The sequence below is a fragment of the Natator depressus genome, chromosome 1, assembly GCF_965152275.1.
Source record: "Natator depressus isolate rNatDep1 chromosome 1, rNatDep2.hap1, whole genome shotgun sequence".
Classification (NCBI taxonomy): domain Eukaryota; kingdom Metazoa; phylum Chordata; order Testudines; family Cheloniidae; genus Natator; species Natator depressus.
Genome location: NC_134234.1, coordinates 91,461,485 through 91,533,573, shown reverse-complemented (window position 1 = coordinate 91,533,573; position 72,089 = coordinate 91,461,485). Strand labels below are relative to the sequence as shown.

The following is a 72,089-nucleotide window of genomic DNA, read 5'->3' as shown; positions in this document are numbered from 1 at the left end:
GATTTACAAGCTTCAGCACTCAACACTGCAGGATTGAAAGAGAACAATTGGACTGGATTCTGCTTTCTGTTACATTGTACATCCCTATAAATTCCACTGAAATAAATTGAATTAGTCTAGATTTACACTGTTAAAACTGAGAGCAGAATCTAATATTTTGTTTTAGTCCAATATAATAGTTTGTTTTAGCCCGATATAATCATAAGGAACCAAACTGAAACCTGTGCATATGCGTGTCATTTCTATGGAGTATCAGGGACAAAGGACAGAGACCATTGTAAATGATGCAGTTGTGTAATTTGGAATTGTCTGGCATCACTTACGCAAAATAAATGTGAATTACAACAGAGAGCAGAAGGAGGTTGTACTAAGAAATACAACTAATATCAGGGTGTAATATACCAATGGAGGGCTGGAAGGGTCCTTGAGATCATCTAGTTCATCATCAAAAATTTCATCTAGAAGTTTCAAATCAACATTGGGCCCTCAATCTGGACACTAGGAAAGATATATGTTAGGATCCAGCAGGTCCAAGGGAATGGAGAGATTCACAAGATGTGTGGATGGAAACTCAGCCCAACCTATAAAAATGAAGCTTACCACCAAACAATTTCACAGCTGTCCAATGAATACAGATGATCTTTATTGGATATTCAATATTCAAAAGAATCAAAAGAACATTCTGCAAGGGACAAGTGGACAACAGCTCAGTGTGCTTCCTTCCCAAACCTAAGGCGCAAGATTTCACTCTAAGACTGGATAGGTTTCTGAAGTCTATGGGCCAAGATCCACTGGTGATTCTTCATATCAGCACTAATGACACTGCATCATGGGATATCTCATAGATAGTAGCGTGGCCAGTTCTGGTGCCCACAATTCAAGAAGGATGTTGATAAATAAGAAAGGGTCAGAAAAGAGCCATAAGAATGATTAAAGGGGATTAGAAAATTCATGCCTTATAATGATAGACTCAAGAAGCACAATCTATTTATCTTAACAAAGAGACGTGGTGACTTGATTAGTCTATAAGTATCCATATGAGGAACAAATATTAAGTAATGGTCTTTTCAGTCTAGCAGAGTACAGTATAGTAAGATCCAGTATAATACGATCATTCAAAATACCGCTGCAAGTATCATTTTCCTAGTTTGTCACTTTGACCATGTCACCCCTCTCTCTGCATCCCTTTACTAACTCCATTCTTGAACTGAAATGAACTACTTATCCTCATTTTCACAGCCTGTCTTCTGTCATGTGCTGTTGAGATGTTGACACTCACTTTTTTTGGTCCGTGATGATGGCCTTCATTGCCCACTTGTTACATTTTTGTTCAAACACGTTCATACTTTTCCTATGGTGTCTCTTACGTTTGGGAAGGGTTTCCTATAAAGATGTGTACAGCCACCTCATAATTCATCAGATCTCTTCTTAACACTCTCCTTTGTCATGATACCTACACAAATATTGATGGTGGTTAGGAACATAATTTGCTGAGACTACTGCCCAAAATGCCAACTGAGCAATGCTGTATGATTGTGATTGTTTCCTTATACTTCCCTGTCTATTTCCATCTGCTGTCTTTTGTCTTATACTTCAGTTGTAAGCTCTTTGGGTCAGGACATGACCTTTTTGGTTCTGTGTTTTCACAATGCCTAGTACAATGGCGCCCTGGCTCATGACTGGAGCTCCTAGGCATTATAGTAATACAAATAATTTAATAGTAATTGTTACAGCATTCCTGGAACTCTTTTGTGCCCTTTCATTGCAAGAATCTAATGAGTTAGGAACTTTAGGAAAAAAGGTAATCCATTATTATGTGATTGTTATTTCTCTGGAGACATGTCTTCCTTCCACCTCTTATCAGAACCAAGGACTCTACAGCATCATATTTTTGTGTCTGTTATTCCAGCTGGCTACTGTGACTGACGTGTCTTTTACAACTTGGTAAAAAGGGAATGGATCATTGAAACTCCAGGGACAGCCTTACCATCTCAGCATGGGAATGCCTCCTGCTGGGTCTCCTTGAAGAACTATAGAACAATAGACATTCCTGAGATGGCACAAAGGCCAAAGCATTGTAGTACACTGAGATATGTCTTCGGAGAACAATAATTATAGGTATCTCTTTTTCACTCCCGCTTCCCTCACTAAATAGATGATAGAATAATGTAAGCCTTTTGTAGCAGTAGACAATCAAATGGGTTAACTTCTTCTAGGACAGGAGTATTTTTCTTTTAAACTATAACTTTTACCTTTAATTGAATTAGATATAGCAATGTAATTACAATGTTTTGACATTTACACTACTTTGTCAATCTTCTTATATTAATACTTGTTGTTACTGCTACTAGTTGTTGGGTTTTTTTGGGGCGTGGGGGGAACTCCAATTAAATTAAACAAAGCCAAGCTATTGGGCCAGATCCTCAGTTGTTGTAATCAGTGTAGCTCCATTGAAGTCAACGGACCTCTAGCAATTTATACCATAGGAAGGCCTCACCTACCCTGCTTCGTTAGATATGATTAAATGACCAGAGTATGCCAAAAGCTAACCTGAATATTATGTATCTTTGTATGGCATGTTTGGAAAAGGGCTAGTCTAATTATAATGGACCAACTGTTTATGGAAACGTCACTATTAAGCAGCCAGTATAAGCAACTCCTCATCAGCATATTTCTCGCATCTAGGAATAAAGCATGATTTACAGGATATCTGGAACAAATAAAATGATAAATATCAAAAGTAGTTGTTTATGAAAAAATACAATTTATGCTTGAACATAGTCTTTATTCTTCAAGGAAAGATGTGGGTTTTTTTTTAATTTTACAGACAGGAAAGATTCATTCTGATTTCTTTTCAAGTTAATTAAAACACTAACCTGATCACTTTGCCTGAGCCATGGATGAATCTTTTATGCTGCTTTATAAGAACATGTTAAACTTAAACCACTGGCCTTTCTCTGTAAGACTTTTTTGAATTATGTACAGCTATGATTCTAAAATACTAATCTATCCCCTAAAGAAAAACGTGTTTCTCATTCATAATGATGCAAATTGTCTTACGTGTTCACATACTTATATCCTAGTGTAGACACCCTTTGTGGAAGTAACAATCCTGCAGACTTTCTATTATGCTTAATTATTCATGTTTAATGTTTTTTTTCCATATTGATTAAAAATTAATTCCCTTTTACAGACTGGTTCTTTCGAGAAACTTACATGGCATTGACTCAAGCCTCATCTATATAACAATGATTGAAAATTCATAGACTACTTTGATGCTCCTGAGGGTTACCCAGGCTTGTGAGGCAACTCACCATCCTTGGTGAAAGGCTGTCTTGTGTATGCCTGCTGTGGATCAGCTCACTGAATCTGCCAGCCTTTGGCGATACAAGTACTACTTTCCAGGCCCCTGCATGATTTGATTTCTCTGTTCAGGTAGTGAGAGATACATCACCCCCAAATACATGGAGCATTTCCTGCATTATCCAATCACTGAACACTCTCAAAATTACCAGCCCTCCTGTTTCCAAGAAACCGTACACACCAGTTTGTGGAATCCAACTTTGCACCCTCATTTTGCTGAATTCCACAGCACTGAGATATACTTACAATGAAAACAAACAAAAAAGGTTGATTTATCAAAAAAAGAGATTCAAGTAATACTAAGAAAGAATATTGGAAACAAGTGGTCACAAACAGTTATAACATACTTTCTTAAGACCAAACTTAACTAACAGGTTACCTCCTGTCTAAAGAAGTTTAGCTCAACCAGAATTTCCTGCAGAATTTTCAACCAAGCCTGATTGCTTCATGAAAAAAGGGGTCTTGGTGCTGCCCTCTTTATTATTATTTATTTATTTATTTATTATTATGTATTATTTATTTCTGCAGTGAATGGTACCCAGGTGTCTTCTCTGCGCCCCTCCCCCCCGTAGAGTCAGGTAAACCTTTTGAAGTGCACCTTTAGATAAAAATCTCTCCCCTGCTGTTTTGCTCTTCTTCTTTAAAGGATTGTTAGAACTTCAGAAAGATTCTATTTACATTCCGTTCAGACCAGTGCTAGGGAGCCCATTGTGAATGACACAATACTCAATTTACGTCCACCCCCATGGATCACCATCTTGATGTGGTAGAGCAGCTTGAGTGTTCCCATGATCCTCAGAGCAATGCTCTCGGGAGTCTCACACTCCTGGCAGAGTCACCCAAGGCAGCAAGGTTGAAGGTGAGGTTTCAGACTAACAGCAGTACAATCTCCCCTTCCAAGTCTTCAAAGCCAGAGCAGGCAGTTGAAGAGACAATTTATCTTAATGGCTATGAAGATGGATGAAGGCTTCAATGGGATGAAGGTCTCCAATTGGCTTGGTTTTCTTGCCATTGGATTTTGATCCTCATCTGGTCAAGCGTCATGTGGACACTGATGTTCAACTGTATCTCCACTTTAAAAAAAATCATGCAGAGGTATCTTTCATATTCATGTTCAAGTCCTGTAGTGATCAACAAGTGGTCACGGAAGCAGGACAAGGATGACTGGAAGCTCCTAGTCGTGGACTGGCACACAGGTGGCAGCTATCAGATGGTCATTTGGACAGAGGCAGGAGTGACACATGGCAGCTGCAACTCCAACTGCAACTAAGCAGCTCCTTTTAGGATGCACTCTACTCACCCCACATACGGAGGGGGCTCGAAAAGGTGCCCTAAAATAGTCTTCCTTGCCTTTCCCCAAATAGATAACTGTGTCACGAGGGATCACCTTACCATCGTCAAAACCAAATAATGAAATTTGGAACCTAGAAGGTTCACACCCTGATGGACAACTCAAAAAGTAACCAGTCAGAGTAAGGAACAGTGATCATGGCCAGAGAACTCAGGAGATATGACATTGATATTGCTGCACTGAATGAGACCCAATGTGCAGGAGGACAGTTCAAAGAACAAGGTGATGGTTACACTTTTTTTCTGGAAAGGAGCTGGTGATTATAAATGACAAATCTATGGCTTTGGTTCTGCTATCAAAAACAAAATTGTCAACTAACTCTTGGAATTACCAGTTAGCCTCAATTAATGACTCATCACCCTTCACCTTAAACTTGCCTAGAATCAGCATGCAACACTCATCAGTGCATATATGCCAACCCTTGATGCTGATGATGAAACCAAAGAAGAATTTTACTTCAACCTTGACTAAACTCTCTATGTCATCCCCAAAGAGGACAAGATCATACTCCTTGGTGATTTTAATGCAAGATTTGGATGTGAATCAGAGCTTTGGAATTGCACGATCAGAAAGGAAGGAGTAGGCAAGACCAATTCCAACAGAATTCTTCTCCTGACCAAATGCATAGAACATGACCTAATTATCATGAACACCATGTTCTGCCAAAAGAATAAGTAAAACACATTGTGGAAAGACCCACAATCTAAGCATTGGCATCTGATTGACTATGTCATTATCCATGAAGAAGTTTACATCACCAAAGTGATGACTGGTACTGACAATTATTGGACGGACCATCAGCTTATCTGCTGCCTCACTTCCATCAAACTCACACCAAAATGACAAATACAGAAGAAATCAGCCAGATGGAAGATTAACATTAAGAGTCTTAAGGACCCAACTAAACATGACCTTTTTCAGTAGTGCCTAAATGAGAAACTGAGGAGTAACAAAACTGAGATGGAGAGCTCTGAAGATCACTGGAAAGTGCTCAAATTGGCTGTCTATGCTTCATGAGAGGGAACACTGGGTTTCTTAACCAGGAAGCACCAAGACTAGTTTGCCAAGAACCAGGAAATCCAATACATGATTGACCTTAAGACCAAGGCCTTCTGTGTTGGCAGAATGACATCAACTTCAAACTGAAGCAATACATCCACCATCAACTCAAAGCTGAAGTTCAAAGGAAAATCTGTGAAATGAAAAACAAGTGGTGGGAGAACAAAGCGAAGGAGATCCAGCAACTTGCCAACACCCATGATGTGTGGATTCTTCAATGCCATCACAACCCTTTATGGTCCCAACACCCACGGGCTAGCTCTCCTCAGATCCAGGGATAGAGCCAACCTTCTCAGGAACAACAAATTGATCAGTGCATGATCGAAGTAATACTTTGAAGATTTCATGAATCATGATTCCAACACTGATGAAAGCATCTTTGACTTAATCCACAACATCCCATCAAGGATTACCTCAGAACCCCACCAACATTCATCCAGATAAAGAAAGCCACCAAACAGATGAAGAATAGGGCATCTGGACCTGACAGAATCCCAAAACCAAAATCGTCAAAGAAGGAAGAGAAGAATTGTCTCATCAGTTTCACATCTTAATCTTCGAGATTTGGAATTCAGAAGAAATCCAAGCTGATCTTAAGGATGCTATGATTGTCTCCTTTTTTGAAGATGGTTACAATCATATTGTGGAAACTATGGAGGAATCTCCCGATTGTCCACCTCCGGAAAGATTCTTGATAGAATTCTCCTCAACTGGCTGCTCTTCTTGACCAAGGAAATCCATCCAGAATTGCAATCCAGATTCAGACCACAAACTTCAGGAAAAATCCTATGAGCAACATCAACCTCACAAAAGCATTAAACTCCATCAATCGTGAGGCTCTGTGGAGAATTCTTCTTATATTTGCATGCCTGCCAAAATTTGATGCCGTCCTCTGACTCCTCCATGACAACATGCCTATGAGGGTCATCAGTAATGGCTTGAAAACAGACCCCTTCCTCCTTCTCATTGCTGACAAGCTCCTCTCCGGAGTTGACATCCAACACAGAATGGACAGCAAGATCTTCAACCTCACTTGCTTCCAATCCAAGACAAAGACTATCACTAAATCAGTCTTTGAACTCCAATATGCAGATGACTGTGCCTTGTGCACCCACTTTGAAGAATATCCTGAAAAAATAGTCCACACTTTCTCTGAGGCCTCACACTAAATACCAAGAAAACTAAAGTACTCCACCAGGCTCCAAATCACCAGGATCCTGCTCCCATAATTCAGATCAATAAAGAGACCCTCAAGAATGCCGAGCACTTCCTTTATCTTGGCAGCTGTCGCAGAAAGCTGATATTGGCAAGGAAATTCAACACCACCTTCAATGAGCCAGTGCTCTCTTGTATGGTGCCAAAACCTGGGTCATGTACCGTAGAACCCTCAATACCATCAATGGTGCCTCCACAAAATCTTCTGAAACAAGTGGAATGACCAATACACCAACAGCAGTGTTCTGTCCCAAGCCAGAACCTCCAACATTGAAGCTATGATCATACACCACCAACTCCATTGGACTGATCATGTTCTTTGATTGCCAGAAAATTGACTCCCGAAGCAGGTTATGTACTCACAACTAAGCAAGGGGTCAATGGATGAGGGGTGGGCAAAAAAGGTGTTTCAAATGCACCCTCAACGCCAACATGAAGAAGTGCAATATTGATATAAACTCATGGGAAACCCAAGCCCTTGGCCAACCAAAATGGAAAAGTACCTAGTGGAAAAGATTCCAGTATTTTGAGATCCAACAGAGACAACAGGAAATGGAGAAATGGGAAAGGAAGAAAGAATGTTTCGCAGCCCGACTCAGCAATCCAGATTCACCCCTTTCATTGGGAAATGTCTGCCCCAATGTGACAAGTTTTGAGGATCCTGGATTGGTCTCATTAGACACCTGCAGATCCACCAGTGATAACTGGATATAATTTCATGTAAAACAATCATCCTTAAAATTTGAGGGATCACCGATGACTCAATTTACATATAAACAGCACTTATCTGATCAGAATTTTTTTTCACCTCTGCTGGTGACCAGTCCTTATGGACTTTAAGAACATTATTTTCAGTGTGTGTGTATATATACATAGTATCCATAAACACATTTCAGTATGATATTGAAGATCAGTGTGACACCAGCTTTCATTTGACATCTCATATAACATTCTTCATACTAGAATGTACACAACAGACTCAGGATTTCTGTAAAGTCTCCATACCCCTTGCCAGTTGGTACTAAGTGGTTTTTGGGTCATAGATACCCAAAGGTTGATCCAATTTGATGTGGTGTATGAAAACAATTTTACTATGCTCTAAGGTATGTGGTTGAAATATTCTTTTCCCTGTCCAGTTAATGAAGCCAGAACAGCTTTATCTAAAACCAATTGGCTGTCTCTTCAGTAGCAAGAATATAATCAAATAAAATAGACCATTAGTAAAGAATAATATTACTTAAGCATGCATTTAACTTTATTTTAATGGAGTGTGTTTTATTTCCACATTTGAGCACCATCATCATGGTACAAGTAAAATTCTAAGAATAGTTTTTTTTAATCTTGTGGGGGTTTTGTTTTTTGTCATGAATCTTATCATGTACTGCTTGTAGTGTGCATGAATTGTTGTTGTTTTAAAGCCCTGGCTCCTGGACACCCTCAGCTTTCATATTTATAAAAAAAGGACATTTTTAATCCACATTTTTATGTGGAAAAGCTTGAAAATGTGATCCCTAAACATTTCAAAAACCCACAGGTACAAAAGAACCCATCCTACAAAAATGAAATATCACAAGTTTTATGCTAATCTCATGATTGTGGGGGGCTGATTCATGAATTTTGACTGCTTGTGGGAGGCAAGAGCCCATCTCTTCATTGCTTGCACGCACACATCTCCTAGTGAAATCAGTGGAAGTTTGGAGTGCACAAGGATCATATAAGCTTGTCCCAAGAATCATGCAGAATACATCATATTTTTGTGTAGGCCAGGTGCGGGTGCTGACTATTACTTGTTTGTTATTTCTCTGGGCTCAGCTTTGCCTTTTCAGCATCGTCCCATGTTAGCAGTCTTACAGAGCCACCACACCCCAGAGGGAGCAGCACTAGGCATTCTACCCCAGAATGCCTTCCCAATCTCCTGAGTATAACAGGGCTGCCCACTCTTTCACTCTGTGTCTGCCTCTTAAAGGGGATAATGAGACCCTATTGAAATAGGGGGAGAGCAGTTTATGAACAACCCTGGGCACAGGGATAGGTTTCTTTGTTATTCGGCAATTAGGTATTTTCCCCTTTTTCTTTTTTAAAATAAACTAAGAACAATATATTGGTATAAAAATCTTTCCACCAAGATTATAACAATTTTTAGGCCGATATAAAATGGGACCTAAACTGCTTGAGATTTATGTAGTTTGTTTAAAAAATAATCTTGCTTACTAAAGGGAAATATTTTTGTTTGGGTTTATATGCTGCTATTCTAGTTCCAGTTACGGCTACCAAACAGAAGTTTCATTTATAGGGTGCAGTGAGGGTCAAATAAAACAGCCTGAAGGATATAACCATTGTGCACTGAAATGTTTGCTTCATACAAAAATTGTCATGAAGCATACAAAAATAAACAATCTTTACAATGTATCAGCTCTATTATACCACATATAAATCCCTAGGGGAAGGTAAGGGAGAGGAAGGTAGTAATCAGGGGATTACCACTCTAGATTAACCCCTCTTCCTGGCCTCCCGTTCCTGGCTACTGTTTGCTAGCTGTGCCTGTCTAAAATGAATTTATAGCTGTGGACAGAATCTAAATAACCCACACATGAGAAAAATCTTACATTTCTCAACATCAGTTAGGTCCAGCAGGATTTGCTTTAAGGGTAGATCCAACTACTCTTAGGGTTTTTGTTGTTTTTGGCAAGTGGCTACTTTGCACATTTGTAAATAAAATTAAACCAAAACCAGCCTTAGTCATCTTCTAAACTGAACCTCTTTTTTGAGCATTAAAGAAGTTTTTGACAAATCTAAATCTTGTCAAAGTAATCTATATTGTTGGAATCTCTAGATGGGACTGGTACAATTTATTCTACATGTGGCTAGTTTTGTAGACCACTCAGAAACTATATCTGGTGGTGAAAGTGGTTATTTGTCTTATTTAGTGGTATTAGCCAAAGGAAACCTATTATACTAAGTCTCAAACTGTATTGTCTTCCTGTTTACTTCAAGTTATACTCTGATAACACCCTCAGGTTATGTGGGAGATGGCTTTCTGAGAGATCGCCTCTATCTGCATGTGTCACTGTGGAAGTTAAAATCAGACTGGTCTGATTCTGACAGACCAGGTACCAGTTCTTGCCTAGGCCTCACCCAACACTGACAAATGCATAGCTGAAAAACAATCTGTCTTACCTCTGTGTTAGTACTGTTAACATATATATTAGTTATAAGAATGTGTTTAGACTTTATGGAACACTTGTAGGATGTTGCATGTATTAATCCTACTTATAATATCTGTTTCCCATATTATAAGGTGGGAGATCCCAAACTTGGTTCGCAGCTTGTTCAGGGTAAGCCTCTGGTGGGCCGCGAGACGCTTTGTTTACCTGAGCATCTGCAGGTACGGCTGCTCTCAGCTCCCAGTGGCCAAGGTTCATCATTCCCACCGCTTACCGCAGCTCACATTGGCCAGAAAGCTGCCATCTTTCAGTTATCGGGAATATCAACTGCGTTCCAAGAGTTTTCAAAGATAGTCGCTCATAGCTCATGCATCTCCTCAGTCAGCTGCTAGAGTATTCTAGGATGTATTTCCCTCAGGCCCTGCCAACTTGAAGACATCTAACTTGTCTAAGTAATTTTTAACTTGTTCTTTCCGTAATTTTAGGCTCAGGTCCTACCTCATTTTCATTGGTGTTCACTATGTTAGATGTCATGTTGCTGCTATCCTTTCAGTGAAAACTGAAACAAAAAATTCATTTAGCACTACTCCTCCCATTTCCACATTTTCTGTTATCTTCCCCCCAACCCCACCATTGAGTAATGGGCCTATTCTATCTTGGTCTTCCTCTTGCTCTTAATGTATTTGTGTAATATTTCCTTTTTACCCTTTATGTCTCTAGCTAGTTTAATCTAATTTTGTGCCTTGGCCTTTCTAATTTGGGAAAGACCTGAAGAAGAACTTTGTGTGTCTCTAAACCTTGTCTCTCTCATCAGTTGGAGTTGGTCCAATAAAAGATTGTACCTTCCTCACCTTGTCCCTCTACAGTTTGTAAGATAGTTTCAGTTTTTTCAAGTTTCTCTAGGTTTTTCTGTTTCACGTGTTCAGACTGTTTTTCTATTTGAATAGCTGTGGATAGGGTTAAATCTCTTTATAAATTGTAGCTGCTGTGAAAAAGTTTTTCATCAGATAACTCAATAACCAGCCTGTCTCTGATATTTTCATGTGTTGTATTCCACAAATCACCATTTTCAACCCAAGTATGCAGAACTCTTATAAAACATTCAATATTTTGCCGGGTTCTTGAGTTCTCTGGTGAAAACATGTTCTTTCATAAATCACATTTCTCTGAGTTATAAAGTACACATCAAAGAAAAGCAGAACCTTTGCATAGTAATCTTTGTGACAATCCTCAGTAAAATCAAAGGATTTAAAGATGTACTCTTCCTGCTTCTCCAAAGCATAAATTAAAGAAGATACCCATGTATCTCCAGTTTCCTTGTGGAGTTTGTTTGCAATTTGAAGTTTTGAAAAATACTGCTTCCAGTCTGTCCATTGTGAAGGTTTATCAAAGCTTAAGTTCTCTGGGTCATTGAAGAGAAGCACATTGATGAGATCCTGCAGCCTTTGTTGTTGCTTTGTTCCTTCGGTCTGCAACATTTGTTGCTGTTTTCCTCCTGTTTCAGTTCTTAGTTTACTCCTGGCATCTTATCATGTTCTTCTGTACCAGATATGGACTGGCTACAGAGCTTGGTTATACACACCAGATGCGTTCATCATAAGATCCTTTAATGCGCTGCCAGGTAGGGATCAGGTTCATTTAAATAAGGCATTTTATACACACCATCTAAAGGCTATAGAGAGTATAGCTTAGCATTCCATTACACCACTGACACTCACTGAAGCAGGATTGAGGGCAAGGGTTGCCTTGTAAGCTATGACACTCCAAATGTTGATGATTGTCCCAGCAGTTCATTTTGAGTCTTCTCATGCTTTAGTACACTGTCTTTGGCTATTGGCCACTGCAGCTTTTTAGGATTCTCAATATGTCCTGAGGCTTTTGGCTGGCTGCCAGGTGGGATATGGGTGGACTATAATGTTGCTCTCATGCTTTTGGTAGTTCCTCACTGGACAAAGTTTCTTGCATCCTAACATAAACTGATACTTGATGATTTAGCCCATGAGTTTTAAAGCAAGAAAGTGTACTTTTATCCTTTGTAAATTGAGCCTTCACAAATGTTTCCAAAAAGTTATTTTGTGAACAAACAGAGAAGTTTTATTAGTGTATTTTAAGGTTATAGAACCATTATTGTGTTAGGATTTCTCAAGCTGAGGCTTAAAGAAAAATCAGAAAAACTATTAACAAATGTGGGCAACAGTCACTCAACTTTTCCACAAAATAGCAGACAGAAAGGTAAAATATTGAATTGTTTTATATTGCTATAGCAATATAATTTTTTTTCAAAAATGAATGTTGTACTTAAGATAACTATTTTCATATCTGCAAACAAAAGTTTAAACAAAATTTTCTGTTCTCTTTTAATGAGGTTTTTACATTTATGGCTTTCGATGTATGAATAAAATATATTTCCCCTTTAACACAATTAAGCCCCAGTCTTGAAAACATTTGCATATGTACTTAATTTTAAGCATGTGAGTAACCCCATCAACTTCAGTAGGACTACAGAAGTACTTCAAGTTAAGCATGAAGTGTTTGAAAAAGTGAAACCCCGGTTTGCTACAGTTTATAGAGCTGAGTCCATACCAATATCTCTGATCTGAACACCAAAAATGTGTGTGTGTGTGGGGGGGGGGGGGGAGTGGAGATTGTTTAACATCTGAACTCTGATTTAGGGGCAATTTGTGAGATGTGGCTCTATTTTCATAATGGGCTAAACCAATGCCTAATTCGACTTCAGTGGGAGGTAAGGGGAGTCTTTACATTTGTTTAATGGAGGCCTTAGACCTTCCCCCTTCAGAATGGGAGTGCTCAAAATCCTGACCCAGATCTGATTCAGAATGTTGTGGCTTGGGCCCATACATAGTGGTTTCAAACAGTTCAGACAAACATTTTTTATAGTTTCCAGGCAACCTCTGGTGTGTTAGAAGCATGAGCCCCAGTGACTTGAATGGAAATTTCAAAATGATATAACATCTTAGGGAATTAAAAAAAACCATTTTTTTAGATATAATTACAGATATATCTCACCCCAGAGCCCTTTTTTTGTGGGGGGGAGGGGGAGGGAGCAGAAAGCTTAATTTAAGGCCTTAATTCTGGAATTTGATTCAAGTAGACTCTACAGGACCACAATTTTATATGGTAGGTTTCCATTAACAAAATTAGAATGGTCCAAATGATTAACTTGCAAAAATATTGTTCACATTTTACATTAGAGGTGCACATCAATTTCTCCATTATTTTAATAAATAATAAAAACTATACATAGCTTCTGCATAGCTGTTGATCATGGGTGGTTGTTGTTGTTGTTGTTTTAAAAAAAGTGCTGTGTATGTATACCAGTGTTTAAAAATGCATTTGATTGTCAAGTTTCAGGACATAATATTTAAGTCTCAATTTTTTACTACTTTTAACCAAATGAAGAAAAGATAATCCGTCACTAGAAACTAGTTCTAACAGAAGTCTGAGCAAATGCATTTCCAGCACCATGTCACCAATGTCATAACATCTGGTCTCTGTCATAAAGGTAAGGAAAGCAAATTTGAGAGATGAGACTCTTCACTAAGAATTGATTGACACAAGTCCTCAGACATTTTTCAGTATAGAGGTTTGTGCCTCATTGTCACGCTGTCTGGGAATGGTGAACCACGGCCACTGGGAGCTGTGAGCGGCCGTACCTGCGGACAGTCAGGTAAACAAAGCGTCTTACAGCCTGCCAGGGGCTTACCCTGAACAAGCTGAGAACCAACTGTGGGAACCCCTGTTTTACAGATATCTGTATGGACTGGATTAATTTACACTGGTAACAGACCATAATGTGCTTGTAACCCTGATCACCAGAAAAGACCCAGATCAAGCACCACTGAGATGACAATGTCTGTTGCTAAGGTTAATGTGATTGAACCCAATAGCTAAATATATTCCTGCGGAAAAATTTGGTAGTAGCAGATACTCTCTAATGGAGCCCAGCATTGCACTCAGCTACCTGTGAGCTTGAAGATGGTGTAAAGGCATGCATAGGTGCTGTGAACATATACAGACCAATGTCAGAAAAGAAACTATTCCAGTTACAAAAAGGAACCTCAACAGACATGCAACTTCAAGAATCTCTAAGTTACATTGGGGCACCTGGTCCAACTATTGTAAAGGACACTAAGGAAGTGACAAGAGACTGCTTTGCAGTGTATGGACAATTAAGTGAATCAAATGGACTCATTATTAAAGGCAATTGCATCATAATTAAAAAAAAGAGAGAGGAGAAATCCTAAACCTTATCCATGAAAGACATCAAGGATTAACTAAATGCCATGAATAGGCCAATCAGTCAGTGTTGTGACCAGGCATCAACAAGGACATAAAGTATCTGCATATGAACATTGCAGACGTAACAAACCAACACAACAAAACTTTAATAACAACACTTCTACCAGAAGAACTTGGAAGAGACTAGCTGCAGATGTATGCAAATTCAGAGGACATCATTACCTGGTTATCGTTTCTATATACCTGGAAAGAAAAGTCCACAATGTACTTGAAAAACACAATGCATGGTGTTATTGAGAAAGTGAAGTGCACTTTTGCTCACTTTGATATTCCAGAACAACTAATGACAGACGAGGGACCACAATTCACTGCAGCAGAATTAAGTCATTCTGAATGAAGTAAGATTTTGATCATGTTACTAGGAACCAACTTAATCCACATGAGAATGAAGAGACTCAAAGAGCTGTACAGACAGCTAAGATGACAGGTTTCAGAGTAACAGCCGTGTTAGTCTGTATTCACAAAGAGAAAAGGAGTACTTGTGGCACCTTAGAGACTAACCAATTTATTTGAGCATAAGCTTTCGTGAGCTACAGCTCACTTCATCAGATGCATATCGGTATGCATCCGATGAAGTGAGCTGTAGCTCACGAAAGCTTATGCTCAAATAAATTGGTTAGTCTCTAAGGTGCCACAAGTACTCCTTTTCCTTTTACAGAAAGCTAAGAAAATCCTACACCAGGAATATTGATTCCTTGCTCTTCTGAGTTAGCTCAACACCAATACCGACTACTGGATATAGTCCAACACAACTCCTTATGGTAAGAGAACTCAGATTCTATTCCAAAGTTGGAACAGTAGTTCTATCTCCACAGTGACCAGACACTAAGAGAATAGCCAAATCAGCTAAAAGAGCTTATGAATGCTTTTACCACTGACATCACTCAGTTAGGTAACTCTCAGGTCTACACCCTGGTGACTGTTCCTGTCAAATTGGATGGAGAGAAGGAATGGATAACTCCAGCTGTCATAAAGAAAAATAATTCAGTGCTCAGATCATATATGATTGACATTAACAGTGGAGAGTTCAGTAGACATCTACAGTTTGTTCCTTGGAGAGAACTATCAACATGGCAAACTTTCTAGATAGCAGATGCAGAAAGAGAAGACTGAAAGGCTCTGAATCAACCACAGACAGTAGTTGCAACTAATGGACAGCTAGCTGAACAAGTTGTTATGGATTTGTGTCATGTAATTAGAAAACCAGTAAGCTTCAGAGACACTTAACAGATTGATATGTACAGGACTTCAAAGATAGAATGATAGTGTAAATACTGTACATGGTAGGAGAGTAGAAAAAGAGAATGCTAAACTGTACTATATTGTTCAGCAACTGAGTAGTGGTAATGTGTGTAAAATACCTTTATTTAAATGAACCTCAGCCATACCTCATTAAAGGATCTTATGATGAACACATCTGGTGTGTATAAGCAAGCTCTGTGACCAGTGCATGTCTGGTACAGAAAAACATAACAAGTGGTAAATAAGTCATTGACAGTAGCAATATAGTTGCTGGCTAACGCTACTTTTCAGATCTTATCCAACACTTCATTGCAGTTAGCATACTTTTGGATACATAAGATTAAGGTACATTTTCCTGCCTTGACTGTGTCAGCTTCTGGCTGCACCAAAACTTCCTGTTCATCAGGATCATCAAAACCCTTTGAACTCAAAGAATGCAAACCATCAAGGTGGTCAGAATAGGGCAAAAGAAGATCTTAGTTTGCCAGAAATTATATTGAGGAAACCTTGTCTCCTCAGTAATTACTATTCTCTTTCTGACTATGGATCTTCATTCAGTTCAGTCTGCTCCCAGGAAAGAATTAATTAACATATGTGAGGGTGTCCTTGGGTGTGTAATATACATGTGAAAGGCTCAATGGTACAATTTGTACAGATGGTATGATTCTCTGTCACCCCAGGAAGAGCAGCAAAACAGATTGTGCTTGTTCAGTGCATGCTGGTTACATTGCACTCCACATGGAACAGATTTCTTCCCCACTGTGTCAGCCCCACTCCATGGGCCAGTACAAAAGGCAGGCTGGCTCATTCTCTTTCAGAGCCCTTTCAAGCTCCTCTTTTCTCCCCACACATTCCCCCCCAGGATCAAGGAGTGAGAAGTCCTTATTCATGAAGACTGCTAGTGTGCTTTGCCCTTGGGAGTGAAGCTCCTTGTGTGTGCCACCCTTGCACATGTACAATCTACTCTTATATGGAAATATGATAACAAGAACATTCACAAGATAGAATGTAGACTTTCTTTGGGAAACATTCAGAGTGCCTTTGAACAATATATTGATTTATCTTGAAGACAGCATTTTAGCTTTTAGAGAGAGCCATATACAATTTGATGTAGAGTAAAGCTTTGAAAGAAAAATGGAGGGGGGAAGATCTATTGACTAACATTTCAGGGACTTTTAAATTGAATTGCACCTGAAATATGTTCAGATCCTTTTTTTATTTCCTTTGTTTTTGAGGAAATATTTTTTCACACAAATGCTCCATGTAATGCAAATCTGAGGCCAAATCTGAAGTTCATTTAGAAAAATCAATTTAGGGAGGAAGCAGAAGTAGTTTACAAATAGTAGGTTATCCAATCAGGGAATAGAAACAGTACCTTGTGACTTAGGGGAACATACAGCTAAAATTTTGAATCACAAACATCAAATTCTCAAAGCAATATTCTCACTGAACATTTCAGAAATGGTGTCACAGTGGATTTCATGGGTAGAAAATATATTAGACACGAAATACTGGAATAATTTTGAGTAGTAAGCAAATTAGTAAAGATGAAGTTGTGTTTGCAGACAATTTGCCAGCAGGAAAGAAGAATTATTCACCAAGTCAATAGCTAAATTCACCAAATCAATAGCTTGTTACAAATTTTCTCTTGGTATAATATGTTTTTTTTTCTCAGAAAATACATGTTAAAGAAATCTTTCCCCATGATTCAATGCCATCCAGGGGTCAGAATCATATAACAGGGACTAGAATACAATAATATGCCAGAGCCATTCCAGTCACATCTACTGAGTTTCCCCAAGGCAGTACCTTTTTTTGCTAATTTGGTTAGAGATTTCAAAAATAATTCTTCAAAGACACCTGAAACATGACACCACTAGGATCTATTTGTCACAGATGAAAACTCCCTTATATTAAATGCTTCAGAGAATGAATTCTTCCTTTGGGTAGAAATGTCCTTTTTTTTTTTTTTGGTCTCAGGTATCTGCTTTTGTTGGCACTGTCTTTAAATAAGGCCTGGTCTACTCTGAGGGGTGGGAGGGAGGATCGATCTAAGATATGCAACTTCAGCTATGAGAATAGCGTAGCTGAAGTCGATGTATCTTAGATAGACTTAGAATCACTTACTTTGCATCCTCGCGGTGTGGGATCGATGGCCGCCACTCCCCCATAGACGCGATAAATCGATCCCTGATAGATCGATCACTACCCGCCAATCCAGCGGGTAGTGTAAACGTGGCCTTAGAGGTTTATTTTGCTACGCAGGCCAGAAACCTTAGACTTATGCTTGACTCAGGCCTTGACTCACATTTGCTTTGCCTGTCTGCTATTGTTAGCTCCTGAATATTTCAAGAATACATTCTTACTGTGACATTTCCAAAATACATACTTCTCCTTAACTCATTTACTATCTTGGCTATTACATGCACCTTTTTCATTATCTTTCAAATTCTCTAATCTCAAAATTTAAATGGCTCCATCATACTCTGGATGTCCTCCTCTCTTAATAAGGACCATATTCTTCTATCTTCTATTCGTGTTCACATTCACTTCAAAGAGTGTGATCCTGTTTTCCACAACTCCAGGGACTTTCTCCACCCTTCCTCTCTGCTTGAACTTTGTTTAGTTCTCTTCTCACTTAGTCCTGGCACCCTCTGTTCTCTCCAACCCCGTGGGTTGCATTTTCATTTGCCCCACCCATCAAGAATCAAGAATGCTTTCTGAGCTATTGAGTTTGTTACTCTCTGCAGTTCTCACATAAAATATTGCTGTTTACTCCTCTTTCTGCTTGCATGAGCCACTCTTTTATACTCTGAAATGAATTGTGTTAGTACCTGTTAGTAGATAGTAATACCTTTAGTTCTTTCTTTCTGTATATTTAATTCATTTATTTATATTAACCATTCTTTATAATCTTTATCTTCAACAAAGAGTATGTCTAAGGCCTAGAACACTGGTCTGGACCAATAAGTAACGGTATTCAAGAGTACAGCACCAGGCATGGGGATACAGCACCAGGCATGTGATGGAGAAGGGGAATGGGGGCACACACAGCCCCTGGAATGAGGCAGTGGGTGGGGATTTGCAGGGAGCCTCTGAAATGGAGGGGCATAGGAGGGTGGCACACAGGCTCTTGTGAGGGAGAATGGAGGGATGCTAAGAGCCCTGGGTGTGTGCAAGGAGCTTAGAGCACTGAATCAATGAAGTGTTCTATAGCCTAGTGTTATCCTTGAAATTCACAATTCATTCGCATTTCATGGTTCTTAAAACACTTGAAAATGTTGAGGAAAAGAAAACTAGCTTGTATATGGCAAGCAAATTGACTGGATGAGCTAATCTGGCTTTCTCATCTATAATATCTATGATTCCACGAGTTGGTAATTTTGTACAGCTGAAGATTGGATAAGGCTTTTTCTGTACTCTATTTAATGTCAGGAGTAAATATCATAATATTTAATGAATTGATTTTACTGCAGAAGAAAATTACTAATGTTTTGTGTTTTTTAAAATGTAGCAAGCCAATATTATAGAATTATTTTCACATTTTTATGTATATTATTTATGGAACTGAAATGATCTGGTGTAGCTGTAGAAGTCTCTGGGTGCAACTGAACTCAGATCTATGCTTGCTGGAAATTTAAAAAAAAACAATTACTGATATTCTAGGCAGCCTTAGATCAACACAAGAAGACAGCCTGCAGCTCAATTTATGCACATAGTAGCAAGTACAAATGAAACATGGAAAATAGATGGATGAAGGAATTATGACTCATTTTAATAAAAATGTAACATAATTTTAAACTCCAGTGGAACCCCCCCCACCTATCATTCATTTCTGTAACATGAATTCATATTTTGTTTAATTACCCCTTGTTCCAATAAGGCAGTAGTTCTCAAACTTTTGTACTGGTGACCCCTTTCACATAGCAAGACTCTGAGTGTGACCCTGCTTATAAATTAAAAACACTTTTTTATATATTTAACACCATTATAAATGCTGGATGAAAAGCAGGGTTTAGCGTGGAAGCTGACAGCTTGCGACCCCCCCACCCCATATAATAACCTCACAACCCCCTGAGGGGTCCTGACCCCCAGTTTGAGAGCCCCTGCCATAAGAGGTATATTTTTCTTTGGATGTCATTATGAGCAACTCCCCTTCAGGTTGTTACTTAATGGCAAGTACATGCGTGCACACTTTAGGGAGACTAGACTGCTTTGATTGTTTTCTAAAATGTAGTAAAAATTCCTCTTGGAGGTTAGAAGTAAATTGAGCCCCATTTAAGTCAGTGGAACACCTTACATGCATAAACATAACCATGTGTGTAAGTAATTATTAAGGATTGGGCCTTAATAATTAACCAAAGCAAGAGAAAAAGTTTTCCACTTAAGACAAATAAGTTTTTTTAGAATTCAATCAGTTTCAGAGAACAACAAAGAATAACTCCTTTTCAGTTCAATTTTGCAAGGTTTTCCAATTAACTGGAGGCAGTTTCCATTAGTAAAGTTAAATACCGCTGCTAACTTTTACGAGAAGGCCTTGAACTGCTGCAGCGGCACAGGAGCCAGCAAACAGAGCTGTCAACAGGGGAGTTTGAGTGGGAGCTCTGTTGGAGGAGAAGGTATTTGTATTTGGTTTTGTATTTGTATGTGTAGAGGCTTGTAGGGGCTTTGTGCTGGGAGAGAAGCTGAGCCCTGATTAGGGGGCGGGGCTTCTCTACTAGGGGTCCTAAACGGTAGCTAGCCAGTCAGGCAGTGGCACAGACAGCTGTAGTGGCACAGGAGCCAGCAAACAGAGCTGTAAACAGGGGAGTTTGTCTTGTGGTGCTTGTTTGGGGTTTGTTTTTGCTGTGGGTGGTGGTGTTTTGGTGTGGTTTGTGCTTCCCAGATTAACAGCTTTCCCACCTAAATCCTATGACAGATACAGAGGCAGCAGTGGGAGCGACTCATGTCGTGGAAGACACAATGAAGATGACTGGATGTGGAAGCAGTGGCATGAACATGATCCTGGAGGGGCACCTGGTAAGAGTTTTGTCTGCATTAAATGCCGTCTGATAGAGCTGATGGAAGAAAAGATCCGAGGTTTGGAGATGCAGGTGGAAAGTCTGGTTGAGTTTAGGAAGGGGTTCGAGCAGATTATGGAGCAAAGACATGAGATATATGAAGGGAAAAGCTCAGACTTGCAGATGGAAGCAGGACTGGGGAATTCTGAGGGGAGACTGGGTGAGGAAAGTGGTCAGTGGAAGCGTGTGACTAAAAGAACCAGGCAGAGGAAAAGACGGGCTAGTGAAGGAGAAATAGAGCTCAAGAATAGGTTTGCAGAGTTGGAAAATGAAGAAGAGGCTGAGCAGGTAATCACTGAAAGTGGAAGGGCAAGGAAGAGGAGAAGAGTGGCTAGTCCTATAGGAAAAGGGGAAGAGTCAATGGAGACTACACCAAATATGAGCCCCAGGAGGACACAGGATGGGTTGAAGAGGATTACAAGGGAGAATAGGAATGGAAAGAACTCGCAGCCAGAGGGAACAGGGGATGATAGATTGGAGAATAGCACCATCACCAGGAAAAGGCAGGTCTATGTGATCAGGGACTCTTTACTGAGAAGAATAGACAGGCCTCTAACCAGAGCTGATCCAGAGAATAGAAAGGTATGCTGTCTTCCAGGTGCTAAGATACGGGATGTAGACCTGAGGTTGAAAAGGATCCTAAAGGGAGCAGGAAAGAATCCCCTAATTATCCTTCATGTGGGAACAAATTATACGGCTAGATTCCTGCTGGAAAGTATTAAGGGAGACTATGCTAGGCTGGGGAAGACGCTTAAGGAAATTGAGGCTCAGGTAATCTTTAGTGGGATTCTGCCTGTTCCTAGAGAAGGGCAACAAAGGTGTGACAAGATTATGACTATCAACAGATGGCTTAGGCAGTTGTGCTATAAGGAGGGCTTTGGGATGTATGGCCACTGGGAGGCATTCATGGACAGAGGATAGTTCTCTCAGGATGGACTTCATCTGAGTAGGGAAGGAAATGGACTTCTAGGATGGAGGCTGACACAACTGGTTAAGAGAGCCTTAAACTAGGAATCTGGGGGAGATGGCTGGGAGATGTCCAGGTAATCTCCATGCTGGATTTTAGCATTGAGAGGGAAGAAAACGAAGTAAGAAAGGATACAGCCGTGGGTAGGAGAATGTATATAAGGAGGAAGGGCAGTGTGGATACCAGTTTAACAGGTTATACTGGCTGTAGAATGACCATGCCTAATAGGGTACAGAATGTGAGTGAGGCCAAACAGCAAAAATTAAGATGTTTGTACACCAATGCGAGGAGCCTAGGTAACAAAATGGAGGAATTAGAGCTACTGGTGCAGGAAGTGAAACCATATATTCTAGGGATAACAGAAACATGGTGGCATAGTAGTCATGACTGGACTACAGGTATTGAAGGGTATGTGCTGTTTAGGAAAGACCGAAATAAAGGTAAAGGTGGTGGAGTAGCATTGTATATCAATGATGAAGTAGAATGTAAAGAAATAAGAAGCGATGGAATGGATAAGACAGAGTCCATCTGGGCAAAAATTACATTGGGGAAGAAAACTATTAGAGCCTTCCCTGGGATAGTGCTTGGGGTGTGCTATAGACCGCCAGGATCTAATCTGGATATGGATAGAGCCCTCTTTAATGTTTTTAATGAAGTAAATACTAATGGAAACTGTATGATCGTGGGAGACTTTAACTTCCCAGATATAGACTGGAGGATGAGTGCTAGTAATAATAATAGGGCTCAGATTTTCCTAGATGCGATAGCTGATGGATTCCTTCATCAAGTATTTGCTGAACCGACTAGAGGGGATGCCATTTTAGATTTGGTTTTGGTGAGTAGTGAGGACCTCGTAGAAGAAATGGTTGTAGGGGATAATCTTGGTTCAAGTGGTCATGAGCTAATTCAGTTCAAACTGAACGGAAGGATTAACAAAAATAAATCTGCAACTAGGGTTTTTGATTTCAAAAGGGCTGACTTTCAAAAATTAAGGAAATTAGTTAGGGAAGTGGATTGGACTGAAGAACTTATGGATCTAAAGGTAGAGGAGGCCTGGGATTATTTTAAATCAAACCTGCAGAAGCTATCGGAAGCCTGCATCCCAAGAAAGGGGAAAAAATTCATAGGCAGGAGTTGTAGACCAAGTTGGATGAGCAAGCATCTCAGAGAGGTGATTAAGAAAAAGCAGAAAGCATACAGGGAGTGGAAGATGGGAGGGATCAGCAAGGAAAGCTACCTTATTAAGGTGAGAACATGTAGGGATAAAGTGAGACAGACTAAAAGTCAAGTAGAGTTGGACCTTGCAAAGGGAATTAAAAGCAATAGTAAAAGGTTCTATAGCCATATAAATAAGAAGAAAACAAAGAAAGAAGAAGTGGGACCACTAACCACTGAGGATGGAGTGGAAGTCAAGGATAATCTAGGCATGGCCCAATATCTAAACAAATACTTTGCCTCAGTCTTTAATAAGGCCAAAGAGGATCTTAGGGATAATGGTATCATGACAAATGGGAATGAGGATATGGAGGTAGATATTACCACATCTGAGGTAGAAGCGAAACTCAAACAGCTTAGTGGGACTAAATTGGGGGACCCAAATAATCTTCATCCAAGAATATTAAGGGAATTGGCACCCGAAATTGCAAGTCCATTAGCAAGATTTTTTAATGAACCTGTAAACTCATGGGTTGTACCGTATGATTGGAGAATTGCTAACACAGTTCCTATTTTTAAGAAAGGGGAAAAAAGGTGATCCGGGTAACTATAGGCCTGTTAGTTTGACATCTGTAGTATGCAAGGATTTGGAAAAAATTTTGAAGGAGAAAGTAGTTAAGGACATTGAAATCAATGGTAAATGGGACAAAATACAACATGGTTTTACAAAAGGTAGATCGTGCCAAACCTGATCTCCTTCTTTGAGAAAGTAACAGATTTTTTTAGACAAAGGAAACACAGTGCATCTAATTTACCTAAATTTCAGTAAGGCGTTTGGTACCGTGCCACATGGGGAATGATTAGTTAAATTGGAAAAGATGGGGATCAATATGAAAATTGAAAGGTGGATAAGGAATTGGTTAAACGGGAGACTACAACGGGTCCTACTGAAAGGTGAACTGTCAGGCTGGAGGGAGGTTACCAGTGGAGTTCCTCAAGGATCGGTTTTGGGACCAATCTTATTTAATCTTTTTATTACTGACCTCGTCACAAAAAGTGGGAGTGTGCTAATAAAGTTTGCGGATGATACAAGGCTGGGAGGTATTGCCAATTTAGAGAAGGACAGGGATATCATACAGGAGGATCTGGATGACCTTGTAAACTGGAGTAATAGTAATAGGATGAAATTTAATAGTGAGAAGTGTAAGGTCATGCATTTAGGGATTAGTAACAAAAATTTTAGTTATAAGCTGGGGACGCATCAATTAGAAGTAACAGAGGAGGAGAAGGACCTTGGAGTATTGGTTGATCATAGGATGACTATGAGCCGCCAATGTGATATGGCTGTCAAAAAAGCTAATGTGGTCTTGGGATGCATGAGGAGAGGTATTTCCAGTAGGGATAAGCAGGTTTTAGTACCGTTATACAAGGCACTGGTGAGACCTCACCTGGAATACTGTGTGCGGTTCTGGCCTCCCATGTTTAAGAAGGATGAATTCAAACTGGAACAGATACAGAGAAGGGCTACTAGGATGATCCGAGGAATGGAAAACTTGTCTTATGAAAGGGGATTCAAGTAGCTTGGCTTGTTTAGCCTAACCAAAAGAAGGTTGAGGGAAGATATGATTGCTCTATAAATATATCAGAGGGATAAATACCGGAGAGGGAAAGGAATTATTTAAGTTCAGTACCAATGTGGACACAAGAACAAATGGATATAAACTAGCCACCAGGAAGTTTAGACTTGAAATTAGACAAAGGTTTCTAACCATCGGAGGAGTGAAGTTCTGGAATAGCCTTCCAAGGGAAGCAGTGGGGGCAAAAGATCTATCTGGCTTTAAGATTATCCTCGATAAGTTTATGGAGGAGATAGTATGATGGGATAACTTGATTTTGGTAATTAAATATTCATGGTAAATAGGCCTGATGGGATGTTAGATGGGGTGGGATCTGAGTTACCCAGGAAAGAATTTTCTGTAGTATCTGGCTGGTGAATCTTGCCCATATGCTCAGGGTTTAGCTGATCGCCATATTTGGGGTTGGGAAGGAATTTTCCTCCAGGGCAGATTGGAAGATGCCCTGGAGGTTTTTCGCCTTCCTCTGTAGCATGGGGCACGGGTCACTTGCTGGAGGATTCTCTGCTACTTGAAGTCTTTAAACCACAATTTGAGGACTTCAATAGCTCAGACATAGGTGAGAGGTTTTTCGCAGGAGTGGGTGGATGAAATTCTGTGGCCTGTGTTGTGCAGGAGGTCAGACTAGATGATCATGATGGTCCCTTCTGACCTTAGTATCTATGAATCTATGAAACTTAGCAAACTAGTGGGAAATACACAAGACCTGATGGAGTTGATCATGAAAACCACAAAACGGTATTATTATTTTTTTTTTTAGGGACTCGTAGGCCTTCCTCCCAAATACTTCAATCCCATGATCACTAGGGCCTGATCTAGCTCCACTGAAGTCCCTGGTAAGACTCCCATTGACTTTTTCAGGAAATGGATGAGGTCCTTGGTGTTTTCCTTTACAATGCAGCTTAAAGCTTTCAATGGATGCCTAACACATGCCACTGGGAACTTCTCTTGTGCTATACAAAATAGTCCTCTGGGCACTGGAGCTGTGATCCAAACACTCTTCTGTTTGTCCTAGCTAATGAGGAAAAAACAGAGCCATCCATAAGGGACAGAACAGTATAGTAACATGCCCTTGAGAGAATACTATTAAATATCATGCTGCCAACTATTATATTATAGTTTAGCATTTATTTCACAGTATATACAAAGCTCAAAATGCACTGGAAGAAACATAAAACAAAGTAGTTTACATAGAAAACTCATTATAGAAAGCTTTCTAAGATATTGTATTACTAGCTCAACCACTTAATTAAAAAGAAAAAGTGAAGAGAGAGGGCCAGGTCCTCTGGTTCAGCTGAGCAGTACAGCATAAGACTCAGGGAAAGGTGGCTTACAGCCTCCTTGAACCCTCCAGGCCTATACATTTATTATTACATTCATATTCATCTTTCAAATTATTAATACAATAGTCTCTCCTTTATTTGTCTGCCCTCTGACATGTCTTCCTCTTCCCTCCTCCACTGTCCTTTCTGTATCCGTTCCGGCTCCATTTTCCTCCTGCCAACTGCTGCACAGCATCAGGCTTGTGGGGAACCCATTACTCTCTACTTTGTTCCTCCTATCCCACACATCACAGCATGATATAAGCAATCCATTGGTCTCTGTTCCAGGCTCCCACACACCTTGTGGCAATAGGCCTGTAAAATGCACTGTTTTGTGTCCCACTCCTCACACACGTTATGGACGCAGGCTTCCAAAGACACTCTTCTCTGCCACGTCTCTCCACATGCCTAGTGCTAAACATACATAGACATGCCCCAGATGCATACTTCGCTTCTTTTCTTTCCTGAGCAGCTGCTTGGTTCCTCTTCTTCTGGCAGCTATCTAGCTTTTCATGGATGCATCTAAGCTCCTTCTTCAGATAACAGCTGCTTCTACCAGCAACTCTTCCCCCTCAAATGACCTGCCAGCATTCTGCAGACCACTGTGCTAGACCAATGATGTGACAATGCAATGGGTTTTGCCTTAGGAGTGATTTAAAAGGGCTACTTTTTAAAATGCTCTGTGCACCTACCTACACTAAGTACATTGAGGCTTGGTTCATAAACCACGGTGCAAATATTCTCCTTTATAGAGCAATATTTGCATTAACATACAAAGGCATTTCATAATCATGAACCATAACATGTCTCTTTAGTTGGTGTGAAACAGAAACAAATGCTAAATGAAGCTGTGGTCTCTGCTGGCAATAAGGTCCACTGTTGAGAAACCTGGCAGCACAAGGTGACTTGCAATCTTCTTCTTTCATATGGCTTGGGTAGGTAGCAACAACTACAAATTTATATATAAGTTTGATAGCCAGCACATTGCCGCAGCAGTGAGCTGGTAAATGCCCTTCAGGCTCCCGGCAAAAGAATGAAGGGGACATTCATATATGATGTGCTCTATCATTTGTACCTGGTGATAACAGTTGTACACAGGTGTTTGCCTTATTTTCCATTTAAAGAGGGTTTGTCCACATCTCCCATGAGATTATAGAATCATAGAATCATAGAATATCAAGGTTGGAAGAGACCTCAGGAGGTCATCTAGTCCAACCGCCTGCTCAAAGCAGGACCAATCTCCAACTAAATCATCCCAGCCAGGGCTTTGTCAAGCCTGACCTTGAAAACTTCTAAGGAAGGAGATTCCACCACCTTCCTATGTAGCCCATTCCAGTGCTTCACCATCTTCCTAATGAAAAAGTTTTTCCTAATATCCAAACTAAACCTCCCCCACTGCAACTTGAGACCACTACTCCTTGTTCTGTCATCAGCTACCACTGAGAACAGTCTAGATCCATCCTCTTTGGAACCCCCTTTCAGGTAGTTGAAAGCAGCTATCAAATCCCCCCCTCATTCTTCCCTTCCGCAGACTAAACAATCCCAGTTCCCTCAGCCTCTCCTCATAAATCATGTGCCCCAGCCCCCTGATAATTTTTGTTGCCCTCTGCTGGATGCTTTCCAATTTTTCCACATCCTTCTTGTAGTGTGGGGCCCAAAACTGGACACAGTTCTCCAGATGAGGCCTCACCAATGTCGAATAGAAGGAAATGATCATGTCCCTCGATCTGCTGGCAATGCCCCTACTTATTCAGCCCAAAATGCCATTAGCCTTCTTGGCAAGAATGGCACACTGTTGACTCATATACAGCTTCTCATCCACTATAACCCCTAGGATCTTTTCTGCAGAACTGCTGCCTAGCCATTCGGTCCCTAGTCTGTAGCAGTAATGGGATTCTTCCGTCCTAAGTGCAGGACTCTGCACTTGTCCTTGTTGAACCTCATCAGATTTCTTTTGGCCCAATCCTCTAATTTGTCTAGGTCCCTCTCTATCCTATCCCTACCCTCCAACATATCTACCACTCCTCCCAGTTTAGTGTCATCTGCAAACTTGCTGAGGGTGCAATCCACACCATCCTCCAGATCATTTATGAAGATATTGAACAAAACCAGCCCCAGGACCGACCCTTGGAGTACTCCGCTTCATACCTGCTGCCAACTAGACATGGAGCCATTGATCACTACCTATTGAGCCCAATGATCTAGCCAGCTTTCTATCCACCTTATAGTCCATTCATCCAGCCCCTACTTCTTTAACTTGTTGGCAAGAATACTGTGGGATACCGTATCAAAAGCTTTGCTAAAGTCAAGGAATAACATGTCCACTGCTTTCCCCTCATCCACAGAGCCAGTTATCTCATCATAGAAGGCAATTAGATTAGTCAGGCATGACTTGCCCTTAGTGAATCCATGCTGACTGGTCCTGATCACTTTCCTCTCCTCTAAGTGCTTCAGAATTGATTCCTTGAGGACCTGCTCCATGATTTTTCCAGGGACTGAGGTGAGGTTGACTAACCTGTAGTTCCCCAGATCCTCCTTCTTCCCTTTTTTAAAGATGGTCACTACATTAGCCTTTTTCAAGTCATCCGGGACCTACCCCGATCACCATGAGTTTTCAAAGATAATGGCCAATGGTTCTGCAATCACATCCGCCAACTCCTTTGGCACCCTGGGATGTATTGCATCTGACCCCATGGACTTGTGCTCAACCAGCTTTTCTAAATAGTCCCAAACCACTTCTTTCTCCACAGAGTGCTGGTCACCTCCTCCCCATGGTGTGCTGCCCAGTGCAGTAGTCTGGGACCTGACTTTGTTCGTGAAGACAGAGGCAAAAAAAGCACTGAGTACATTAGTTTTTTCCACATCTTCTGTCACTAGGTTGTCTCCCTCATTCAGTAAGGGGCCCACGCTTTCCTTGACTTTCTTCTTGTTGCTAACATACCTGAAGAAACCCTTCTTGTTACTCTTAACATCTCTTGCTAGCTGCAACTCCAGGTGTGATTTGGCCTTCCTGATTTCACTCCTGCATGCCTGAGCAATATTTTTATACTCCTCCCTGGTCATTTGTCCAGTCTTCCACTTCTTGTAAGCTTCTTTTTTTGTGTTTAAGATCAGGAAGGATTTCACTGTTAAGCCAAGCTAGTCGCCTGCCATATTTACTATTCTTTCCACACATCGGGATGGTTTGTCCCTGTAACCTCAATAAGGATTCTTTCAAATACAGCCAGCTCTCCTGGACTCCTTTCCCCCTCATGTTATTCTCCCAGGGGATCCTGCCCATCAGTTCCCTGAGGGAGTCAAAGTCTGCTTTTCTGAAGTCCAGGTTCCATATTCTGCTGCTCTCCTTTCTTCCCTGTGTCAGGATCCTGAACGTGACCATCTCATGGTCACTGCCTCCCAGGTTCCCATCCACTTTTGCTTCCCCTACTAATTTTTCCCGGTTTGTGAGCAGCAGGTCAAGAAGAGCTCTGCCCCGAGTTGGTTCCTCCAGCACTTGCACCAGGAAATTGTCCCCTACACTTTCCAAAAACTTCTTGGATTGTCTGTGTACCACTGTATTGCTCTCCCAGCAGATATCAGGGTGATTGAAGTCTCCCATGAGAACCAGGGCCTGCGATCTAGTAACTTCCATTAGTTGCTGGAAGAACGCCTCGTCCACCTCATCCCCCTGGTCTGGTGGTCTATAGCAGACTCCCACCATGTCATCACCCTTATTGCTCACACTTCTAAACCTTAATCCAGAGACTCTCAGGTTTTTTATGCAGTTTCCTACCAAAGCTCTGAGCAGTCATACTGCTCTCTTGCATACAATGCAACTCCCCCACCTTTTCTGCCCTGCATGTCTTTCCTAAACAGTTTATGTGCATCCATGACAGTACTCCAGTCATGTGAGTTATCCCACCAAGTCTCTGTTATTCCAGTCACATCATAATTCCTTGACTGTGCCAGGACTTCCAGTTCTCCCTACTTGTTTTCCAGGCTTCTTGCATTTGTGTGTAGGCACTTAAGATAACTCGCTGATCATCCCGCTTTCTCAGTATGAGGCAGAAGACCTCCACTTTAGCAGTCTCCTGCTTGTGCTTCCTCCCAGTATCCCACTTCCTCACTTACCTTAGGGCTTTGGTCTCCTTCCCCCGGTGAACCTAGTTTAAAGCCCTCCTCACTAGGTTACCCAGCCTGCTTGCGAAGATGCTCTTCCCTCTCTTCATTAGGTGGAGCCCATCTCTTCCTAGCACTCCTCCTTCTTGGAACACCATCCTGTGGTCAAAGAATACAAAGTCTTCTCTCCTACACCACCTGAGTAGCCATTGACTTCCATGATTTGACGGTCTTTACCTGGGCCTTTTCCTTCTACAGGGAGGATGGATGAGAACACCACTTGCACCTCAAACTCCTTTATCCTTCTTCCCAGAGCCACGTTGTCTGCAGTGATCTGCTCAAGGTCATTCTTGGCAGTATCATTGGTGCCCACATGGAGAAGTAGGAAGGGGTAGCGATCCAAGGGCTTGATGAGTCTTGGCAGTCTCTCCATTACATCGTGAATCCTAGCTCCTGGCAAGGAGCAGACTTCTTGGTTTTCCTGGTCGGGGTGGCAGACAGATGACTCAGTTCGCCTGAGGAGGGCATCCCCAACCACCACCCGCATCCTTCTCTTGGGAGCGGTGGTCATGGAACCCCCATCCCTTCCAATCGGCAGAGTTTCCTTCTGTTCCCTTCCCTCAGATGTATCATCTAGTCCACTCTCCGCATTAGTACCTGTGGAGAGAACATGAAAACAGTTGCTTACCTGTATCTGCATTGATGGTACATGGATGCTCCCCTTTCTTCTTCTGGAGGTCACATGCTGCCAAATTTCTTCCCTGTCCTTCTGCCCCACTGGGCAGCCTGCTCTGAATCTTCAGAATGTTGTGTCATTAGAAGCATATCTTGATGTCTGTCCAGGAAATCTTCAGCTTCTCTTATGCAATGCAGGTTCGATACTTGTTTCTCCAGACCTCGAACCTTCTCTTCCAATATGGAGACCAGCTTGCACTTTGTACAGACAAAGTCGCTTCTGTCCTGTGGGAGAGAGACAAACATGGCACATCCTCTGCAGGTAACAACAGCTGAACACTCACCATCCGTATTACCTTCCTTCTAAGAGCTTCCTCAGGAGCTGTAGTAACTACTCAGAGAAGCCTGCAAGATGAAAGCCTCAGTGGGCTGTCCCCAGGCAAACTCCCTCGGTTAGCCTCTCTGCTGTTCGCTGCTCAGCTGACTGGCTTTTTATAACAGTCAGGCCCACTCCAGGCTCACCTGGAACAAAGCACTCCCAATTCACACTTTTCAAACAATCAAGCACATGGTCAAACAGATAAACTGTCCCTGCAACAGACACAGAGATGTCCTGATGCAAATCAATCTGCACCAGTCTTTCCAACATAAATCAAAACCTGGTGAATCCTCTCAGGATCAATGACGAGCTGTTTGTTTTGAGTGGTTTTAAGTGCTCCATGTGACTCTCCAGTGAGCCTCAGCATCAAAGCTGGGTGTAAGGATCTTAATACTGTTCTATAGAGGGTTGCAGGATTTTAATCTTGTCTTCGGCGGGTTCTGCAGGTCATGGTGCACTGGGATCCTCGTATTTGCATTGATATGATTAAGAAAGCTAGATGTCTGAGCAGTTCTTTTAATCTGTGGAGGCTGGATGTGCGATAGGACTGGGAGCTAGTCAACTGGAGTAGATTTGAGTGTCCCTGACACTATGCGCATAGCATTATTGAATTGAGTGTCAAGGAGTTTAGTGTGACTGCTATGAGACCCCTCTGGTGCACAATATTCAGCTGCAGAATATACCAAGGCAATTGCTGCGGTTTGTAAGGTCTGTGGGCTGAAGTCCCATGATGTTCTGGACAATTTTCTGATAAGCAGGACATAAGACCTGACCTTATCATGGGTGTTCTCAAGGTTTTGTTGAAAGATCAAACTCTGGTCCAGTGTAACGCCAAGATACTTTGGATTAGCTTAGTGGCTGGTGCTCTCACCGCAGAACTGCACATTATTTGGAATTAGCCATTTTATTGTTCAGGAGGAAAGCAGTTACCATGTTTTTTTTTGGATTAGGCCTAAGTTTCCAGCATTGGAAGTAATCAGCCATTGTGCTAAGATCTCAGGTTAGGGTGTAGCCGATGATATGGAGTCTTGTATGCTGAACAGCTAGGGCAATATCATCCGCATACATGAATTTCCTTGACTCCATTGCTGGTATATCCGCGGTATATGGATTAAAAAGTACTGGGGCCAGGACAGAGCCCTGAGGGATGCCCAAGTTATGTGTTCTTGGTCTACTTATCTGGCCATTAAGGAGTACCTTCAACCAGCGGTCCCCAGTCATTGCCACCAAGAGGCGGATCATTTGCTGGCAGTGAATGATGTGGGAGACCTTGAGGAGGAAGCCCTGTCTCCAGAAAGTATTGTATGCCAAGGACAGATCAACAAGGTTTTTTTCTGTCTTCAACTTACATTGGAATCCTGTCTCAATGTGGCTGGTAAGTGAAGCTACTTGGTCACAAAAGTTCCTCTTCGGGCAAAATCCTGCCTGCTCCACTGGGAGGGTGTCTTCAATAATATCAGACAGACGGTGGAGTAGCACCCATTCCATGAGCTTGCTGGTGGTTGAGAGGAGAAACATGGGGCGGTAGCTGCCTGCATCCTCTGGGTTTCTCAGGCTTCAGAAGGGCAATCACTGTTGCCTGTCGCCAGCTTGCTGGCACTTCTCTGGTTCTATGTATGGCAGTAAAAAGCGCTGCCAGCCATTCCCATCCCCATCTCCCCAGATTCTTGAGAATCTCTAGAGGAATGCCATTAACCCCTGCAGCTTTCCAGCTTTTGGTTTCCATCAGTGCAACATTGATCTCCTCGACATACTATGGGGAAGAGAGTGGGGATTCCGACGGGCATTGTTGAAGGTTTCTGTGGAGTTCCCGCTGGACCCCCTGGTGTGTAATCTTGTCTGTCGGTGTCTTGCTGTTAGAAAGAAGATGAGAGGCAACAGCATTTGCTGTCACCTTTGCTGAGCATTGCATTACTGGCTGGGATACTCCAAGTTGCCACAAAACAGCCTATACCTTACGGCTCGAATGAATGAAATCAAGTCTTTCAATGGTACCTTTCCAGGCACGCTGACTTGCAATGTCATGGGGAAACTGAGCCAGCCAGCCAGAATCAGTATCCTACTCAGATAAGCCAGAAACAAACAAATGGCATTAAATCTGCACAATAATATTTTAAGAAGCAATATCCTCCCTAACCGGGAATTTTACCTACCAACCTTAAAAGCTCCAAAGCTAAGGCTGTCCTTTCATTTTGCTTGGCATTAAGGGCAGCTCCCTGAAAGCTGCCTTTTTGATTTTCTTGGCTACAGTGAATTACGTTCATTGTTACACTCAGAGGTGTGTGTTACTCTGAGCATCTGATAGGAGAATGGGAGCAGTACTCAAGTAATTTGTATTAACTTATTCCCATTAGGAAGTCTTGATGTACTGTAACAGGACAGAATTCTGTTTTCTAAATTGCTCTTTGCATAAAAATATTTTGAACTCCCAACCAGCAAAAACAGTCTTCCTTACATCTTCAACAATCACCAGTCAGAAAAAGATAGGAAGTGGGAATAAAAGTTGTTGCAGTTTTGGGGGAATCCCACTCCACCCCTGCTGTTATAAACACAAGTTAAATATAATCGTTCAAAAATGCATTTTTGTATCAGACCGGTAGAGGGAGAGGAGTTTATTCTGCTCTGAAATAAAAAAAAATCACTCATCACAGACAGAAGGAGATTATAGTAGTGACCCTTTAGTGATATAGCCTGGTGCTGAGATGCTGGAGAAAAGCTGAGATTTTACCCAGAAGTAACGGTGCAACATTTTGAAACCCAAGAGGTGGGAGGGGGTATTCTATTAAACCTGTCAACTAGTCAAGATTTTCTGCCCAGAAATCAAATTGAGGCATAACAAAAGCATTGATCAACTTGTCAGCATTTAACTGGAGTAACAGAGGCCATTATCTGTCTACATCTCTGAGAGGAAAAAGTGATATTTAATAAGAAAATTCAGACGATCAGTGAAATATGAGATTAAAAACTAATGAAACAAGACTCGGGGGTAAAATAACTAGACCCAACTGATATATTAGAAGAAAGGTCACAGTACCTTCTGTAAAAGAGGCATGGAGACTAACACCACTTTACTCATCATTACTATTCATATTTATTATTATTGAGATTCAAGCTAAAGAACAGATTTTCTGCTCTGATGACCCATAAAATCTTAATAAACATCAGACTGTGTAATGTATTGGCTAAAGTGTGTTCACCCTCTGGAGCTGACTTGTCAAAAATAAAGCCAACAGGGACCAGAAATCTTTGTCGGGGAACAAATTGATTTTAAGAGGTAGCAGTTTATAGTTTTGGAAATGAACACCACAACAATATTCAAACTTATGTACCAACAGTTAGGTGCCTGCATGGATCTTAAAGTTAATAATCAACTATAATACTGTATTTTGTTTATTTCAATATTCCTCATTGGCTACTAACTGAAGGTACACCTACATTGAAATCAGAGGTGTGACTCTACGCATGTAGACATTCCTGAGCTAGCTGCGATCTCTCTGGCTCAAATAACAGCAACAGTAAATCCGTGGCAGCATATGCTGGCTGTTTGAGTGCATATACAGGGTCTTGGTGGGGCTTGAACAGCCTGTGCTACCGCTCAAGTTGCTCTGGCTTCATTGCTATTATTATTTGAGCTAGATAGATCAAAGCTAGCTCAGGTATGTCTACCAGTACTGAAGTCGCACCTAAGACTGCAGTGTCGACATGCCCTCACATAGTGATAATTCCTACCCGAACATACATAACAAAGCCATCTTTGTTGGCTAAATATTAAAGTGGTTCAAATTATGTCCTATTAAAGCAATCACTAACATTATGGAACTCACTGGCTAAATCATCCTCACTGATCTCAGCTCATGTTTTATTAATCAAGCATCTGAGAACACAGACACATTCAGAGACTCCCCCAGGTCTACTTCAAATCATCTTTCCTTTCAGTTCTAACACATGATGAAACACATGCATGCAATTCCTTACAGTCACTCTCTAACATGCAACCTGACCTCAAACTTTTTTTAAAACACAGTACAGTTTTTACCACTCCATGTAGCTCTATCAGGAATGTATCTTAATTTACCCGTGATCAGATTGTATGCCTGAATGTACATTTTTCTTAGGTTAACAAAAATGTAAAATAAGTCAATATTGCAATTTTCAAACAAATCTAAACTGACATTTTAGTGCAAAATGGCGTGAGAGTGAAGAAAAAGTGTGTGCATTGAAAACAGGATTGCCACCTGACCATTTTTTAACCAACATTGAACCAGATTTAATGTGCTGTGATTTTTTCCCTTTCATCTTCATCTTCTCGCTCCCTGTCCTCCTCTTGCTAATACATGCTAGGATATGATGACAGGAAGCAGGGTTAAGAAGAGAGTTTTAGGTGAAATGCCTCAGGAATGGAACTTGGCTAGGGAGGCAGCTTTCTGCATCTGGTGAACCTCCTGTGGACCTTAGCAGGCACATGAGAATGGCACTACTACTGCTGAAAAGTGTCACATTTCAGGGAAGTTGGGGGGAAAACACAGATGATGAAGGAACACAATGAGGTGTATAGGATAAGAAGCTTTCAAGAAAAGGAGACTGGGGTGGGATAGACAGTCAGCAGGGTAGTATTGAAGAATGGAAATAGCTGGCAGTTCTGGACATTTCTTTCTGGACATTTCTTTCTGTTTCTCCATGTAGTTCACATTGGGTATGACAAGGAAGGAGAATGTGAGTGTGTGTAAGTGTAAAATTTGATAAGCTCCTTATGTCTGAGGTCTAAAGTGAATGTATTTATGTGTGATTCTTGGAGTGTGTGCTGATTGTTTTTCTTTAGCTAAGGGAGGCAAAAGAAAGAGGAAAGAGAAACCATTTAAAATATTTCCTCTGCAAAAGTTACTAAATATTTTAACAATTATGGGAAACACAATTGTCCCTTGAAGAGCAATTGTCTTAAATATGGAGTGTAAATTTAATCATTAAAGTGTAAAATAGAGTGATTTTGTTTCTGCTTTGAGTGCAAATCTAAATGTAAACATAACTATGGAGTACTACTGAGGGTTCCATGAAACTTGAATCATGCTACTTAAAAAAAAAAATGCTTTAAATACTGTATGAGTCCCAGGTCACCTAATTCAAGGTTAAGGTCCTTTTTTGAAAATGGATGGATGGATCCTGCACGGTGCTGCATGCTTCCAAGAAGGGGCTGAAAACCCCTCAGCTCTTATAGTCCTCTGTGAAGATAAAGATGCTAAGTTCCTTGCAAGATCTTGCCCATTGTTCTGCATATCTTCAAATGGCTCATGTAGCATATTTCAGAGATATACCCATGTTACACGTAGGTTATCTCATCAAGTGTATATAACTGCTTCTTCCCTCTAGTCCTGAGGCTTTGCTTACATTGTGTATCCAGTTATCATCAGGTTCCAGTCTACATCTGGGATACAGTTACTCTCTTTGGTGCAGTTCAAATTCCTGCTTTCTTGCAAACATAAATGAATTAAATAAATAAATAAATAAGTTTAAAAAAAATCCCAAATCTGCCATTGCTGGACTGAAAATTTCTCATCTAACCGGGTTTAAATTTATCTTACACTTATTTTGTTTTCATTTGACTTGATTTAAACTTTGTCTTTGCTACTCCTGTGGTTTCACAGAATTTTACATAAACGAGTGCAGGTAAACTGACAGTAGAAAATTATGTCATGATAAAGTTACAAGCACATAAAAAAGCTAATGATAATTTGATAACAAAGAAGCCTTGAACTGCTGAGGAGGAGAATTTTACATGAACTGAAAGGCAGAGGCGAGAAAGAAAAGTCGGAAGCTATGGTATAAAAGGTGACGGTAAATCATGAAACTTGCTTACTATTTCATTTTGGAAGCAGCCCTTTTATTCTTGTAGAGACCAGACTGTGACATAAATCATTAGGGAAGCCTGTTTTCTCGAGATCAGAATATATTTAGAGCGAAAGTAACCAAGAACAAGAGATATTAAGGACCAGATGCTACTGTCAGCATTGCATTCCATCTCTGTATATTTTGGCTTTTTTTATACATTCAAGGGGTGGACAATTGCCAGCTGATCCTCAGTTAAGTGTACAAACTTTCTCCTAACCTTCAGAAAGGGTGATTCTCCACAGATATACAAAAAGCAAACATTATAATCTGCAACAAAACCTGCTACTGGTGTATGCTATGGGGATATACCAAACTTTTAGGGATTATTTTCTTTAATGGTCATCTTTTGGCTCTTATAAAAAAAATGAAATTGTCACAGTTATGACTAGTTTTTTCCCCTCCAGAAATTATTCTAATTTTGTGCATGCATGACCATCTGCACACCTGCCAGCAACTATCAGAACCTGTTTGTGTGTACCATATTTCTAACTGCCTGATCTGTGCATGTATAGGTCCATTGGATTAATATGCATTGGATTATTATCCCTGCTTATGTCACAGGTGCAGCAAACTGGTAAATCACCAAGAACCTGAGACAGGAAACAAGGAAATGAGCAGGAACCCTCGTCCCTCTCAGATTTTAGAAGGCACTTCAGATTCTTAAACCTTGGGTCGAGTGCTGTAGCTATATTTAGAAATCTCACTTTGGTACCTTCTTTGCATTTTGTGAAATTTGCACTGAAAGTGTTCTTAAAATGAACAACATGTGCTGGGTCATCCTCCGAGACTGCTATAACAAGAAATATATGGCAGAATGCGGGTAAAACAGAGCACGGGACATACAATTCCCCACAAGGAGTTCAGTCAAAAAATTTAATTAACACATTCTTTTTTTAATGAGCATCATCAGCATGGGAGCATGTCCTCTGGACTGATGGCTGAAGTATGAAGGGGCATACAAATGTGTAGCATATCTGGCACACAAATACCTTGCAATCCTGGCTACAAAAGTACCATGCAAATGCCTGTTCTCACTTTCTGGTGACATTGTAAATAAGAAGAGAGCAGCATTATCTCCTGTAAATGTAAACAAACTTGTTTGTCTTAGTGATTGGCTGAACAAGAAGTAGGACTGAGTGGACTTGTAGGCTCTGAAGTTTTACATTATTTTGTTTTTGAGTGCAGTTATGTAATAAAAAATCTACATTTGTAAGTTGCACTTTCATGACAAAGAGATTACACTACAGTACTTGTAGGAGATGAATTGAAGAATACTATTTCTTTTGTTTATCCTTTTTTCAGTGCAAATATATGTAATAAAAATAACATACACTTTGATTTCAATTACAACACAGAATAAAATATATATGAAAATGTAGAAAAACTTCCAAAATATTTAATAAATTTCAATTGGTATTCTATTGTTTAACAGTGCAGTTACAACTGCTATTAATCACTATAAATTTGTTTAATCCTCATTACTTTTTTTGAGATAATTGCATGAATTAACTGTGATTAATCGACAGCCCTAGTACTCAGGGTTCAGTGAACATCTCTCACAACTGACCAAGCACAGGTTTCAGAGTAACAGCCGTGTTAGTCTGTATTCGCAAAAAGAAAAGGAGGACTTGTGGCACCTTAGAGACTAACCAATTTATTTGAGCATGAGCTTTCGTGAGCTACAGCTCACTTCATCGGATGCATACTGTGGAAATTGCAGAAGACATTATATACACAGACACCATGAAACAATACCTCCTCCCACCCCACTCTCCTGCTGGTAATAGCTTATCTAAAGTGATCATCAAGTTGGGCCATTTCCAGCACAAATCCAGGTTTTCTCACCCTCCGCCCCCCCACAGACAAACTCACTCTCTTGCTGGTAATAGCCCATCAAAAGTGACCACTGTCTTCACAATGTGTATGATAATCAAGGTGGGCCATTTCCTGCAGAAATCCAGGTTCTCTCACCCCCTCACCCCCCTCCAAAAACCACACACACAAACTCACTCTCCTGCTGGTAATAGCCTATCCAAAGTGACCACTCTCCTTGCAACCTGCATGAAAATCAAAGTGGGCACAGTAGATTTTGATCTATGTGCTCTTCTATTTGAGCTATGACTGCTCCCACTGGCCTGTGATGGGATGTTAGATGGGGTGGGATCTGAGTTACTACAGAGAATTCTTTCCTGGGTATCTGGCTGGTGAATCTTGCCCATATGCTCAGCGTTCAGCTGATTGCCTTATTTGGGGTGGGGAAGGAATTTTCCTCCAGGGCAGATTGGAAGAGGCCCTGGGGTTTTTTCGCCTTCCTCTTCAGCATGGGGCATGGGTCACTTGCTGGAGGATTCTCTGCACCTTGAAGTCTTTAAACCGTGATTTGAGGACTTCAGTAGCTCAGACATAGGTGAGAGGTTTATTTCAGGAGTGGGTGGGTGAGATTCTGTGGCCTGCATTGTGCAGGAGGTCAGACTAGATGATCATAATGGTCCCTTCTGACCTTAATATCTATGAGTAGTTACTGCTGAGTTATATTGGTGGGTGAAGCTAATTAGCTCCACTCCAGTCTATAATGAGTAGGGGAGTCTCCTTCAGCTTTAAGCCAACTGTGAACCTGTATTCATTAGTAGCCCATTCCCCGGCCCCCCAAACCAAGGGGTGGGGCGTGCGGTGCGTTTTTACACTTATTCAGGATATGTCTGTGCAGCAGTTGGGAGGCTCTTCCCAACCCAGGTAGACAGACATACATTAGCTGTGCTCAAGTTAAATTAGTGTGCTCAAAATAGCAGTATTGTTGCAGTGGCACAGATAGTGCCTGGGGCTAGTTGCCCAAGTACAACCCTGCCCAGTCCCCGGGGTATGTATGTTGGCAGCTAGTCCAAACTGCTACTCATGCCACTATGGCTTCAATGCTATTTTTTAAACATGCTAGCTTAAGCAGAGCTAGTGTGTCTCTGTCTATAGGCACTGGGCGCCATTTCCCAGCGACTGTGTAGACGTACCCTCAGGCTCTGTATGATCTATCAGGAATGAGGTCAAGACTTAGGCTTGGTCTACACTAGAAAATTAAGTTAGCTTAACTATGTGGCTCAGGGATGTGAGTGGTGTAGTTAAGCCAACCTAACCCCTTGTTTAGACTGCACTAGATCAATGGAAGAATTCTTCTGTCGATCTAACTACCATGTCTCAGGGAAGTGGATTGCCTATGCCAACAGGGAGAATCCCTCCCTACAGCAGTGCCACTACAGCTGTGCAGCTGTGCCTCGGTAGCATTTTTTAATCATAGCCATATGTTTACCTTCTTCATTTAGCTATAATACTTCCTGCCCTTACTAGTAGAAGCTATGGGGAAGTCCGGTGAAAATGTCCCAAGAACCATCCTACCAGCAAGAGGCAGGAGAGCTCAGGGCAAGAAATAGTAGGAAAACACATAGAACATATACTGCTGCTTCCTTAAAAGGAACAATATGACTCCTCAGTTAGCACAGGCTGGCTGTATTACTCAGCAGGAGGAACCCCTATTCCTGCTTATATGTGTTCATCTACTTATTTTCTATTTGTGTGTGTCATAAATATAAAGGGAAGGGTAAACACTTTTAAATCCCTCCTGGCCAGAGGCAAAACCCTTTCACCTGTAAAGGGTTAAGAAGCTAAGACAACCTCACTGGCACCTGACCAAAATGACCAATGAGGAGACAAGATACCTTCAAAGCTGGGGGAGGGAGGAACAAAGGGTTCTCTCTGTCTGTGTGTTGTTTTTGCTGGGACCAGAGCAGGAATGCAGGTTAGAACTCCTGTAAAGGGTTAATACGCAATCTAGTTAGATACGCACTAGATTCTGCTTTGTTTAAATGGCTGGTAAAATAAGTTGTGCTGAATGGAATGAATATTCCTGTTTTTGTGTCTTTTTGTAACTTAAGGTTTAGCCTAGAGGGATTCTCTATGTTTTGAATCTGATTACCCTGTGAGGCATTTACCATCCTGATTTTACAGAGGTGATGCTTTTGCTTTTTCTTTAATTAAAATTCTTCTTTTAAGAACCTGATTGCTTTTTCCTTGTTCTTAAGATCCAAAGGTTTGGGTCTGTGTTCGCCGATGCAAATTGGTGAGGATTTTAATCAAGCCTTCCCCAGGAAAGAGGGTGTAGGGCATGGGGGGATTTTGGGGGGAAAGATGTTTCCAAATGGGCTCTTTCCCTGTTATATTTGTTAGACACTTGGTGGTGGCAGAATTAACTTGGGACTATTGATTTTTGTCCCACCCTACCTTTTTTATTGGTGTGGTTTGTTCGTAGCTGCTAGTTTGTGTTTCTGGAGACACTGTACTGAGTATGAAGCTCTTTTCATCTCTACCCTCAGCCCATTTGCAAGAAAAGAGGAATTGATATATCTGGTAACTGAGTGATTCCTAGGTACCTATCCCAGGGTTTGCGGCTCCAGTGATTTTTTTTTTTCAAGGCACCTACAAATTAGGTGTGGTGCATCCTGGCCTTAGTAAAATTATTCACAGACTAGGAAAACAACTACATGGGTAAATAAAGAAAATGTCCATATATGTTATGGGTTACCTGCTTATGGAAATGTTGAAATGTCCAGAAAATGAACTCAGAAGTAACTGTTGTTTAAATATAGTGAAAAAGTTCTTGAAGAACTCTGCTACCTTTTCATTCAAAAACATATATTTTAAACACAATCTATACAGTATTCAATTATAGGGCATCCAGAGCTCCAAAAAGTGTCCAAATATCTTCACTAATTCATCATTGTAATTTTAAAACTCAAAAATGAGCAAGTATGGCTTGTACTAGTTTAATTAATTACAAGGCAAGGTTATTGTAAAGGTTAATTAAAATCTGCCTCTATGACTGTGGGGAAAACACTTTATGATAAGTATTTCAAGAGGTATTGTGGTGTTCTGTAAAAACCTTCAAGCATGGTAAATTTAGTGGGTTGACTTGAAAATATGGACTTTTTTCTGATTTATCCAAAAAACCTGATAATCACAAATATTACACTGTCATTCGTGTATGAAATAAGAAAGACAAAACATTCTTTGTAGAGTTTTATCTAACAATTTCTAGATTTTGATTCAAGGCACTTGCCCTATGTCAGCTACACAAATTAGTTGTTGCTTTTTTTTTCTTGTTTTCTTATTGATTATTATAAGCTGTTGAGACAAGACCACAATAGTTCCCTTGGCACTCCACCAGCATGCAACAAAGGTTGTAATGTCAAGTATACAGCTTTCCTCTTTGATTAAACTCATTCTCAAAGGTGACTCCTTCCAGAACGAAAACAAAAATTAATCCACTAATTACACTGCTGGCTAACCTTCTGAACTAGGAAGAAAATGAAATTTTATTTTAAAAAAACACAAAAACCAACAATACCTTCTTTTCTCCATTTCTATCCCAGACCATGAAATGTCCGACTACTAAAAAGAAAAATAGTTCAGATACTCTTGTTTGCAGCCCACAGTGTTCATTACATGTTGCAACTATTCTGAGCCACCCTCTAGTTTAGATAAAACAATTAAGAAAAGGTGTTGCATTATAGTATGCTATATTTTTGACATTTTAGGTTGCATCATGTTGAAAACTGATGTGGCAAGGCAATCTAATGGTGAAAGTCTGATTCTACTTTGAAAGGTGCCTCACATATCATGTGATTTTTTTTCTTGTCTCCGAATGACTTTCAGGGTCAAATGTGATCAGTGCAAGTAAAAAGGAGATATTTTTGTAAGAATGAATCTTACAAATTCTAGGGCCCTTGCTCCCATATTCAGGATACTCCTACACAGGGAAATGAAAACTCCATGTTATAGGGTTAGCCCTCGGTCAAAGAGGTTTGGGGTTCATAAATGTAAAGAATGAATCATACATTTCCCTTGATCTGTTGGAGACAAGATGTATGTGAACAAAGGTTCTTGTTTTGTTACTGCATCCTGTCTACATTCATTCCTTGGATACCATGGCATATCCTCTGATGATCAGTTGTATCAATTTAGATGGGATATATATTCTCAAAGACTCAAAGGTGTTAACCTAACCCAGACACTGTTCAACATTAAACAGTTTTAAACTAGGTTTTGGATTTGTTGTACAGCCACATTAGCCTGCTTAATACCATGGCAAACACACCATTAAAATCCTTTATAATATTTTTATTAAAATTATAGAAAAGAAGGAAAAACAGTTACAGCATTTGAAATAAAGTATTAAATAAGGCTTTTATTTTAACAGCCTCCCTTGTTTCCTTTCCTCTTGCTAGAGAGAGGTTTTAGAAGGAAAAACCTCTGGATTCACAGTTTTTTAGATGATACAAATTCTCCTTTGTGGAGAAAAGATAAGTTAGTTGAGATGGGCGGGAGCTGTTATTGCTGTTAAAGTCTGATCCCATTTCCTACAAAGACAAACATACACACAAAGAGAGAGAAAAGAATAGCAAAGGTAGAAATTACAGCTTCTCTGGTGTTGACTTTCACTTGTAACCTCACCGCTGGAATAACAAAGGTCCCACTGAGGGTCTTATCAGCTACTCCAAGACCTGACAAACTTGTACTAGCATTAGGATATTTAGGGCACTGCTTTTAGTTGTTTTCTAGTCACAGGCTTGCAGCAGTGTTGCAAAATATGCAGTCTTGGCCGGCTGAGCCAGAGTCTCATAAAACAGAAGGCAGAGGAAGAGAAATAGGAAGGAAAAGAAATGAGGTGGGGAAGGAAAAGGACGCACAAGGAAAGAATTAAGATTCAGAATACACACAGTAGTTCTGTTGTACAAGATGATGCTAATTTTACAGTCAGAAGCACTGCATTTTATATCAGAAATATATCAGGACTCAGACTAGATAAAGATCAAATTTTTGAACTAATGCTGGACATTTTTTGTCTGATAGACTGGTGAGGGAGAACCCCCACAAAAGCATAACGTTCATGATTATAAATGCATTTGAAGCAGTCGTGGTAAGAATAAACTATCCCTCATACCATGAATTTTCTCAAAAAACAGAAATAATAATGGTCTGCAGTTCTCTCAAGAATATGCGTGTGTGAGGAGTGAGGCACCACTTCTTTTGGAGGTGCAGTTCATGTCCACAAAAAGTTTGCGTATAACTGTTGCCACCATTTTGTGAATCAGTTCAAAGAGCTATTGTTTTGTACAGTTATATACAGGTATTGTTTAATAAAACATATCTGCCCTCAACACAGTTATATTAGTGTGTTTCAATGGGTTCAGTATAATTCCCTGTGTAACTGATCCTAGCCAAATTGATCAAGGTATTCATTTAAATATGTCACACGAGTCCAGGAAAAGCCTTATCACTTTGTCACACTCTTGCTTTCTTTTTTTTTTTTTAATATATTGGTGAAATCTAATTTCCCTTTCTTATACGTATATGACAACACAGAAGTCTTTAAATGAACACCTGTAATTATAGTTGAATAAAAAAAATTACAATGGAAAAGTTTTCCACTGGAAAATGTAGTTTTTGTCAAAATGGAAACATTTCACAGGAACTTTTTAAATTTCAACTACATTTTTGATGTGGGGAGAGGGGAGCCAAAATGAAAGATGGCAATGAAGGATGAGGAATCTCTCCCAACATGGAGGAGGAGATGCCATGTACCCCCAGGGCTAAGAGGATCACAGCCACCACTGCGAAGAGGAAACAAAGGGTGGTGATGGTCAGTGAGTCACTTCTAAGGGGGATGGAGGTATCTAACTTGACATCCTGGGAGGTGTGATGCTTGCCAGGTGCCCGAATCGGAGACATTACATAAAGACTTCAGAGGATAATCTGACCCTCTGACTACTACCCTATGCTGCTTACACATGTGAGCTACAATGATTTTGCAAGGTATAATCCTGAGCAGGGATCTGGGAGTGAGGTTGAAAGAGTTAGGGGCACAGGTGGAGCTTCCATAAATTCTTTGGTCCAGGGCAGGGCCCACTCAGAGACAGACACAGCCTGCAGCTGAATGCATGGCTTCATGGATGGTATCACCAGGAGGGGTTCAGCTTCCTTGACCATGGGATGCTTTTTTGAGAAAAAGCTCTGCTGATCAAAGATTCCCTATCAAGGAAGGGAAAAAGTACTTTCAGATACAGACTGGCTAACCTAGTGAGGTAGGTTTTTAAAAGCCATAAGTAAGTCCAAAAATTGAGACTGAGATGAAGGGTCAGAATCTGGGGGCAACATGAGTAATCACACGGGGCAAAGGAGAGACAAGAGGGAATATAGAGGGGAAATCTAACATCTTACATGTCTGTATCCTAATGCAAGAAGTATGGGGAATAAACAGGAAGAACTAATTAGCATAACAGAAACTTGGTGGGCTAATTCACATGACTGGAATATTGGTGTTAGTACCTGTTCTTAAATATTAACCTTTTTAGTCCTTTACTTTCTGTATATTTGATTCATGTATATATAACTATTATTTAGAATCTTTAGGGTATTAACAAACAGTATGTTGAATTCTAAGTCCAAGAAGATTGGCCCTTCACCAATAAGTAACCCTATTAAGGAATTCTTTGAGTTAGACTATATAATAATCCTGGGCACCTCTATGTCCATAGAACTCCAGATAGTCTGAGAAACCATCCCCTTAACACACACGCACATACACACACACGCATATATAAACCTGGGAAACTGATGAGAGATGATTGTTACAGCAGATGTCTTCTGTTGGGGAATCAACAGGAAAGAATAATTATGGGGAAAGAAAGACTCACCCAAATATATTATCTCGAACTGTTACTCCTCTCAGCTGTAAATAATAATGCCTTCACACATAAATCAGGTAAACTGTGAATGTATAAAAATAACATCAGAACATATGTTTCTTTTGGAAAAGAGGTTTTATTTTTTGAGAACTCTATACAATGACACTGGTATGAGAACTTAGCTGTGAATGAATCTTCTACGTTCCTCCACATACAGTGAAGGAGAGAGCCAGCTCTTTTTCATCCCAGGGTGGTAATGTATCTATTCTTTCTGTATTCTGTGTAGTTCTGTATTAATCTGATTGATAATATTTTATTAGATAATGCCAACTGAGCCTGTTGTTCAACAATCTTGAGTTGTAATTAACTCAGATACTCAACATTTGTATAGAAGGGCACAGCTTTCAGGAAGGACGGGCAGGGAAAAAAAGCGGGGAGCTGTTGCCTTGTCTAACACACATGTATATTTGCATTAAGGTTCACATAGAAGTTGGAGGCAGACTTGTTGAAAGTCTCTGCTTAAGGATAATAGTGGTAAAAACAAGGATATTTTCATGGTAGGTGTCTACTATAGACGACCTAAACAGGAAGAAGATGTGGCTGAGATTTTTTTTTAAAACTATTAACAAAATCATCCAAAGCACAGGACTTGGTGGTGATGGGGGACTTCAAGTATGCAGAAATCTTTTGGGAAAATAATACAGCAGGGCACATATTATCTGAGTTTTTGTAATGTATTAGAGACAACTCTTTACTACAGAAAGTTGAGAAAGTGACTGGGGATAGGCCGTTCTAGAGTTGATTCTGACAAACAGGAAGGAACTGATTGAGAATTTGAAAGTGGAAGGCAGCTTGGATGAAAGTGATCATGAAATTATAAGAGATCATGATTCTAAGGGATGGTTGGAGAGAAAACAGCAGAATGAAGGCTTCAAGAAGACAGACTAAGAGAATTGGCAGTTAAGATCCTGTGGGAAGCAAGTCTAAGGGACAAAGAGTTCGGGAGAGTTGGCAGGTTTTTTTTTAAAGAAACATTACTAAGGGCACAAGAAAAGACTACCTACTATCTTTCATATACTTTGGGATAATGTCAGAGACCACCCCTGGATTAGTCAGGAGATCTTCAACAATCTGAAACTCACAAGAGAGTCATACAAAAAGTGGAAACTATGTCACAGTATGAATATAAAAAACAACAACACAAGCATGTACGGATAAAATTACAAAGGCCAAGGCACAAAACACAATTCAACTAGCTATGGACAGAAAGGATGACAAGAAAAAATTTACAAATACACTAGAAAAAAGGAAGACAGGGTAGGGTCCATTACTCAGTGAGTATGAAAAGAAAATAAAAACACAGCAATGGCCAAAATGTTAAATGACTAATTTTGTTGTTGTTTCAGTTTGCACTAAAAATATTACCAGTGATTGGTGACTAACATAGTGATCATCAGTGCAAATGGGTTAGAGTCTGAGGTTAAATAGGAAAAGAACAAGTTAAGAATTATTTAGACAAATTAAATGTTTTAAGTTAGCGGGGCCTGGTGAAATACATACTAGAATACTGAAGGGACTGGCTGAAGGGATCTCTGAGCCATTCAGCAATTATCTTTGAGAACACCTGGAGGACAGGACAGATCCCAGAGGACTGGAAAAAGATACTATATTTGCCCATCTACAAAAAGGGAAATAAGGACAACCCAGGGAATTATAGACCAGTCAACTTAATCAGAAAGATAATGGAGCAAATAATCAATCAATCAATTTGTAAGCATGTAAAAATAATGTGATAAGTAACAATAAACATGAAGCTGTCAAGAATAAATCATGTCAAACCAACCTAATATCCTTCTTTGACAGGGTAACACAGGATAGGTTGATAGCAGTAGATGTGATATGCCTCGACTTTATTAAGGCTTTTAATACCATCTCACATGACCCTCTCGTAAACAAACTAGAGATTTATAGCTTAGACAAACCTACAATACTATACTAAACTTACTGACCCTCTGAGCTGCATATAATAGTCTTCAGAAGTTTGAGAGCCAGACACTCTTGCCAGGGCTCAGGACTTCAGCCATGTGGGAGGCACCTGCTGGGGATTGGGGCTTCAGCTGAAGCCCCAAGATCCCCTTCACCACAAAATCCCCTTCCCCATAAGCCCCAAGATCCCCTTCCTCACAAGATCCTCACCACCCCACCGTGGGGTAGAAGCCCTAAGCTTCCCCACCCAGTCTGGTAGGTGGAGAATGGACAGAGGATGTTGGGGGCTCCACAGCCACACTTTAACTGTAAAAGAGTCGCATGTGGCTCATGAGACATGGCTTAGACACCCCTATACTATAAGGTGGGTACACAATTGGTTGGAAAAATATACTCAAAGAAGTTATCAATGATTCACAGTCAAGTAGGAGGGGCATATTGAAGGGTCCTACAAGGATCTGTCCTAGGTCTGATTCTGTTCAGTATCTTAAATGATTTGGACTATGCAGAGGTGAAAGTAAGCCAGTACGCCCTGGTACGGTGTACCAGTAAGAGCCGGTGCGCCGTACCAGGACTGGCTTTCTGAGAGGGCAATGTAAAGCCCTGAGGTAGTGGCGGCGGGGCTGTGGTGGGGATTTAAAGGGCCCTGGAGCTCCAGACGCTGCTATCCCCCCCGCCCCAGGGCCCTTTAAATCCCAGCCTGAGCCCTGCTGCCCGAACCCTGGGGTAGCGACGGCGGGGCTCTGGCGGGGATTTAAAGGGCCCCGGAGCTCCAGCCCCTGCTACCCTCCTGGTACCCTTTAAATCCCCTCCTGAGCCCTGCTGCCAAAGCCCTGGGGTAGCGGCGGCAGGGCTCTGGAGGGGATTTAAAGGGCCGGGGTGGTAGCAGCAGCTGGAGCCCCGGGGCCCTTTAAATCCCCGATGGAGCCCAGCCACTGCTACCCCAAGGCTCGGGCAGCAGGGCTCAGGTGAGGATTTAAAGGGCTTGGGACTCCGGCAGCTGCTACCACAGCGGAGCCCCAGGCCCTTTAAAGCTCTGCCAGAGCCCAGAGCCCTGGGGTAGTGGTGGCTGGGCTCCATCGGGGCTCCTCCGTGATTTAAAGGGCCCGGGACTCCACTGCGGTAGCGGCAGCTGTAGCCCTGGGCCCTTTACATCGTCCCTGAGCCCCGGGGCTCCCAGCCGCCTCTGCAGCTGGTAGCTCAGGGCTGATTTAAAGGGCCCCGTGCTCCCAGCCACCACTACCGCAGCTGGAGCCCTGGCCCTTTAAATCAAGATTTAAAGGGCCCAGGGATTTAAGGCCCTGCCTCTTCCGGTTGAGGCCACTCCCCCTGCTCAGGACTCCGGCGTACCGGTAAGTCCTCTAATTTACTTTCACCCCTGGGACTGTGTCATTGAGAGTACACTTAAGGTTTGCAGATGACAAGCAGCTGGGAGGGGTGGCAAGTGATTTGGAGGACAGGCTTAGAATTCAAAATGATCTTGACTGGAGAATGGAGAAATGGTCTGAAATAAAAAAAAAGGATAAAATTCAGTAAGGACAAAGTACTACACTTAAAAGGAATAATCAGTAGCACAAATGCAAAATGAGAAATGATTATCTAGGAAGGAATACTGCAGAAAAAATTATCTGGGGGTTATAATGGATCACACGCTAAATATGCATCAACAGTGTAAAACAGTTTCAAAAAAAGCAAACATTATTCTAGGATGTATTAACAGGAGTGTTTTAAGCAAGATGTAAGAAATAAGTCTTCCACTGTAAGAGTAGTGAAGCACTGGAACAAATTACCTAAGGAGGCTGTGGAATCTCTGTTAGTGGAGAACTTTAAGAACAGGTTAGATAAACACCTGTAAGGGATGGTATAAATCAGTGGTTCTCAACCTATTAATCATTGTGGGTCGCATATGCAGTCCACAATGTGTTACCTGGGCTGCAGGTTGAGAACCCCACCCACCCCCCATACTTTGCTATGCCTAGCACCCCCAGCCCAGAGACCCCTCCACAGAGTGGATCCAGGAGTGGAGCCCCGGTGGAGGGGCTGGGCAGCAGGGACCCCATACTCTGTTGTACAGGGACAGGCAGCATTCCCAACCTGACCCTGCCATTAACACCAACCATGACCTGCACTGTGTGGGGCCAGGTGGCAGCCCCAACCCTAACCCTGGACCCTGTTGTTTGGGGCGGGAGCCCTGATTCTGGACTCCAGACCGTGCTGCGGGGGGCTGGGCACAAGCCCCGGCCCTGGACCCAACTATGTGCTAATTGGGCCACATGCAGCCCACTGGCCACGGGTTGAGAACCACTGGTCTAGATAATACTTGGTCCTGCCTCAGTGCAGGGGACTAGAGCAGATGACTTATTGAGGTCCCTTCCAGTCCTACATTGCTATGATTGTATGCCTTTAACTTTCTCATTTGGTTTTGATAATGTCAAAATGTTTCAGTTGAAAGGTAAAAATGTTCCATTTAGATTTTTATATTATAGTAAAATCTTGATTTTATAAGTCTATATAATTGTGTTGGACACTATCGAAATGTGTCCATGATCCCAAACCAAGCTTTTTTGGAAATTTTATTTCAAAGAAAACGTCAAAATTTGGGGGTTTATTCCTCTTTGGAACAAAAACAAACTTTTTTTTCATTCCATTTTCCAACCAGTTCTATTTTTAACATTCCTCAGTCGAGCTATTTACAGTACATACATTCTTGTACTGTGCATTATTGTTTGCTTAGCCTTGAACATCATTGGTTTGGAAATGAACATGTAAATCACAAACAGTGTGTTTTTAGTAAACTCATGTAATATTGAACACCTCACTTGGATTTCCTGCTAATCAGTTGGAGACAGGAGCTCAAAATAATCAAAATGGGAAATGATGCATAAAGTTAAACACAAATCTATTAATTAAAAAAGTTAATTAAAAACCCTTGAAAGATTATTTTAAAGAACAGTTGTGGTAGTCTTCTGAGCGCAATCCTATGATTTTGCATATCTATTTATTATTTTAGTCAAATAGCAGTACTTAGCTGTACAATCTCAAATCACAGCAGGATGTTAATGCATGCAGATCATTCCATACAGAGCATACAATCTATAGTGAAATTCAAAAGCTAGCATTAATGTAACATTAATGTTCTTAGATTGAGCACTCATAAGTCAGGATTGCTCTGGGAATGTTAACTCTGATGAGGGCTGGCCAAAATTTTTCTACTGAAACTGTTTTTCAATGGAAAACTTGCTTGACTAAATGATTTTTTTTAATGAAAAGTGTCCACCTTCCTGGAACATTTCAACTTGTTGAAAAAGCAAACACCCCCAAATTGAATATTTTTATTAGGAAATGCTGTCATGGTGCATCATGGGAGTTTCATTTGGGTGTCTCATGCCACCACTTTCCTCTCTGGTTTAGGGTCCACAGCTGGACTATGTCTCTCACAGTGCTCTGCAGCCAGGAACTCCTATGACGGCTCAGCAAGATGAGAGCAAGAAAGAGAGAGAGAGAGAGAGTCTGGCAGGAAGTCTGGCACATAGAAACAAAATGAAGCATGAAGCCCTGAATTACAACTCCAAGAGAGGTTTCAGAGTAACAGCAGTGTTAGTCTGTATTGGCAAAAAGAAAAGGAGTACTTGTGGCACCTTAGAGACTAACCAATTTATCTGAGCATAAGCTTTCGTGAGCTACAGCTCACTTCATCGGATGCATACTGTGGAAAGTGTAGAAGATCTTTTTATACACACAAAGCATGAAAAAATACCTCCCCCCACCCCACTCTCCTGCTGGTAATAGCTTATCTAAAGTGATCACTCTCCTGTGATCATGTGCCAGCAATGCCCCTCTGCCATGTACATTGGTGAAACTGGACAGTCTCTACGTAAAAGAATAAATGGACACAAATCAGACGTCAAGAATTATAACATTCATAAACCAGTCGGAGAACACATCAATCTCTCTGGTCACGCGATTACAGATATTAAAGTTGCGATATTATAAGAAAAAAACTTCAAATCCAGACTCCAGCAAGAGACTGTTGAATTGGAATTCATTTGCAAATTGGATACAATTAACTTAGGCTTGAATAGAGACTGGGAGTGGCTAAGTCATTATGCAAGGTAACCTATTTCCTCTTGTTTTTTCCTACACCCCCCCCCCCAGACGTTCTTGTTAAACCCTGGATTTGTGCTGGAAATGGCCCACCTTGATTATCATACACATTGTAAGGAGAGTGATCACTTTAGATAAGCTATTACCAGCAGGAGAGTGGGGTGGGGGGAGGTATTTTTTCATGCTTTGTGTGTATAAAAAGATCTTCTACACTTTCCACAGAATGCATCTGATGAAGTGAGCTGTAGCTCACGAAAGCTTATGCTCAAATAAATTGGTTAGTCTCTAAGGTGCCACAAGTACTCCTTTTCTTTTAACTCCAAGAGACACTGTGGTGGCAATTATAAACAGAAATTCAAAGTTTCCAGCTAAAAACTTTGAGAGAAAAATGAAAGAAAAATGAAAAGTTGAATTTTCTACGTATTCCCCTCCCCATACATTTTCCCACCATCTGTAACTCTGACACATTATACATATTCCATATTTTATGTAATACATTCATAAAAAGTAATGACGTGAAGTTTTGGGTATCTCTTAGGCAATGATGAGTGATGTTTTCCCCCCACTTTTTTTCTTTCTTGACTCAGTGCGTCTACTCACATGAATAGAGTTAAGCATATGTGTGTGGCAGGATTGCAGCCTTGAAAGGTAAGAGGATATTTTTGACTTTAAAACTTCACATTTAAGCAGTGGCATACAAACAGATATAATTAATTAAATAAATTAGGTTTTCAGTTTTATTTTATATTTGTGTATTATAGTAATATAAAATCTTCTAGAGATAAAAAAATGATCAGACAAGAAAGGTCCTGTAACAATGACATGGTCCAAATTCTGTTACTTTACCCAAGTGAAGAGTCTCATTGAAGTCAATGATAAGTCACAACCATGACCTAAACAAAAAAAAATAGTTTGGCATCTTTTTTCCTGAACTGGTAACAGCATCAATATGACCATTTTTAACCTCTATTTTCTAGGTTTGCTTTATCTCAATCACAAAAATTCTATCAGCCATAAAGTCTTACTCTGGGAAAGAAGCCTTAAAACAAATAAATACATACATCAGTTGGATGACTTATTCTGTAAAAGGATGAGGATATGGAAATTTTCTGGTTTCAGATTTTTGTACTTTTCTAACTCAAAACCAGCTTTGATATCTGCAACTGACATTTGGAAAGTGTATTTTTAGAACAGAATGCTAAAAGCGATTTAAGCATCTGAACTCAATGCACACAGTCTTCACTGTCCCATTGCTCTGGAAAGGTTATTTAAATTAATTAATAACACAGCAGTACTTATAGGATATTGTGTGAAATTGGTTGTGGCCAAGCTACAAATCAGAGTTAATGTGTTGTGACTTATTTTAGTTTAAAAGAGAAAGATGGCTTTCTTCTTTGTTCTCCTGACTGCAGTATTTTTACTCTGAGATGTTGACTTATTATACATGTACTTTATAGTTTAATTACCTGCATAAAGGAGGGACACTGCCCTGGCCAATTATCAGTTTAGTCTCTCTGACCTTTCCTTTTTTACGTTCTTCTGCTCTAATTGCCGGACAGAAACATTTCTCATCATGAAAATTTTGCTTTTTTCCCCTCTATAACAAAGTTTCCACACCAGCATGAAAGTCCCATGGAAGTGGAATTGCTACTAGGCCTTGGAGGGAAATATATTTCTATTTAGGTAGGAGTTTAAGTTTTGGGGGAAAGATTGATGACCAATGCACATGGACTGAGATGGAAGGCACCACCAGGGAATAGTTTCCCTTAATAAGTGACTTTAGTTCTGTCACTTTATTGGATAGCTTCAGACTTCTGATTATAAAAACCTAGCCTGAAGAAAAAAGGAAGGAGGTGTCATGTGAATATGACAACCTGTAGAAGGTGAAATGCTGAGAAAGAGACAGTAGACTGGCTTGAGCCTGAAGGGTATTCTCCATCCTCAACAAACAATGTGATGTCTTTCTTAAACCTTCCTAACCTAAACAAGAGTCTGGTGATTCTGTTTCTGAGGATACCCAAACCCATGAATTTATACTCTGTTCTGTGAAAGTGGAGGTGTTGTGTGGTTTTTTAAGTACTTCTTCAACACAGCTGCTAGTGTAACAATGATTGCTTACTTATATTGTGGTAGTGCCCACAGTATGCTACCTGCTATCCAAACCCATAGGAAGACACAGATACAGTCCTGAATAGGTGACAACTGAAATTTCAGTCATGCACTTTGTTGTGGGTGAGTGGATGCTAGGTTATTCATGGTCAAAAAAACCAAGAGCAAATGATTATCCTGGGAAATACCTTGTCCCATTGGGATGAGACGGAGGCACAGTAACGCAACCCTTTTTCCTGGTCTACCAGTACTGGCTTCACGCTATACAACCTGAGCCGTTGAGTCTCTCTCAATGACTTCCTTCGCCTCAGGTAGCTAGGTGCAGCTGCTGACCTGCATGTTCATTGCCTGTGTTAGCCATCATTTTCAGGGTTCATGTTGGATCTGTCCACCTCGTATAATGCGCAAGACGATATTTCGGACAAGCCTTCATCGCTGATAGCATAGCTCCAACGAGCAATCCCCTATTTCAGATGTTACACCCCCTCCACCACGATGAGGTACAGGTCGGACTTGTGGGGGGACAGACTTGACTATGCTGATGATGTTGTTCTTTTAGTACAAAGCCCTAACAGGTTTCGTGAGGCATTCCAGCATATGGAGGAGGAGTCAGCTAAGATTGGTCTCTATGTTTCATGGTCAAAGACAAAACTGCAAAATCTAGGACCAGGTCCACCTGAGACTCCAATCTCTTTGCACAACCATTGAATCAGTCTCCAGCTTTTGCCATGTGGGGTCTATACTTACCAGCTCCTCCAGTTCTCACACAGAGGTTGTCCATCAGTTTGGCATCACAACATGTGCCATGAGCCATTTACAATGGATATGGAATCAACATCATCTTAGTATGACAACCAAGTTTAGGATTTTTAAGGCCCAGCTTGACAAAGCCTGGGCTGGGATGATTTAGTTGGGGTTGGTTCTGGTTTGAGCAGGGGGTTGGACTAGATGACCTCCTGAGGTTTTTTCCAACTTCCTCCTCCTGGTGCGATGGTGTCTGTATTGTCCTGTGCCGGGACTAGATTGATAAGGAAGTCCCATTACTTTGTGGGGCCACAGATGGGGTGCATGTAAGGGGGTTTATGGGTTGCTGTACCCACAGGAGCCCTTACTGGTATCCCTCTGCTTTGGCTGCAGTGGGTTTCAACAGCCTGGTTCTCAGCTACTAACCAGTGGTACCACCACTGACCATTTAAGGCAGTCAGGAACCATACCTTACCTCCCTATATTGTTTCAACTATTCCCGACCTGGTACTTATCCCTAGCCTGATACTCATATATACTCTACTGCCACCTGCAGAATGGATTAACCAACAATAAAAGTACACTTTATTTACAAGTGAAAGTATAGAGGAAGCTTAAGGTTAGGATTAGGGTTAGGGTTCTATACTTACCAGGGTGTGGTAGAACTGATCATTACATCGATGCCTGGAGGTTTGTTTGGGGGCATCAGATGGAGGGCTTCTCAGAACTTGGCCAGGAGTGAGAGGGTACTCTAACTGGTCTCGGTCACCCATGCTATCCTTTGGGAGTTCAATGCTGGTGCTTGCAAGGTCCTGTGGGACTCTCAGAAAGATGCCATGAAGCCCACACCCTCCAGCAGACTGTTGTTAAAATGCCAGTGGGCCAACTCTGGCTGCTCAGTCATTAATGAAACCACCTCAGTCACTAGATGGTGGTCTGAAAATACAGCTGGCCTGATGCTGGAGAAGTGGACCTGCAAGATGTTAGATGAGGAAACCTAAATGCAATTCAGCTGGGAGTGGCATGACTGAGTATCAAAGAAAGGGGTAGTGATTTTCTCCAAATCCAGTGCGGAGGGGTCAGGCTGAGTCTCATGATCTGACCCAATGCTGCTTCCAGGTTTAACATAATAAATAATATAAATATCTATTTATAGTAATTCTAAGCATATTAGGCTGACATGACTTAGTTTTCATCTGCAGTGCACTCTGTCACTCTCTTCTTATAATTTATGCTTTTTTTTTCAAAAAAGAACACAAGCCATATATATTTCTCCCCAAGTTGTACAACACTGTATTTAACACTGACAAACAGTGGAAAAAAGACAAACAACAACTCCATCCCTACTAGGGTTTCCACTCAGCCCTGAGCCTACCTCTTTTGCTCAAGTAATGAAGCAGATTGGGTACACAGTCTATAACATTATGAATTTCAGACCTCCAACATGCTAACATGATTAAAGAACACTTCAGGCCTGTTTCTAATCTCACTTTTACTGTGATTATTTTATATCAGAAATAATTATTGTGGACTCAGACTGACTCAGTTCAGCTTTAACATTCACCCCTTTGCTTTCGTCACATTGTTTTATAACCTTAATAATCTCTAAATGTATTGCTGAATTTTACACTATATGCACTTGAGAAATATTCATGTTTTTGCCTAGCCCCTGTTCACATACTATACCAGAATATACCTAGATAAGCAAACCAAAGCCAGTACACGTTCACCAAATTTTTGCTTTCAACTCCCACAAGCTTAGGATCCTTAGAAGAAAATGTGTACTCCCTCTGATGTAAGTATTGTAATGAATTAGCCCCTAAGCCATTGACCTCCTACTAAGCCTTAAAACTATCAAGTCAATAAACAACTTAAGCCAGCACACAAAGTAAATCCCTTATATTCTTGTCTACGGGTGAATGCATACCTAGAGTGGTATTGATTATGTAATTAATTCTGATGTTTCTGCCTGAGGTATCACTAAAAGCATTGAGACTCCAATGACACATATGATAGGAGATCAGGAATGACAACAAAAGAATTAGATACCATCCCTGCCATCTGTTAAATTAAAAAAAAATCCTTAAAATTGTCTATTAAGAACAAACTAATGGTAACTGTCAAGAAATACTGCATAGCTGAGAAATGAGATTTTACTCATAGGATGCTGCTGGTGCCCAGGAAGATTATGAAATTAGGGGTCAACTTTAAATTGGTTGAATTCAACATGGGGAGTGTTTGGATCCAGAATGCAAAACTCCTCCTATGGAGGGCTCCCACTCACTGCTGTTCTTCTCTGGGAGGGAGTCTCATAGACCTTTACTCTCTTTTCCTTGGGACTTACCATGAAGCCATTATAGGATTTGCCCTATTAAGCAGCAGTACTAGCAGTGGAGTGGCTTCTGCTACTCTCTGATGCTGTGTGTTTAGATGATTATAATCCCTTGGAAGTCCCATTCTGAATTAGGAGGCTGATGACTTTGATTTGGCAATCTCCATGAAGAAGCAGAGAAGCCAGCTGAAGAGCCATGAGGGTGGCCAGGTCAGGTGGGGGACAGAAATAGTAGAGCTGGAAAAGCCCTTGAAATATTTTTTTCTATTTTGGCTAGGATGCCATGTGCAAATTAACACTCAGATGACTGCCAGGTTTAGATAAATATCTCAACCCCAAATTCAACTCTGGCAGCATCCCAATCTGGACACCTCTGCAATCTAGGATGAGCCATTTTCATCTTTATTGAAAGATCTGTCTATATAGTTAAATTAAAAATCCCTTTCATATAATTAGCAGTGCTTATTTACTTTTTTTCTCCTTTCCACTGTAGTTGTGAGTTTTGAATTTCAAAAGAAGACAAATGTAGTAAACATATGCTAATGGAAAAATATGTTTGACACATTATGGTACCTAAATGAATGCATAACAAATAACAATTACAGTACTTAGAATATAATACAGTCAACAATAAACTGAAATATGTCAGAAATCACTGTTTGCTTCCCCAAGAGGGAAGCTAAATTAGTATGGAAAATTAGTCTGTTGTGCTAAGACAGACATCATTTATCCGTTTCTCCATGATTTTAATGCAATTTGTAACACTACAATAAGGTGTGTCACTGGGAATTAAATGGGAACCATTCATTTAAATAATAACAAATCTCTATAAAGTAACATTGCAACTGTTTACTTGATTTTACAGCATAGAAATATAAGAACACATTTGTTGAAGAAGCTGTTGCCGTTACCTAAATCAACACCCATGATTAACAGTTAAAAGCAACAACCTACAAAGGAAGAAGGTCTCTTTTGTTAATGTGCCTCAGAAAGTGTACTTCAATGTTGAATCAATGTCTGAGCTGTATGTGAGATTACTGTGATGGAGTGAGAGGCCTAAAACAGGTAATATGATAGTTGATTTGACTGTTAGATAATATTCATGGTTTACTTGTTTGTAGAAAGAATATCATTTTGGTTTTGGAAAGTTATAAAGCACTTGTAGAAATTTCCTCATGATTTAAGTGTGGTTTGACACTTCCCTTTTTGGGTATTAATCATCTTCTTTCAACAGTTTGCATCCAGTAATTTCCAGTTGTGCATCTAGCTGCAAGGATTATGTGGTATGGGGTTTCCAGCAGTTAGATCCTGTGGGAAAAAGTTGATCTCATGGTCTGATCTCGTGGTTAAAGTAACATACTAAGAATCGGAACATGGTCTGTCCACCTTCTCCACTGCAAAGGAAACTAACTAGTTTGTTATGTGCTTCACGTAGTCCTTCTATTCTTCATGAAGAAATAGGATCTTGATCCATCTTCCACACCAGACTGCACTGGGTACCTTAGCAGCCATTCTGTGACTCATCTGATGCTTCTTGTGTCAAGTGATGTCCCTTCACTGGCTGGAAACTGTTAGGGTCTAGGGACTCTTATGTCTCCCAAGGGAACTTTCATGCCTAATGATTCATAGTTCACCACACCATTAGATCTGCTCTGCTACAGCTGTGATAATTTTTAATATTCACTGGCATTTGGAAGACAGAAGTTACTAAATGAAAGACAACTGATAGATTTAAACCACAGAATATCCCATTCCACAAATAATAAAAAAGGAGGTGCAAACATTTAATAGGATTTTCATGGAGGCTGGTTCTTTAAGAGAGACAGATACCAGCCTACCTGTCTTTTGGCTCCTTTTCCCATACAGGAGCCTCCTCAGACCCACTAATTAGCATGATAAAGGGTTACCAGGGCTCAGATGAGGTGGTTCCTGCAGACATGTGCTCTGAGGGACAGGGCACTCCCAAACCGTAGCGTAAACTCAGTCTGTCATGGACTGCATGCCTCCCCAGAGAAGAGCTGCAGCTGACACATCTCTGCAGACCCCTGACTTTGGAAAAAAAAGTGGCAAGAGACCTGACTCCAGGGAGGGACCCAAGCAGCGAGAACACTGCTCAAAGGGAGTGGATGGTGGGAATGGATAAACTGAGACTGACTGCTAGCTAAGATTCTGGGGTAGAGGCTTGCTGGCATTTTCACTGAATCTTTGGTTACTAAACTAGACTCCTCAGAAGGCGTACTGTTCCCAACATAAAGCCTCAATGAACATACTGATGATATTAAACTGAGACAGGGAATATCTATAGGCACACCCTGTGACAGGGACTAATTGTGAGGTATGTGACAGTGTTCCTCTGTCTTAGGTATTACATTTTTCCTGTTGATATATTGTGTATCAGTATTTTTTAAAAATATGTTTGGATATGTTTAGAAGGCAAGAAGCTTGTAGTGGGGTGGTCACCCTGCTCCAGTCCTGAAAGGGTTAAAAGCCAGCCCTTGGAGAGGGCTGGGGCTGAGATCCAATCAGAAAAGGCTGGGAGGCAGCCAATCAGGGCCAGGATGGGCCCTATAAAAGGGCTGCAGGGCTTTGGAGAGAGATGGACCTGGCTGCCTGAAAGAGTAAAGAGTACATTGGACAGTGCAGTGCTGGGGAAGGGCAGAAGGAGCTGGGAAAGCTCCAGCCTGGCAAACCCCTAGGCAGGGGCCTTGCTGTCAGGGCCAGAAGAGGTATTAGGGCTGTGGGGAGGCAGCCAGGGAATGAAGAGACAGCAGGTCCAACCCCCTGGCCGATGATGAGTGGCCATTGCAGAATGCAGTCAGCCTCTGAGTAAAGGCGCTAGATGAAGACTGGCAGTGGGTCACTGAGGAAAGGTGGGTTTAGGGTATTGGGGTTCCCCAGGGAGGGGAGGATCCCTTAGTGTGTGGACACTGCTGTTGGGTAATATCCCAGAGAAGGGGCACCGTGGGCTGGGAGGGATGCGGGGCCTGAAGTACTGTGGTGGAGACTGACCAGGAAGTAGGTACCAGTAGGGAGACACGGGCCAACAGGACGTGCTCCGGAGCTGGAAAAGCTAATTCCTGCAGGTAACAAGCAGGAGACGCCATGGTATTGAGTGTGCACCGTGTTACAAAGCTACACCTGAAACAGGCTAGATGTGAGCAGAATTGTGGATGACAAGTCACATTTGGATGAAACCTGGTAATTTCATATTTTGAAAAAAGGAAAAAAATCTTAATTAGTCTTACAGTAACCTTCATTTGTGTCCATTAGAGGGAGATCAAGTATATTTGAAATTTGGTTATGTCCAAAATTCAGACAGATGAAAGTGGGTTTGTGTGTGAAATTTGATCTGAAACTAAATTCTAAGCCCATTACTTAGCTCTAAACTAGACCTAAAATAACTCAGGGCCTGTCAACATTGCCCCACAGTTCAGACGATGGGAGCGTGAATAGCAGTGTGCATTAAGGTGCTGAGCTGTAACTCCCCAATGTGAACACTGCAGGCACGAAATTTAGTGCAAACTAGAAACCTTTAAGTTCATACTTGGAGCATCTAAACAGGGGAATTACGGCCCAGCACTTGTAAAAGAACAGACAAGCAAAGGTAGAATAGAAAAGATGCTGTGTAATTGTAACCCACCCATTTTCCCACTAAAACATTTTATTTATTTTTAATCTAGCGAGAGGGAGGGCAGCCAAGGGGAGAGGATTGGTCCTGTTATAATCTCTCATGTCTCTACATGCAGATGACTGAGCAGGGAGGATGGATTTTTCAAATCCTAACAAAAATAATCTAGTTTGGTTTATATAACCTATGTTAAAACCTCACCATAGTTCATTATCTGGATGAAGATACGGAAGGCTGGATTTTTGCTGGCCGTGCACTATGTCTAAGGTAGGGACAGAACACAAGAAGCCTCACTCATTTTCCCTTGACCCAGTGTACAAGTGCTAGTCACAATCCCAGTTGGGAACACAGACTAAGTCTGATGGTAATGGACAAGATGTGATGTTGGAGGTAAGCCCCATGGCCCTCTGCACAGCCCAGCAAAGTTGGCCCAGTGTAAGAGAGAGTACAGTCTGCAAAGGAATGGCAGAGCTGCTGCTTTAGCCTGCACTCTTCAAAAGACCCCTGGAGGAATTTGAGCTCAATCAATCAGAATGCCTCTTGGCATCCTTGTGAAAGACTCTCTACATCCCTGTCCACATACTCCATACAGTATGTGACTCAGACTACACTATGGCCAAAATCTTCTAATGTAAGTACTGAAAGTTGGGATCCAAAATCCATGTTCAAGTATTTAAATAACAGGCAACTTAAATATAACTAAATATGGGCTTAGGAGCCTAATTTTAGGAACCTGTGTTTAAACAATTTTGCCTATAATTCTATGTGTATAGCAGCACATCCAATTCCTAAGTTTTCTTTTAGTAGTACAACTCAGCTGCTTCTAATCCAGGTTGCATGAACTGAGTTGCTGGCCAAACCCAGAGAAATAGAAATCCTGGGATCAGTGGTTCAATATTTTTTTAAACATATATTTTGCTAAACATATATACTTATACCTGGTCTACAGTATACTACACTACAATAAAAAGTTAGGTCAACCCAGCTATGTGAAAATGCACACGCCTGAGTGACATAGTTAAAATGACCTAACCTCCCATGTAGAATTCTTCTGTTGACATAGCTACCACCTCTTGGGGAGGTAGATTACCTATGCTGACAGGAGAACCTCTCCAATTGGCATAGGTAGTGTTTTAGGGTGACCAGATGTCCTGATTTTAGAGAGACAGTTCTGATATTCGGGGCTTTTTCTTATATAGGTGCCTATTACCTCCTATCCCAGTGGTGGGCAATCTGTGGCTCACAGGCTGTATGCAGCCCATTGGGCTAATCTGATTGCGGGCCTCAGGGATGTGCTAGCCACCACTTCCTGCAGCTCCCCTTGGCTGGGAACGGTGAACCAGGGCCACTGGGAGCTGTGTGGGGCCGTGCCTGCGAAGGGTCAATGTCAGCAAAATGTCTCACAATCCACAATCAGATTACCCTGATGGGCTGCAGGTTGCCCACCACTGCCCTATCCCTGTCCCAATTTTTCATACTTGATATCTGGTCACCCTATAGTGCTGGTCACCCAAAGTGCTGCAGCTGAGCCAGTGAAGTATTTCAGGTGTAGGCAAGCTGTATTATTTATTTTAATAATTGACAGTTTAAAATCCAATACACTCTTTTATTGTGTCATTTTGACTTTGTTAACCCACTCTAATAACTAGATTCTGGATCTTGGTTTGAATAAGAATCACCATATTCTGTACTGATTTCAATGTTTGATTTCTAAACATACTGTCTGGATACAGTGAACAGAGTCTTGTATAGTTTGGGATGTTATGAATGTTGAGACTGTTCAATGATTTAATTCTAGCAACCTTTCTTTGTCTTGTTCAATTATGCTTTCTTCCCCCTTTTGATCACTTTGGTACTAATTCAGGAAAGCAATTAATGACATGCTTAATTATAGGCAGATGCTTAAATCCAGTTGACTTCAATTCAACCACGTGCTTTATTGCTCTCTCTGCTTCTCAGAGTCAGGGCCTTCATGATATTTAGTATGAAAGATTTCTGATAAAGGAGGTGGTTATTAATCTTGACAGATTACAATATTTTCAGATACTGCAGAGGTGTATTAAAAAAAAAAAGACCCAGAAAAGGACTGAGCCCTGAATCCTCGGCCTTGTTGTGGTTTTTAATCCCACACTATGGGATGAGAGTAAATCTGTGCTGGCACAGTGCCACTCACATCTGTCTTGTTAAGGAAACAAAGTGTAGAAACCTTTCCAGTTGTCTTGTTCCAGTTTCCAAAACAAAGGAAAACAATGGATGTTTCAAATAACAGTGAGCTGTTTCATGATTTTTTTTAAATGTTCTGTCACAAGAACATATTGTTAATTTGAGACATTACAATTTGATTTAATTCTGTGTGCAAAATGCAATTGCATTTATTTTCTAGTAAAAACAATAGTTGCTATGAAAGAGAACATAGGCAATATTTATCAGACTTAATGGATACTAATGCAGTAAATCCATATTGTAAAACTGTCATGTGTGGCCCAAGAACAATGATCCTCTGAAACCTTGCTGGTGCTACCTGTTTACAAACTAATGACATGGAGGCCTAACACGTTGAAATCAATGAAAAGACTCCCATTGGCTTCACTGAGCTCTGGATCAGACTCCTGATGAATACTGATGGATATAAGCATCTTATAAATACTCAACCATTACAGTGTAGTCGTTACACCTGATCGCAGCAATTGTAATGAAATAGTGTAAACCAGTGCTGGGCAACCTGTGGCCCACGGGCTGCATGTGGCCCGCCAGGGTAATCCGCTGGTGGGCCAAGAGACAGGTTGTTTACATTGACTGTCCGCAGGCATGGCAACCCGCAGCTCCGAGTGGCGCAGTTCCTGGCCAGTGGGAGCTGTGGGAAATGGTGCGGGCCAGCCACCGCTTCCCGCAGTTCCCAGTGGCTGAGAATGGTGAATCGCCACGACGGAAGCTGCGGGCAGCCCTGCCTGTGGACGGTCAATGTAAACAAACTGTCTCGTGGCCCGTCAGTGGATTACCCTGCGTGCGGCGTTGCCCACCACTGGTGTAAACCATGTGCCTAATAAGGAGATACCTCTTTAAGAGATCTATGTGGGTTGGGTAGGAATGAGTTGTGTCTGGGTCATTGTTGCTAAGCAGATGCACAATTTGCTCTCACCCACAGAAGTTTCTGGAATTGGGTGTGGTAGTTTTGGATAGGTTCTGTGGAGCTGGAATACAATGAGGGCAAGGAGTCAGGGCAGTCCATGTGCACTGTGTGGGTTGGGAGAAGCTGAGCCACAGGAGCAGAAAGCAGGCTGTTTTCCTCTAACTGAAGCATTTTGCAGCAGGTTAGTGATATTCTTAACCCTTCAACAGGGAAGCCCTAGCAGTGTTAATATAGAAACGGGAAATGGGGAGGGAAAGCTATTTTTTTTAATTTTAATTTTAAAATTGGAATGCTATTTGATTTGAGCCAAACTTTTTTTTAGTTAAATTGTCTCAACCGGTATGATTCACCAATTCCTCTCTTCTTTACGTGTGGTGATGGGGAAAGAGTCACTTATATTTTACTATTCTCAGTTTGTATTTTTCTTGTAACAGGGTTTTTAAAAATCTATATACTTAACTGAGCGGTTGGTTAATTAGTTAGCTGACTACCCAAATGAGTGAGTGCAGCAGAGGAAGAGGAAGAGTCTGCATGGATTCCAGCTGAAGATTTCTACAAGCAAGTCGAGGGAAGATGTTGTTGCCATGCTTTTGACTCAGTAAACAGTATAGATTTTGGTGATCGTTGACTGTAACTGAGACTCAGGTGAACTCAACCTAAGATGTTGGGAACTCTGAGTTTCTTCTCACTGTGTTTCTGTCCGGACTGACCTGTTTAGGTTTAGTTTGCTTTCTTTCTTTATATTTATGTATAACTGTGAAGATAATGTATGTAGATTATAAAGTAGCCATCTTATATAGTAAAAATTATATTATTGTTGATGTTTCTTTATGATAAGATTTTATAAAGTTGGTACTTAAGAATTAAATACATTATTTTTGTTATTTTTGGATTTGATTCTGAGGAGGTTGACCCTGTGCAATCCTGGTTGAAAATCCTCAGTGACTGATTCTGGGTCTCTGATCTTTCTGTGGGACTTCTTTTTAGGCACTGAGCGAAGGGCAGTGAAGTAATCTCTGCCCCACAAAAGGTTACAATAGCTGTAGATTTATTATCATTCAGACTTAACTGCACATTTGGATATTGCCAAATTTAGGAGTGCTGATCTACATACAATGATAGATATTTTACCCCCTCAGTGACATGTTGCTGCTGAACTGAGCAGCTCTTATTTCATACCAGAAATCATGTAAGAGCATACATGAGTATGAGAAGAACCTATGTATCCACAATGCATGAGCTGAACTCTGTTTGACTACAGGTATAGGCCCAATTGAGGGGAAGGGGTTGGGTAATACTGTTTGACCTGACCTGTAAATAAAGGGGCCAAATGTTAATGTTCCTTCTAGTAGCACTGAATCTCCATTCATGTGTACTACTTTTCCTTTGTCCATTACATTAGGGATGTTGGGATGGTAGACACCTGTCTAGAGTTTTTCAGACAAGCTTTCTCTTCCTGCATACTACTTAAGCTAAAAGATCATATGTTCTTATGACACTTTTGGACTTGGTGAAAGTGTTGGCTATTGTGATGCTTTCTAAGGAATTCAGGACTGTGAGTTACCTCTCAGCATCACCTACCTACATGGCTGGGGATCCCCCATTCATGGATACAAAATGGTGGCAGATAGATGGATAACCAAAATATCTCCCCCCCAATCTACTCCATTTTTATAGTCCAGTAAACCTTTTTAAAGTATTCTTGTTTGTTCCCCAGAGCGTGGGCGTCATGTCCCTTTTTTTCTCATCCTCTTGTTAATTTGCTTTTCCTGTTGACTTCAGATGGAATTCCTAATGTCTTTTAGTTTACCCTGCTCCCTTTACATTTGAGACGTAGGCTGACAGGCAAATCAAACCTGCATGGTTTCATGGTTTGAGCATATTTTCAGTACATACCTAAACCTTTTTAATTGTTACCCATACATACAATACACAATGATTACTATGACCAGTATAAGCTTTCATGGGATATCTTAGACAACATTCTTTATAGATAAATACAATGAGAGCAGTCTGTATGTCAGACCTAATAGGAGTTGCTGTTAGATGACTATGAATCCTTTGCCAGTGGGCACTGAGGGGCTTCAGAGTCACTGCTACCTTGGAGGATGATCTAAATGTGCATTTTTAAGGGGATGCATGTAAGAAATATCAGAGAACAGTAATTTGTCTGGTCCTAGTGCAACAGCATTATTTTTATATCATCATATTTGTTACTTATTTGAAAATGACTGTAGCAAATAAAGGAGCCTGGTTTGGAATTAGACAATTTAGACAAACTAAGTGCAAATTTAAATGTTCTGTAACTATTTATTTGTAGTAAATGGAATATACACTCTTCAAATAAAGGAAATGTTTTACCTTAGCAGTGTTTGCTGGTATGTTATACATTATGCATTGAAAATGCATTGCAAATAATTTAGGCTGTTTTATACAGAAAGGTTTATAGACAACTTTCAAAATACTTTATCAAAGTGGATAGATCGTGTTTGACTATTACAACTCAATTAGTTATGTATTAGCACCCAATGCCCTCACTCAAGACTGGGGATCAGAATTGCTCAGCATTGGTTTTACCATTGACTTCAAGGGGATCAGTTTTCAGCTAACACTGAGCACTCTTGGAACTCCCCATCAGGCTCCCATTGTGCTAAGTGTTGTACCCAGTACATGGAACACTATGGTCCCTGATTTGAATAGCTGAAAGTTATAAACCATCATAGACATCTATGTTTTATTTTAGAATGCAATACTGTTTATTCTCAATGAAATCCTCCTCCTCATATAGGGACATGAAAGAGTTAAACTAATATCACCAGTCTTTTACCAGTTACCTGTTTCCATGGAATTCTCAATATATGCTTGGAAACTATTTCTAGGGGAGAACTTACATACCAGAAGGCTGAACAGATGGGCATTTCCAACTTTATAGTTCCAGAAAAAGGAAGGGTTTTCAGTGTTGTTGACATCTGAAGTTTATACAAGAACATGCCTACCATGACAGATGAGGAATATAGCACTAGTCAGCCTCATGATCAAGCAGCTTGGAACTTGGTGACAGAAGTTTGTCCATGTGTTGAAATCCAAAGAAAAATTAAAGTTAACCTTCATGAAAGCTCATAAACTTGTCACTCTGCTTCGCAAAGCTTTTGATGACAATTTTCTGCTTTTGGAAGAGGAACAAAAGCACTGACAGGAAAGACTGAAAGAAGGAGCAGTCAGATATAAGAACCAGAACTTGACCTCATATGAACCAGGTTTATAATGCCCAAGATCACAATATAAGGCAGGGGCTATATGAGAAATATTTCCTTAAAATTCTCAATTAAGGCTGTCACTTTTTTCCATTGGAATTTTAATACTGTTATTTCATTCTGGGGTGTTATCCAGACCAGTGAGGGGCTGTGTCACCACCTGCCCTGCAACCCGGGTCGCCTCACAATGCTTTGCTGCTGTGGCTTCCAACCTGGGCTCCTCGCAAACAGCATGCAGATCACCCCCTGAGTATCTGTGTATAGCCACAGCCCTGGTCCACAATTCTGACCCCAGCAGCCTATCAGCAAACACCAGCCATGCTCTGGCTTCCATTAGCATTGATTACTACATGCAGTGTAAACACTACCAGTCCCAGATTGTTCCCCAAAAATGTGTTTGCACTGTCCAGCCCTCTCATTGACAGTCCAGATATATTAGGTCCCTTGCCTCTAAGGGGATCAAGATACAACAATTTGCCACCTTAAATGGAGTTACCCACACAGTTCACAACATTGGGTTAGTTTTGATTAAAGGAAAAACAAATTTAACTGCAAAGAGAGAGGTTTTAAGTGAGTACAAGATTTAAGGCATTAAAGTCAGAAATGATTACAGGAAAAATAAGGACAAATGCCTTTGCATACTAAATTTAACAAACTGGGCTTGGTTCAAGGTGAAATTCCTACCACGTGTTTTCAGTATATTCCTGACCAAACTCTCAGGCCAGGATCTGATCCCAAGGTCCAAAGGCTGTTTTTGTCGTCTCAGGTGAAAAAAGAGAGGTGTAGGGATAGATAACTTGAGGGCTTTTTTGCCCCTCGCTTTTATATTTCAGTCACCATTTTGAAAAGCATTTTCCTGAGTGTGACCCATAGATAAAGTTCTTTCCAGCTGAGAGTAAGGAGATATGGAGTCTAGTAGGGAAGAAGTGTTGTGCTGTTTTTTTCCATCTGTATATGCTGAACTGCAGATTTTCTTTGTGTTCCTCCTTCCCCCTCTTGCTCTCTGAGGACTCTGTTTACAGCTTATATGTAAATTGAGATGAACACATATCCCTTTGTTTAAGACAGGCCTGCTTGATCAATTCTACCTAATTGGGACTACGTGAGTTTGAACATGTTCCTTTAACATCATAACGTTATGAATAATATTGTTCCATACATTTCAGCATGATATTATTGATGAGTGAGTTACCAGTTTTCAGATGATACCTCACAGGGTATATTTTGTACAATGATTACTACAATAGTATGCAAGGTGTGAATACATTCCCATCCTTCCATCTACAACTAGAGGGAGATTGTGGCTATCCCCAAGTGCTCATGAAAGGAAATGAGAAGTGCATTACCTCCTTGGGCTACTATCACTTGAAGTTACAACAGGAGATAACTGCAAACTTGGGGCTATTACTCCCCATCTTGTACTGACAGACATGGAGTGGGAAGAGAGTTGGTGGATCCATTACTTCTCCCCCACGTGTCAGCTAAAAGAGTGTAGCTGAGGAAGTAAGGAGCAGCAGAGGCTGTTTTAGAATTCTGAGTTGCAATTCAATCATTGGTCTGCTCCTGGGGCAGTGCAAAGCTGCAGTGCCATTTCTCTGGATTGGCGTACAGTGTAACCTAAAGAAGATAGTCTTTAGTGATCTTTTTTCCATTGTACAGTTTAAAAACTTACTGATCCTCATCACTACAGTACCTGAGCATCTTGTAAACATTACACATTTTAGTCATAATAGATATAATGTTTCCCATGTTTAATTGATGGGGATTTGAGGCAGAGAGAGATTGTGACTTCCTAATGCTCAAGAAAGGGACTTTGTTCCTGGGGCCAGAACTGAACCCACACCTCCTGAGTCCCCATCCAGTCCCTTAACCACAAAATTGTCATTCTTTTCCTCACTGTCTCCTCAAACATGTAACATATCATAGGGGTCTTGTCTAACCAGTAGCTATTGTACAGCAGCTTCTTATTCCTTCGTGCAAATAGTTCCAAGTGTTTAAACTCCATGTATAACATGTAATATTACAACTTTAATAATATTACTGTGCACTTTATTCTGAATGGCATGTGCAGCTTTGGTTGCTTTCAGCAGATTGTAACATACTGTCCAAAGTGTATTCCACTTACTAATTAAAACTCATAAATTGCTATAACTTCAAGCGAGGAGCCATCTTGAGTTTTAATTTCAAAATTTGCCTGATTCTAAGGGACTCATAACATTTGTAAGAATAATAAGCACTTTTACACCTAATGCTCCACAAACAATGACTAAATCTTCACAATACTCCTGTGAAGTATTATTATTATGATAATTTAAGAGGTGTGTGTGTGTACGTATAATGCTAGAATAGTGCATAGTGCTTTCCAGAAGAAACAAATACAGGGATGTAGTTCCACAAAAGGGGACTTGGACTCAACGTTGCAGTGCTTAACTTTAGGCACCCTGCCACCTAGAGGAACCTATACCCCTAAGTCAAGAATATAATGGTGGTGGGGGAGTGAGGGGAGAGGTGCCTAAGAATGGTATTCACAAAAGCCATCACACTGAGTAGGAAGCCACCTAAGTTAACCACCAGGAAATGTTGAGAAACCTAAGCACTGCCCCTCAGAAGGCATTAGGTGCCTCCCTCCAGCTTAGGCTTTGGCACTTATCTAGATTAGGGATTCACAGCTATGAACTATCACCTGGATTTATTCATTGGTCCAGAGAGAATGACTCCCTATGCCAATAGTTAGGGCACTCAGTTGGGAGTTCCAGCTTCCAGTGAATATTTAAGTAGTTCATACAAAGTAGAACAGCTTCAACAGGAGATTGAGAGCCATGCAGGCTAAAATACCCTTTCGTTTGCTGGTTAGGACACTCACAAAAGTGGGAAAGGAGAAGCCCCTGCTCTGAATCAGCCAGCAAATGGATTTGAACTCAGGTCTCATCTCCCGAGAAAGTGCTTTAAGCCACTATCGAACAGGAGGGGACACCACCCTACCGCCTCCTCTGGCTGTGTTTGATTTAGTTTCTCAGTTTCTTATGTGCACTGGTGCATTGAAAATTGTATTACAATTTAAGCAAATGAAATGTCACTCCACACACCACCTTACACTTCAAAGTTAAGTATTCTCTGTCAACCTCTCAAAACACACACATAATAAATTGTATGGCTTACCATTGATACATTTTTCATTCTTAGTTATATAGCAAATATAAAGGAACGACGAAGATTTTTGCCTTTGAATAAAGGGTAACCAACCTGGAAAGACTGAGCAATACCGCACTACCCTGTATATAACAAATGCTATCACTTTGGAGATATGACTAGGTCTCAGGCACCTGTATTTCCTACCTTCAGGGACTTGTGAACAGTAATAGTGTGCCAACAGCCTTCTTAAAACAAAATATTTTTTATTTAGTAGCTGGAACAAAACAGAAACAAAAGGATTTTAAATCAAACACCTCTCATGAATATTTATTCTCATCAAATCTAAGGCTTCAATACAAATCAAGTTAGGTAGTCTTTACTCTTAAGTTATAGGAATAGAACAGTCTTACATTATTTTAGGATGCTAAGGAGCTCTTGGGATGCATCCTAGCTGCAATTTGTCTCCCAGAGACTGTTTTCCCTCTTCCCAGACAAGTGGTTAAAAAAAAAAAAAAAAAAAAAAAAAACACCCTCACTATAGGTGTGCATCTGGGCTCAATAACCTTTGTTACAGGGCCCAGCTGTGAAGTCCTCCTTCTGTCTCAAACTTGTTTTTCCCAGTTGACCATCTGGCCAGTTTGGAGGATTCCCTTAGGATGGTTGCTCCATTGTTCAGGCAGTTAAACTAATTCAGCCTTAGTATCTTGCAGACACTGGCCTTGTGACTGTACCTATCTGCTGGTAAAGCTGTCTACTCGCCTCTGATAGCATGACACCCAACTCAGAAATCCAGTACGTTAAGATGTTTTGGAATATGGATTAATATTCATCAATGTGCACCCCAACATTTGTCACAGGGGCCCTAATCGGGTTTTTCACATTTTTCTTAATTTATTTTCAGTTATCTATGCTCCATACAAAGTTATTGTTTCCTCTTTTTTATTGCTAAAGATTATTTATATCAGAAATAAAGAATCATGAAACTAAGAAGATAGTTATTGATCACACAAGAAGGAATCTTATAGCATATTAAGCCTCCCAAATGAATACATTTTGTGTGTCTCCCATTTGGAGCCACAACTTGCATCTCATACTTGGGCCTCGGAAGATTGAGATGTATGGGCCTGACCTTGGTTGGGGCATTTGGGTGCTACTGTAGTACAACTACTAATAATAAATTTGACTCACTCTCACTATACTTCAGTATAAATAATAATGGATCATGGCTCCCTTTGGGAAAACCTATGGGATGGCAACAGTGATTATGAGGCGATGAGCACATATAAAGGCTTCCTAAGGGGACATGCATCTGTGGGAAGAGGGTCAGGGTTGTCTTTCTGCAGAATGGACAGTAGGAATATCCAAACAACCCCACAGATCTTCTGAGATTTAAAGGGAATTCACATGCAGGCCTGGGTCACCTCCACTACTGCCTGAGTCTCCATGTTCTCACTAGTAGCACTGCTCCAGTTGGAACTATTCTCTCATTCTATTTTTGCCCTCTGTGGAGGGCTAAGTGCATGGTGGGAATGCCACATAGGTTGGCTATTCCTTCAACACTCTACCTGCCTACCTGTCCATGACCCCCTTCAACCTGTTGTTCCCCAAATGCCCAGTCTCTGTGTGTTGGCAGGGAGATCCTGAAGGGTTGGAGGGAAAGGGAGGGTATTGATCACTCCTGAACTCCTCGCATAGATTTTCAACATTTTTAACTAGGCTTGTCATTTTCTTTTTCCTCCTAGGACTTTCACTCTCTGGTCTAAAATCAAAATCTGATCATTTGTAACCTATTTAAAAAGCTTTTAGAGCAGTTGGACTCTTTCGATGAAAGACACTATATGAATGTCAATAATGGCAGCTTGAGAGTACTTTCTGTTTAAGCCAGTGTACTGTACATTCATTATCTCAAACACTGAGGCCAAAAAAAGTGCATCAACCCAACAGAGTGTCATTATAGAATAACAAGAAGCTAACTTATCATTTTTATACTAAAACATTTAATTAAATATTCACATTATGACTGTAAGTGAATTTAAAGGCTCAATTTTTGTATT

At 40.8% G+C, this 72,089-nt stretch overlaps 1 long non-coding RNA gene across 3 annotated transcripts; it reads left to right on the top strand.

The window, feature by feature from the left end:
• Positions 1-20,102: 20,102 nt before the first annotated feature.
• LOC141982431 (uncharacterized) lies at positions 20,103-65,951 on the top strand. Of its 3 annotated transcripts, XR_012638074.1 has the most exons (6): positions 20,103-20,333; positions 20,633-20,733; positions 25,291-25,366; positions 52,294-52,354; positions 57,757-57,956; positions 64,084-65,950. It is a non-coding gene; the product is annotated as an uncharacterized LOC141982431 (long non-coding RNA). The 3 variants fall into 3 exon arrangements; XR_012638078.1 differs by lacking the exon at positions 52,294-52,354 and having other exon boundaries at positions 64,084-65,951; XR_012638075.1 differs by lacking the exon at positions 25,291-25,366.
• Positions 65,952-72,089: the final 6,138 nt, after the last annotated feature.